Source organism: Anguilla rostrata, chromosome 19 (assembly GCF_018555375.3).
Source record: "Anguilla rostrata isolate EN2019 chromosome 19, ASM1855537v3, whole genome shotgun sequence".
In the NCBI taxonomy this organism is placed as follows: Eukaryota; Metazoa; Chordata; class Actinopteri; order Anguilliformes; family Anguillidae; genus Anguilla; species Anguilla rostrata.
This window is the reverse complement of record NC_057951.1, coordinates 8,582,146-8,654,234: the sequence shown is the minus strand read 5'-3', so window position 1 is coordinate 8,654,234 and position 72,089 is coordinate 8,582,146. Positions and strand designations below refer to the sequence as shown.

The 72,089-nt window shown below is 47.6% G+C and overlaps 1 protein-coding gene across 2 annotated transcripts; it reads left to right on the top strand.

Moving 5' to 3' along the window:
• Window positions 1–25,651: 25,651 nt before the first annotated feature.
• LOC135245855 (chemokine-like protein TAFA-5) lies at window positions 25,652–70,620 on the top strand. Of its 2 annotated transcripts, XR_010327421.1 has the most exons (5): window positions 25,652–28,633; window positions 46,114–46,263; window positions 60,944–61,071; window positions 65,783–65,958; window positions 69,387–70,620. XR_010327421.1 is itself a non-coding variant. In XM_064319208.1 (4 exons), the coding sequence occupies exons 1-4, from the start codon at window positions 28,543–28,545 to the stop codon at window positions 69,393–69,395; spliced, it is 378 nt and encodes a 125-aa protein (XP_064175278.1). In that variant the 5' UTR covers window positions 25,652–28,542; the 3' UTR covers window positions 69,396–70,620. The 2 variants fall into 2 exon arrangements, 1 of the variants encoding a protein (XP_064175278.1); XM_064319208.1 differs by lacking the exon at window positions 65,783–65,958.
• Window positions 70,621–72,089: the final 1,469 nt, after the last annotated feature.

The following is a 72,089-nucleotide window of genomic DNA, read 5'->3' as shown; positions in this document are numbered from 1 at the left end:
GTCGTAGACACACGGCTGCTTCAGAGGGTAGAAGAAGATGAGATCACAGACACCCAAGACACACCTGAATGAGATGCAGGAAACGAACACAGAACACAGAAACGCTTTCAGGTGCGCATGATGGTGATTAGACATTCCTTGGGGCGGGCGCGGTCTGGAGCCTATCCAAGCATGCAGTGAGTGAGATGCAGGATTGTACTCTCAACAGGTCTCCGATCCATTGCAAGGCAGGCCCGCACACCACTTAAGTTTCACTTAACCACCGTGCCGTCCCAAACATGTTTATTTCAAAGTGACACACAACAATATAAAATGCATACAAATAGTCATTAGGCACTGGGTGTGATAGGAGTGGACCAAAGTTGAGCCTAAAGAAGACTACTCAGACCAGGGATTCATTTCAATCGCTTATTTTATCTATTTTATTGAGGCAGTGCTAGTCGAACACCTTAGATACAGGGTAATTGAAGGACAACATCTATGCTATTTCTAATTTTATTTTCACATCTGTCACGTTCCATGGGCGGAAATCATTGACAATAATGCAAAGAAATAACTTTACAATCTGATACTAGCCCAGTGACAGGTGATACAGCGGTGCAACGCGTCATTAGGTACTGATGTCACCTCAAACAGACGCTTGATCGAGCAAGGATGTTCCATTTGCTTACTACAGCGATCTGTAACCCTGGTCTTGGAGAGCCACAGATTCTGCACTTAATTAATCAATTAGAGCAGTTGATTACACAGTTAGCTCACTTCACCTGGTTGCTTGGGTCTGAAACGGGTGCTGATTTTAGGGTGAAAACAAAAAAGCAGAAGAGCTTGTGGCTTTCCAGGACCAGGGTTACAGACCCCTGACCTAATACCTGTTCCCTCGATTCCTCCGTCCTCATATCTCAACCATGCATCTCCTGCTCATGTCCTCCATTAGCTGGAGCTATGCAGCAAGGAAGGGACACGAGGAAAAGAAGCAGGGATTTGAAAAATAAAAAAATGTTTGGAATGAACCCCTATAGTAGTTATTCTTACTCCCGAGGATAAACAAAATAATTCTAATCTGCAACCAAAACAAAAGCGCACATTAAAAAAAAAAAAGAAACTGAACATTAGAGGTACATGGAAACGCCATAAAAGAAGCAGCACCAGATTAACACAGAAACCACCGACAGTTAAGCCATAAAACAGTCTGTCTGAAATGGTAGGACAGCCACAAATGTCTACTCGACAGATGAGAATTCCCTTCTCCAGCTACAGCAGGGCCAATGTTGGTCCAAAGGCAGGTGGGGGCAATTAGGCCATCAGCAACTGATCAGGGTGTGGCACCAAATCACCAGGGAGAGAGAAAGGCACAGGATCACCAGTAGGGGTAGCAACGTCACCAGTGCATAACAACTGTTACGATAGAATGAGTCTGAGTTCTTTGGTGTGTTTTAAAGCTGTAGCTCGCTCTTTGGCACGTGCGTGAATGCGTGTGTGGGTGCGTGGGTGCTTGGGTGTGGCTTTAAGGTTATAGCAGACCAGCAGCTGAGCACAGGAATGGACAAGGGCTCTCAATGGCAAGAGTGTACAAACTAATGAAAGGGGCCTGAACTCCAACGTGTGTCTGGGTCTTCAAACAAACGGGGATATGCAAGTACTGACTTGCTAACGTAGGCCTGTCATCCCCCACTAAGCACAGGCCATCCATAAGTCCTCCCCACTGCATCTGATTCTGGGCCAACTTCTCCAGGTCATTCCACCTTATCTTGGTCACCTTCACCTGCGCATGAAGGAGATTTCTTTGCTTTGAATGATGTTTTCCTGCACAATGATGAACCATGCTCACTTCACCTGGTTGCTTGGGTCTGAAACGGGTACTGATTTGAGGGTGAAAACAAAAACCAGCAGAGATTGTGGCTTTTTAAGACCAGGGCCTGATTCCAACGTGTGTCTGGGTCTTCAGACAAAGGGGTTATGCAAGTACTGACTTGCTTACTTAGGCCTGTCATCCCCCACTAAGCAAAGGCCATCCATAACTCCTCCCCACTGCATCTGATTCTGGGCCAGCTTCTCCAGGCCATTCCACCTTCTCTTGGTCACCTTCACCTGCGCATGAAGGAGATACGTTTGTTGAAGTTCTCTTTGCTTTGAATGATGTTTTCCTCCGCAACGATGAACCATGAGATGGACAGTTAATCGAGCCAGCGGCGCACCAGGTTGCGAACACAGAAACCGCCAACCGTTAAGCCAGAAAACAGTCTGTCTCATGCGTCAACTCGACAGATGACAATTCCCTTCTTCAGCCAAAGCAGGGCCAATGTTGGTCCAAAGGCAGGTGGAGGCAATTAGGCCTTCAGCAGCTGATCAGGGTGTGGTACCAGATCACCAGGGACAGAGAGAGAGAGGCACAGGATCGCCAGTAGGGGTAGCAGTGTTTCTGTACATAACTGTGATCACTGGATGAGCATGGTTTCTTAGCCTAAATGTGTAACCTGCTCTTTTGTGAGTGCGTGCGTGCGTGCGTGCTTGGGTGTGGCTTTAAGGTTATAGCAGACCAGCAGCTGAGCACAGGAATGGACAAGGGCTCTCAATGGCAAGAGTGTACAAACTAATGAAAGGGGCCTGAACTCCAACGTATGTCTGGGTCTTCAAACAAACGGGGTTATGCAAGTATTGACTTGCTTACGTAGGCCCGTCATCCCCCACTAAGCACAGGCCATCCACAAGCCACCCCCCGCTGCACCTGGTTTTGGACAAAGTTCTCCAGGTCATTCCACCCCATCTTGGTCACCTTCACCTGTGCATGAAGGAGATTCGTTTGTTGAAGTTCTCTTTCCTTTGAGTCATGTTTTCCTCCACAATGATGAACCATGAGATGGACAGTAAATCGAGCCAGTGGCGCACCAGGTTGCGAACACAGAAACCGCCAACCGTTAAGCCAGAAAACAGTGTGTCTCAAGCGTCACCTCGACAGATGAGAATGTCCTTCTTCAGCTAAAGCAGGGCCAGTGTTGGACCAAAGGCAGGTGGAGGCAATTAGGCCATCAGCAGCTGATCAGGGTGTGGCACCAAATCAGCGGGGAGTGACAGAGGCACAGGGTCAGCAGTAGGGGTAGCAAAGTCGCCGTTACATAACTGTGATCACAGGATGAGTACGTTTTTGTAGCCTAAATCTGTAGCCTGCTCTTTTGTGAGTGCGTGCGTGCGTGCGTGCGTGCGTGCGTGGGTGCTTGGGTGTGGCTTTAAGGTTATAGCAGACCAGCAGCTGAGCACAGGAATGGACAAGGGCTCTCAATGGCAAGAGTGTACAAACTAATGAAAGGGGCCTGAACTCCAACGTATGTCTGGGTCTTCAAACAAACGGGGTTATGCAAGTATTGACTTGCTTACGTAGGCCCGTCATCCCCCACTAAGCACAGGCCATCCACAAGCCCCCCCGCTGCACCTGGTTTTGGACAAAGTTCTCCAGGTCATTCCACCCCATCTTGGTCACCTTCACCTGCGCATGAAGGAGATTCGTTTGTTGAAGTTCTCTTTGCTTTGAATGATGTTTTCCTCCGCAACGATGAACCATGAGATGGACAGTTAATCGAGCCAGCGGCGCACCAGGTTGCGAACACAGAAACCGCCAACCGTTAAGCCAGAAAACAGTGTGTCTCAAGCGTCACCTCGACAGATGAGAATGTCCTTCTTCAGCTAAAGCAGGGCCAGTGTTGGACCAAAGGCAGGTGGAGGCAATTAGGCCATCAGCAGCTGATCAGGGTGTGGCACCAAATCAGCGGGGAGTGACAGAGGCACAGGGTCAGCAGTAGGGGTAGCAAAGTCGCCGTTACATAACTGTGATCACAGGATGAGTACGTTTTTGTAGCCTAAATCTGTAGCCTGCTCTTTTGTGAGTGCGTGCGTGCGTTGGTTGGTTATGGGTTTAAGGTAACAGCAGTCCAGCAGCTGAGCAGAGGAATGGACTTGGGCTCTCAATGGCAAGAGTGTAAAAACTAATGAAAGGGGCCTGAATTCCAATGTGTAGTCCTTTATGTGTCGTCCTCAAGATGTGTCTGTACAGATGAGATACCCATAATGCATTTTGTTTATCATCACCGACCCACGAATGTGATTGCCAGCTATTTTCTGTGTATGCCAACATGTGCAAAAGACAACTTGTAAGTATTACAATTTGGAAACTGATAACTTTTTTGGCGTTTTGTCAAAGAACTGTAAATTGCCAAAACAAAGGGGGATAATTCAATTCTCTGCCGCAACCACAATATGATGCGATGTGACAGCGGTCTGATCATCTGACATAGGGACACCCTCTCTACCATGCCTGTTTGCCTGTACATGTTTACTACCCTGAGCGGGGAACTCCCAATTTGTTATTAATTAGATGGCTAAGAGTGCACAATAATTAAATATACCTGTTTTTAGATTAAATAATTTGGGGGCACAGGTTACACCTCGTGTGGGTAGGATGCTACGCCCTTTGCCATTTGGAGCCCAAGATTGTTTTTCTGCTTCACTGTTGCCTAAAACTTCTAAATGACTCATTTGTGAAGAAAAAAAAAAAATGATAATTCACAACACAACATTACAAACCAATGTAATGGCAATGTAATTCTTCTTCTATGTGTAGAAGAAGAAAAAGCAGGCTAACCACATCATCTCAAGAACTGAAATACTTGGCGCGATGAAAACTGAAGCAGGCTGTGTCACTTGTAATGCGTCTCACCTTCCCCTCCTGTGAAAAACTCCAGTTCTGCACAGCAAAATATTTAAAAATCTGGCGCGAGCGTAACGGCCACCGTGGCCTAGTGGTGTCGTCTTCGGTTCGCGATGCAGCGCGTTCAGGGTTCGAGCCTTGTTCTTGGCCTCTTTTTCGCTTGCGGTTCTCTGTTCTCATCTTCCTCTACCATCTGAAACGTCTCTGCCTCGGCTCGATTGCGGGTGGCGCGATGGTACTGTCGCCGTCTTTGGAACCCAAGCTTCGGTGTTCAAATCTCGCGTCTACTTTAGATATTCTTGTGTTGTTGGGTTCTCATCTTCTGTTACCCGATGCAGCACCCTTGGTTCTGTTGCCTGACTGGTGGCGTAGCGGTACTGTCGATGTCTTTGAATGCGAAGCTCGTGAGTTCGATCCCGCGTGTTCCATTTGGTTTTTCTTGGGCCTCTTTGGTCTCACTGGTTCTTCTACCCTCTGCAGCCCTGGAGCCAGAGGTCGGCAGTGGCTCAGCGGGTAAGTGTGCCGGTCTCGGAAATTCTGAAATGTGGTTCAGCCCCCTGCAACGTGCCTTGTCTAATCCTGTCTCATCCACAGGTCCTGACGTGAGCAGATCCAGACGGTGTCCCAGAGGTGTGGCGGGCGCGGAAGGAGGGGGGAGGTAGAGGGGCGCTGGCCCCGGGGTGGGAGGAACGGTGGGGTGCTAGCAGGGGAAGAGAGGGGATAGTTGCTGGCTGGCCCGGCCCCATATTATATAATTTTATATATAGGGCGCCCGGCCAGCAACCAAGACTCCCTCTCTCTTCCCCCTGCTCCAACACCCCACCGTCCTCCTCCACCTCCGGGGCCAGCGCCCCTTCTACCCCTCCCCCCCAACTTACCTCTCCGCCTCCGCTGCCGCCGCCGCCACACCCTCTCGGACACCGTCTGGATCTGCTCACGCATCAGGACCTGTGGATGAGAAACAGGGATTAGACAAAGGCACATTGCAGGAGTGGGGCTTGAACCCACAATTTCAGAATTTCAGAATTTCTGAGACCGGCACACTTACCCGCTGAGCCACTCCAGCACCCAAGCTACCCACCTCTTATTCAGCATTATAAAGCGTACAGTGTGAAACATCCAAGACAAACATAAAGGGGACCCGGGAATCGAACCGGGAACCTTGGCATTGAAAGACAACGACGATACCGTTGCGCCACCTACATCGTCGTAGACACACGGCTGCTTCAGAGGGTAGAAGAAGATGAGATCACAGACACCCAAGACACACCTGAATGAGATGCAGGAAACGAACACAGAACACAGAAACGCTTTCAGGTGCGCATGATGGTGATTAGACATTCCTTGGGGCGGGCGCGGTCTGGAGCCTATCCAAGCATGCAGTGAGTGAGATGCAGGATTGTACTCTCAACAGGTCTCCGATCCATTGCAAGGCAGGCCCGCACACCACTTAAGTTTCACTTAACCACCGTGCCGTCCCAAACATGTTTATTTCAAAGTGACACACAACAATATAAAATGCATACAAATAGTCATTAGGCACTGGGTGTGATAGGAGTGGACCAAAGTTGAGCCTAAAGAAGACTACTCAGACCAGGGATTCATTTCAATCGCTTATTTTATCTATTTTATTGAGGCAGTGCTAGTCGAACACCTTAGATACAGGGTAATTGAAGGACAACATCTATGCTATTTCTAATTTTATTTTCACATCTGTCACGTTCCATGGGCGGAAATCATTGACAATAATGCAAAGAAATAACTTTACAATCTGATACTAGCCCAGTGACAGGTGATACAGCGGTGCAACGCGTCATTAGGTACTGATGTCACCTCAAACAGACGCTTGATCGAGCAAGGATGTTCCATTTGCTTACTACAGCGATCTGTAACCCTGGTCTTGGGGAGCCACAGATTCTGCACTTAATTAATCAATTAGAGCAGTTGATTACACAGTTAGCTCACTTCACCTGGTTGCTTGGGTCTGAAACGGGTGCTGATTTTAGGGTGAAAACAAAAAAGCAGAAGAGCTTGTGGCTTTCCAGGACCAGGGTTACAGACCCCTGACCTAATACCTGTTCCCTCGATTCCTCCGTCCTCATATCTCAACCATGCATCTCCTGCTCATGTCCTCCATTAGCTGGAGCTATGCAGCAAGGAAGGGACACGAGGAAAAGAAGCAGGGATTTGAAAAATAAAAAATGTTTGGAATGAACCCCTATAGTAGTTATTCTTACTCCCGAGGATAAACAAAATAATTCTAATCTGCAACCAAAACAAAAGCGCACATTAAAAAAAAAAAAGAAACTGAACATTAGAGGTACATGGAAACGCCATAAAAGAAGCAGCACCAGATTAACACAGAAACCACCGACAGTTAAGCCATAAAACAGTCTGTCTGAAATGGTAGGACAGCCACAAATGTCTACTCGACAGATGAGAATTCCCTTCTCCAGCTACAGCAGGGCCAATGTTGGTCCAAAGGCAGGTGGGGGCAATTAGGCCATCAGCAACTGATCAGGGTGTGGCACCAAATCACCAGGGAGAGAGAAAGGCACAGGATCACCAGTAGGGGTAGCAACGTCACCAGTGCATAACAACTGTTACGATAGAATGAGTCTGAGTTCTTTGGTGTGTTTTAAAGCTGTAGCTCGCTCTTTGGCACGTGCGTGAATGCGTGTGTGGGTGCGTGGGTGCTTGGGTGTGGCTTTAAGGTTATAGCAGACCAGCAGCTGAGCACAGGAATGGACAAGGGCTCTCAATGGCAAGAGTGTACAAACTAATGAAAGGGGCCTGAACTCCAACGTGTGTCTGGGTCTTCAAACAAACGGGGATATGCAAGTACTGACTTGCTAACGTAGGCCTGTCATCCCCCACTAAGCACAGGCCATCCATAAGTCCTCCCCACTGCATCTGATTCTGGGCCAACTTCTCCAGGTCATTCCACCTTATCTTGGTCACCTTCACCTGCGCATGAAGGAGATTTCTTTGCTTTGAATGATGTTTTCCTGCACAATGATGAACCATGCTCACTTCACCTGGTTGCTTGGGTCTGAAACGGGTACTGATTTGAGGGTGAAAACAAAAACCAGCAGAGATTGTGGCTTTTTAAGACCAGGGCCTGATTCCAACGTGTGTCTGGGTCTTCAAACAAAGGGGTTATGCAAGTACTGACTTGCTTACTTAGGCCTGTCATCCCCCACTAAGCAAAGGCCATCCATAAGTCCTCCCCACTGCATCTGATTCTGGGCCAGCTTCTCCAGGTCATTCCACCTTATCTTGGTCACCTTCACCTGCGCATGAAGGAGATACGTTTGTTGAAGTTCTCTTTGCTTTGAATGATGTTTTCCTCCGCAACGATGAACCATGAGATGGACAGTTAATCGAGCCAGCGGCGCACCAGGTTGCGAACACAGAAACCGCCAACCGTTAAGCCAGAAAACAGTCTGTCTCATGCGTCAACTCGACAGATGACAATTCCCTTCTTCAGCCAAAGCAGGGCCAATGTTGGTCCAAAGGCAGGTGGAGGCAATTAGGCCTTCAGCAGCTGATCAGGGTGTGGTACCAGATCACCAGGGACAGAGAGAGAGAGGCACAGGATCGCCAGTAGGGGTAGCAGTGTTTCTGTACATAACTGTGATCACTGGATGAGCATGGTTTCTTAGCCTAAATGTGTAACCTGCTCTTTTGTGAGTGCGTGCGTGCGTGCGTGCGTGCGTGCTTGGGTGTGGCTTTAAGGTTATAGCAGACCAGCAGCTGAGCACAGGAATGGACAAGGGCTCTCAATGGCAAGAGTGTACAAACTAATGAAAGGGGCCTGAACTCCAACGTATGTCTGGGTCTTCAAACAAACGGGGTTATGCAAGTATTGACTTGCTTACGTAGGCCCGTCATCCCCCACTAAGCACAGGCCATCCACAAGCCCCCCCCCGCTGCACCTGGTTTTGGACAAAGTTCTCCAGGTCATTCCACCCCATCTTGGTCACCTTCACCTGTGCATGAAGGAGATTCGTTTGTTGAAGTTTTCTTTCCTTTGAGTCATGTTTTCCTCCACAATGATGAACCATGAGATGGACAGTAAATCGAGCCAGTGGCGCACCAGGTTGCGAACACAGAAACCGCCAACCGTTAAGCCAGAAAACAGTGTGTCTCAAGCGTCACCTCGACAGATGAGAATGTCCTTCTTCAGCTAAAGCAGGGCCAGTGTTGGACCAAAGGCAGGTGGAGGCAATTAGGCCATCAGCAGCTCATCAGGGTGTGGCACCAAATCAGCGAGGAGTGACAGAGGCACAGGGTCAGCAGTAGGGGTAGCAAAGTCGCCGTTACATAACTGTGATCACAGGATGAGTACGTTTTTGTAGCCTAAATCTGTAGCCTGCTCTTTTGTGAGTGCGTGCGTGCGTGCGTGCGTGGGTGCTTGGGTGTGGCTTTAAGGTTATAGCAGACCAGCAGCTGAGCACAGGAATGGACAAGGGCTCTCAATGGCAAGAGTGTACAAACTAATGAAAGGGGCCTGAACTCCAACGTATGTCTGGGTCTTCAAACAAACGGGGTTATGCAAGTATTGACTTGCTTACGTAGGCCCGTCATCCCCCACTAAGCACAGGCCATCCACAAGCCCCCCCCCGCTGCACCTGGTTTTGGACAAAGTTCTCCAGGTCATTCCACCCCATCTTGGTCACCTTCACCTGTGCATGAAGGAGATTCGTTTGTTGAAGTTCTCTTTGCTTTGAATGATGTTTTCCTCCGCAACGATGAACCATGAGATGGACAGTTAATCGAGCCAGTGGCGCACCAGGTTGCGAACACAGAAACCGCCAACCGTTAATGCAACAACTAATGTCTGGCTTTACAGGCTAGAAACTTGGAGGAGACGAGTCAGGGACTGCGACAGGGGGGTTCATTTTAAAAACCAGAAAAAAATGATTAAGTTAACGCAGACAGGACCATTCATCTTGCAGTCCGATAGGTGGCCACTTTCTGAAAAATTGAGCAAGTGATAGCGCGTTGATGTATGCTTGCAGGGAGACAGTGCTATTCGAAGTCGACTCAATTCAATCACATATATTGGTCCTACAGCGAGATTCCCCAACCTACATCAATCACACCAATCAATCACACCGGGCTTAACATAGCACTCTTTAGACGGGGATCGTCAAAGGACACTTGAAGGAATACCGACGCAAAATCATGACGGACACAACATCAAATTCGATCTGTGGCCCAATGACAAACAGAGAACAATAACTCAACGGCCCGCAATGTTATAAAAACACCTTTACTACATGAGATCTTCTCTACAGAGGGCAAAAAAACTACAGAAAAACCAGACGCTCCCGTTGCCATAAAATAACTAAATATGAAAAGGAAAAAAAATAACTGGATTATAGGTTTAACTCATCTTTCAGCAGTGGGGGAGCTGCAGTGTGCGCCTGTTACATGCTGAGATGCTGAGGGCTCTGTATCTATTTCATTATGAAGTGAAGGTATTATATCTCTACGCCCCCGAGCACAGGGACTCCATAGAGCCTGACAGTTTGCTATATATACAGCACACCCGCAAATTTCTGGCTCAGGGGTACTCATTTTAGCCCAACCGCCAAAGTCCCGGCATCCAAGTGAAGCGCAGCGAGCGCGGGGTGGAGGAGAGAGGGGCGCAGCTGCAAACCGCGGGGGTTTCCGTTAAAGCAGGTGGCTGTGCTTCCAGGCCCTTCAGCTCGCCTGTCATTGATCAGTTACCTCTGCGAAATGAACCACGGGCCCAGCGCTGCGGAAAAACCTCCATCGCACAATCGCACAAGTTTTAAACCCCTAAAAGCAGGTTTTTTTCCCCAAAATTTTAAGTCAGTGTTCTAGAACTCTAATCTAATCACGTATGTGTGGACTCACACCTTTGATAATTATTCTTAATAATAATAATAGTAAATATTACAAACTGTCCTAATTTGTAAAATTGCAGACCCAACTGAAGCCCTCCCAAATGCATGAAGCGGTACTGTGCAGTTCTAGGCTTGCGTGACCTCGGCAGGTAGCGCAGGTAGGGCGGGTAGCACAGGTAGGGCGGGTAGCGCAGGAGGTAGACTGCAGGCAGGCAGCGGGCCCCTCTCCCTCGGCAAGGCCGCGGGGCAAAGCGTTAGCGGCACGTCGCGCCGACAGCACCGGCGGATTCAAGATCGGAAGCGTCACCGAACCGAACACCAGCTGCTTCAGCCGAACGCGCCGCTCCAGAGGCAACTGCAGGACTCCGGCCGCTCTGAACGACTCCGGTTTCCGCTGAAGGACCGCAGGAGCAGGAATTAGCGGAATTAGCATTTCCGTTCGCTTCGGCTCTTTTAGCAGAATGGACAACGTTGGCTTTTCACCAGGTCTTTTTTTTGTGCCACAATGCACTTTCCGTTAAGTGCTAAGCTACGGTACATTTCAATGGCGTTTCTGTGAGCTGCGTTTCAAGTGCCCATGTTCATATTTTCACATGCCCAGTAAGTGTAGAGATTGAAGAGCTCTGAATCTTTCCACGAGCGAAGCGGACTGGACTTCAAACCCCGGCCATTCTTTCCGCTCATTAAGTCTTTTAAGAGCACCGCACCGAATGAGCTTTATGCCCCTGTTCTTCCATACGCTTTTTCAGAGCCCTCATCATTTCTCTGACAAACCAAAGTTAGCCGGGCAACCATCCAGTTCTTCCAGAGCAGGGGCTCGCTTCAGGAAAGGAATATGGGGGGCAGCTTCCATCTAAGATCACAAATTATTGTGGGGGAAAAAAGCATGTTTGTCACATTACTGGCAAATAGATGTGCAACCGCTTCAGGGTTTTCCCAAGCCGACATTCCCACTGCGACTGCCATTCGTACTGCTGTCACAGAGAAGGAGCAGAGCAACGAACCGGCCTGTCACTGTCCACTTTCAATGGGAGTTACAGTGGTCGATGGTCCACATAAAAACACTCATTTAATACTTTTCTTAAAAAATGTACACATTCAAATATATTCCCATGTTATAATATTATGTGTTCTGCATAATTACATGCAACAGCATGCACGGGTGTAGCAGGACAGTTACACACGGGAGTCTCAGGGGCTAATGCACGTGTGGATGAGGAGAGAAGCCCAGCTGTGTGAGGCAGTTTACGCGCGGATGCCTCCGACTCGGTTATCTCTGCTGGACGCGGGACCTGCGGGTCCTCAGTTCGCTGGCTGGCTGGCGTGTGAAATCTGAGCCCCGTTGTGTGACTTTCTTCAAACCGCCGCGCTCTTGTGCCTTTATTCTTCCCGTGAGCCGCGGCGAATTTCAAAAAAACGCTTTTCCGAGCTCGTCCCTTCTTAAGACGCTCGGGAGAGATTGCATCCTCGTTTGACAGACGGCTCTGGAGTTTCTGGCCGTGGCGCTACAGAGCTTTAGCATCCGGCGCTACAGAACTTTAGCGTTAGTCGCTACAGAGCTTACGGTCAGCCGCTTCAGAGTTTTAGCTTTAGCCGCTACAGAGCTTTAGCGTCAGCCGCTACAGAGCTTTAGCGTTAGCCGCTACCGAGGAAGAACTTTAAGGAGGAAGAAATGTATCGCCGCGCCACGCGTAGACAGCACTCAATCTAATTAACCGGCAAAAATCTATGCATTCATCCACAAGTGCTGCTTTTCAAAAGCAATGCCACTTTCTCTAAAATAGTCGGCAGCAAGGGATGCGGCTAGGAGGAATTAGAATTTGCAATGTCCCCTCATAGACTGTGTGTCGTTTGAATCCCACTGTTTGAGAATTAAGTTATTTAACTGGAGGCACTGATAAGGGAAAGATGAAGCAGTATGTGCCTAATCTCACTATGAGCCCAGTTTGGGCCTGCCTAATGCCGGATAGAGACTGGACAGCCGCATATGAGATTCTGAGCCAGAGGAAGAAACAGAGACAGACCGACAGACGAGACAGAAAGAAGAGATAGAGAGACCGCCGGGGGGGGGAGACAGAAAGGGAAAGAGAGGGGGGGAAGTGAGAGACACAGAGAGGGGGAAAGACAGGGAGAGTGTGGGGACAGTGAGAGAGATAGAGATGGAGTGAGAGAGACAGAGAGATAGAGAAGGGGGGAGAGAGAGAGAGGGCCTCGTAAGCACGCCCCTTCCGACGGACACGGCGGGACGCGAACCCTGCAGATATTGGTTCAGCTGGACCCGTGTAACTCCAGCTGATACATTAATAGATGTGAAATCCAGCTTTGTTAAGCTCTGCTGGCTGCACCCCGGAGCATTCTCTCCCTCCCTCCCTCCCCTCCTTTCCGTCACCTTCCACCCTCCCTCATTCTCTCATTCTTTTAGTCTCTCTTTCTTTATTCTCTCTCTCTCTCTCCCTCTGTCACTCATCTCCCCTTTCCCCTCTCCTTCTCTCTCTCATTGTTACAGTGACGGTGGAGCGGGACATTAGCAGAGGGGCACCAGGGGGTTGAAATACAGTACGCATAACAACACTACAAAGGGGATCATGTTAATACCCATTTAATAGTTTTTTTTTTTTTTCCCCCTCTGGGAGGGAAATTAATGCAGGATGCAGGATATTAACAAAACTTCCCAGCTGGGTTCTCTGCTGCAACAGTTTTTCTCCGCCTCTGTGTCAACTAAATCTTTGCGGATCCACATCGAACAAAGCTGGGGCCGCGGCAGGGGGTCTGAGCCTGACATACACAGGTTTGCAGGTCATTCCATTAATGCATGCGTGAGGTCATCAGTGCGCTTCGCAGGTAAACCTCTGCATGATGTGGATACCGGTCATTCATGGTTTGATTTTTCTTTCACACTTACTTCGGTTAATATTCCACAAAATTATGGGTTTGAATAATTAATTGATTTTTTATTTTATTTTAAGCAGCGCAACCCGACATGCACGCAATAAGACAATAAGAAAGGGACCTTAACAGCCAGTGGAAAAAGAAATTCAGACATCCATACCTATACTCAAAGAAGAAACAAACAAAACAAACGAAACGAACAAATAAAAACAATAAAAATGTGTTTAGATTCCATAGCCATTAATATTAATGGTGCTTAACTCTCAAAGCAAACGCGGAGACATCTGCTGTCATCCGTGTTATGGAGGAGGACGGGCCCCTCTAATCCATATCTAATCCCATCCTCGCAGAAGACAGATGTCAAAATGGTAATTGCCAAATCCGTCCGCATTGTTAAAGAATATTTTATGAGTCCGTGTCTGCGGCTCTGCGGAGTATCATCTCTGCGTAGCCGCCGTCGCTATGAAACATGCGCGGCTACGATAAGAAATATTGAAAACAACACAAAACGGTGTTCGGGTTAGATAAACACACCGGGGAGGGGAAATAGAATTATGTCTGGTTTTTTTTCCTGAATCGCAAGTCATTCTTACTGCCATTGCCTGGAAATTGCTCATTACCATACATGGTGAGCCATCTCTTTTGTACTGTCACAGTAATTGATGGTAAATCAGTTTTCTGGCCCGCATTAGTGCAAAATATAAAAACATGCGCGCGCACACACATACATAAAAAGATGGTTTTTCAAAGCTGGTCAGGATTTGTCTTTGATTGAATTTGCATGATAGACAGCCGACTCACGCACTTTTTCAATTTTCTCACTCAGATGTGGGTCAAAGACATATTTAAAATAATTACTGGTCTCAGGTATGAGCCTTATTACTAAATCATTGCCTGTGCTGGGGGCCATTACAACGGTGAGAAATATGAGTACTAGAACACAAGGAATGACAACAAATGCATTTGTATGAGTCTTGTGTCTTTGTTCATGTCGTGCGATGACAACGGCACATCTGTGTGTGAATACCGAGGAACTGGTACAGAGCTGCTTCCTTCCTGGGGAAAAAAAAACCAGCAAGCAAGCCAGAAAAAAAACGTGGGAAGAAGGAGGGAAGGGTACTCCCGCATGTGGCGTACGTACACCCCCCCCACCCCCACACTCGTCCCTCAGCATAACTGAGGTTCAGGAAGAACTCTAACGTTGGTCTTGTTGGATATACTGGTAAACATACACTTTCAGCTTTGGTCTATCTGAAACAAGACCAGGTCAAAACCTAGTATATGGCTGGACCTAACACACGTGATCCGGCCGACCAATGGCGTAACTCCACTCACTCAGTCACTCAGTCACAGACATTCGCTTTTGTAGGGCTGGCCCCGCTGTTGCGGTCCAGCCAAAAAGACACCCAAACCATAAGCTCAAACTCAGAAAACAATTAAGACAATGCTTTGCACTAACAAGCCAAAAAACAATATGCACTGTCACCAGCTCTCCAAGGCATAACGGTCTTGAGTTGCAGTATTGGGGGGTGGGGGGGGGGTGGGTGTTGGAGCATTATAGCATGCGTAATTCTCGTAAAACTTTACAAAGTACCCACGCTGGGATAATTCAGCCGGAATCGAGAATTTAGAAAACAATTTTTAGCCACAGTTCACTTATTGTGGGCCCCCGAGGGCAGCTTCATCTGTAAACAGCTTTGAGAGAGAGAGAGAGAGATGGAGAGAAAAAGAGAGGGAGAGAGGGACAGGGAGAGAGGCTGAGAGAGAGCGGGGGGGACCACAGAGAAGCACACTGACGAGTCAGAATACCTGTGTGCTCACATACAGCAATTAGAGAGGCTGCCAATCCTATCAAATAATAATAATAACAATAATAATATTTTTTCATCATCTGAGGGATTTGCTGCACGAGACATCTCAGTTACTGAAACTGTCTCTCTCTCCACATGGCTTTGTGCTGTGGCTGAGCAGGATCTAAGGTCTAAAGCCTCTCTTACAGAACAGAAACACAGAGTCAGGTCTGTAAAGGCCCGTTGGGCCAGAGGAGAGCCCTGCCGATCCGGTACGATATGGAGAAAAGGCTCCTCAGGCAAGGGCAGTGATATCTGCTGGGGTGGAAATGACAGAAATAATGCATTCAGAACAGCCGCATTATCATAATGGCCAAGGTTCTGCATGCATAGCCTTCCACATTATCTTAAAATAAAAAAAATAACAAAACAAATAACCGTACAGGAGCTGGACACCTGACCTTTACAGAGTACTCTAATTCATTCATATTAAGACATGCTACTTTTTCCAGCCAATCGGAAGTCCCGCACGGCTCTTACAGTTACGCCCACAGCGCAGAGCAACAAGGCCCAGCTCCATTCCCCCCCGGGGTGCCACGTGGCCTCACGCCATAGTTTACCCCCCCCCCCCCCCCCCTCGTCCTCGCCGTCTGCGATTATTTCTGCGTCCTCTGTACGAAAAGCCGACGTCAATCCGGTCCGTTTCCACCGAAAGCCCAGCCAACAAACCCCCGCCCGCCCCCCGCCCCCGCGCACGGTTTCACTTCCTGTACGGAGCGCGCCAGCCGTCTGAGACAGAGCTCAACACTGCTGCGGGATGAATAGAAGGAAAATGCACATCGACTCAAATTATCCAATTATGGGCTTCCTGGCCATTTTTAAACTTCCCTTTATTCTCTCCCGCAATTATTTTCCGAGACACCATTACTCCGGGCCCCCGGAGCGGCTGAAGGGCTGGTTTACGGCTTGCCTTGAGTGTCCTTGCGTGCTCTGCATAGCAACCGTCGGAAAAAGGGGATAAATTTACAGCAGAAATTAGACCAGATGTATCCCCATGTGACCCCTGGGCAATAAAACTCATTAAGTGTCCTCCCTTTTTTAGTGCCGTTTTCTGTTTTTTTCTTTCCCTTCTCCCCCGTTCCATCAACATGGCAGGGTTGATTATAGGTGTGTTTCAGGAAATTAAATTATCTTCAGTGTGACACCATAAAATGATTAGGATTACTCTGGCCAGAACTGTTTTTGCCTTCAGCTTAGCAATTATAGAAATCGTACTGTCCCCCCGCACGTCCACTTTCTTGACTGGCTTAACTGACCGACTCCCCCAAATTAATTGCAGTTGCTTGGTATCACCTCTAGGTGATGGTTTATGTGCAAGGGAACTGCAGTAGCCCAGCTAACCAAGTGAGCTGTTCTCACAAGATGAGGCAGGGAACAAGCTTGCTGAATGAAATCTTCCTTCCAAGTGTGATGCAACACCCAAGTGTGTGTGTGTGTGTGTGTTTGTACAGGTGTACACTTAAAATCTTATTTCTGTTACTTTTTTGCTTAATAAGACAAAAATATTGCCGATGAGAGTGACCTGAATCTGGCACATTCCAACAAATTTCACTTGTCTAGCAAACAGTAACTTACAACAGGCTAATATTTTCTATGTGAGGGAAAAAATAAGTAAATTCAGATTCGCCGCAAGACTAAACCCCTTGTTAAGACTTTTTTTTGGGCAGTGAAGGAGTGGAACAGCCCACAGTCTTAAGGCCCGACAGCCCAGCACCCTCCCTCCAATCCCAGATAAATCAGACTTGTTGCGATATCGTTACCAGATAAGGAGCTGTTTACGGGCCTGGTGTGCGCCGCAGCCTGGCACAGTTACTTACAGCAGAGTGGGGGAAGTGGGGTTCCCCACCTGGGGCTCTTTAGTTATATTTAGTCGCCTGCTTCTTCTGCGCGCCGAAACGAAGCTGCTGGTTATCGCTAAAGGGGCAGTTTCTGCTGAAAAACGAGGAGCTCTCTCTCTCTCTCTCTCTCTCTCTCTCTCTCTCTCTCTCTCTCTCTCGCTGAGGGAATTCAGGCATCCAGCATGCAGAATTTGGCTATGAGTGGCATTACAGAGGCATTGTGACACAGCCACGTTACAGAGGCATCATTACACAGCTGTGTTACAGAGGCATCGTTACACAGCTGTGTTACAGAGGCATCGTTACATAGGCATTGGTACAAAGCGGTGTGTGTGTGTATTGCACAACCCACAATACTGATGCTTCTTGATCCCGGACAGGTGAAGTAACTCCAGGGGAAGCTGATGATTTGTGTAGTGGTTATAGGACAGCAGTTCTGACTCGTAGGCTCCAATTCCTGGGGCACTGCCGTACAAATGGACAGCATACAAAACAACCTAAGCTGTTACGGATAAGGACATCTGGTAAGCAGAAAACTAATGCAATGAAGAAGTATAGTGGCGTGTCCTTAACCTGGATGTGGCTTTTTAAATAACATTCTAAGAACTCATTCTCAATTCATTTCAATGGGCAAAGTACAAAAAAAGCAAAACTGCAATACTAAAAATTCCCCTGTCCCCCTGTAGAAAGTGGCCTTCAGTTTACACCGGTCGCACATACTAATCACACTTTCTGCGCTTTGAATTGATTAAACCGAGTAAACGTGTGAACATGCACGCACGCACACGCACACGCACACAGCACCAGTCTGAGCGCTGTCTGTAAAAGTCCAGGTGCGCAGTAAACCCTTTTCCGCGGGACTGGGAGCGACCCGGCTGACCGTGGCGGGGGAGCGAGGAAGAGGCCCGGCGGTGTGGAAAGGCTGGGACGGGCCTGGGAGACGCGCTCATTACTCACCCTGACAGGCTGCTGCAGAGGCCTCGCGCCGCTACGATGGGGCAGCTTGCTCCGTTCTCCCCAAATCGGTGGTGGCGCTTTGAGGATTAGGGGGTCCCCATCCTCTCTCTCAGTGACACCCTCTGACCCCCACCCCGCCCTGATAAAGGACAGCTGCAATCTCCCAGCATGCACCTGACGCAACGCGACTCAACTTCTCCCCCAAACGGCCCCTTCTTCTGTTACCACCTGACTGCTGCACTGCACACACAGCTGCAGCAGGTACAGCGTTAGACTCTAGAGTAAGCAGGAGGTACTCATCCCTGCCGTGCCTGCTACAGCACAGAGACCCTGGCTGGGCCTCCTTAACGGGGTGAATGCTCCCCAAGTCACTTACTCCCCTAACTTATCTTAATCTCCATGGTTACGGTGTACGCCACTAGCAGACAGCCCTATTTAAGGCCTGTTAATCCGCAGCCACAATGTCAAACATTTAGTAACTGAATGCAACTTCAAGGACAAACGGTGTTTGAAAAATTACTGCAGGGTACAATGCGCCTTTTTAAAAGAATCAGGCACAAATATCTAGCTAGCTCTCACGGTTCGACGGATCGCCAGATGCTCGGTGCTTATTAAAAACAGTATGTGATGCGTAAAACAACATTACCGCCGAACGCCTCATACTGTACGTGCAACGACATCTGCATTATAATAGCAAAGTCTCTGTGGCTGAAGGCGTGTGGATTCGTATTATAATCAGATGGTTCCCGGGGCTACGTGCGGCCGCACTGTTACCTGTTGGGGACAGCAGGGCTTGAGTGACCTTTACAGAAAAGCGGAGGCTCTGTAAATATATATCCTGAGCTCAGGGCAAGCGGGGAGAGGGACGAACTGCACCTCACATAGGAATCTCTGCTGACAGGCGGTGGCTAACAGGTCTAATTACTCAGACGCCGCGCAACGTACACACAACGTTCGCGCAACGTTTCCGAGACGTTACGGCAGCCTTTTCTGCAACGGTTGCAAGCGCTGCTGCTGCTGCTGCACGGGGCACCGCTCGAACCCGTAACCCTGCTTCTGACAAGGCCCGCTGGGGCGCGAGCGGGAGTGGGACGGACCGGACCGAATTCGGCACGGAAAGCAAAACGCCCAAAAACCAAAAACCTGTGCAAAAAACGTCAGACGGCAAATTAGCCCGGAGTTGCCAGGCGTGAAAGTGGATTTGCTTAGATTACGGGACTTTGTGCGTTTTCTCTGGTTATCAATCAGGGGGGGCTTAGCGCGGCGGGAAAGCGCCCGGGGGGGCGTAGCGCTACTCAGCGGAATTAGAACCGCCGTTTCTGATTCCTTCTCCTCGGTCCTCCAGGCAGCCCCCCTCGATTAATTACGCGCGAGCGCCGAGATTCCGCTGGGCTAACGGCGTGTGATTGGCCGGCCGGAGCGTGCGGCGGCGAGCTCGCGGTAAAGCGCCCTCGTCACGCCCAGGTCCTGTACTCCTCACAATTCATAAGGATTTAGCAAAAGTTGGGAGAGGGGGGGAAAAAAAAAACATGGACAGAAACCCAGTACACAACAGCTACTGCGAAGAAAGAGCTTTGTCTTGTAGATAAAACCGTGTAGATTACATCGCTGCAGAACACAGAACAAAGACTCTGGCAGTGCCTGAAGTGCCCGTGTTTAAAACTTTAACCTCCTGCCATTAGCAGTGAGATAAGTGCTTTGACACGCATATGCAAGATAGTACGACAACTCAAGACCCTCGACCCCCTCCCCTTTTAGCTAATCTCCTCTGCTGCCATCCCAGAATGCACTGCGCCCAGCACTGAATACAGGGGATACTGAACTAAAGGCGTGGGGGGGGGGGGGTGGGGAGGGGGGGGGTCGATTTACACAGCCACACCGTTTGCGTATATTTGTGCACACGCATATGCACGCCCACGTCCACTGCGCCTGCACACAGTAAACGCTGAGTTTGAGTCACACATCTGAGGCTGAGGGGCTCGTAACAGGATAAGTGAAGTGCTGGCGCTCAGACAGCCCCCACTGCATTGACCTCTGACCTTTACCCCACTGCACTGACCAGAGCTTCCTCAGGCCCGCGGTGGACGTCTCTTGGCCAAAATATGTTTTATGCCATTACAGTGAAGCGAAGTTGGCGGAAGACTACATTGATATTAAAAAAAAGACTCCAACCCCCATAATTCTCAGGGTCACCTCCCGGGTGACATCAGCAGGGACTCTGAGAGAGTGATACAGCCTGCACAGCGTGATGAATGTGCTACCGCACACACCGAGGGGCGAGAACGCGGGACCTCAGAAAACACCGACGCCGTGACATCTGGCGTGGGCGAAGCTTAGCGCCGTAAATCCTCCTCCGCGGGAGAGTCTGAGCCCCGTCCCAAACGGAGGAGATCTTCACAGGCAGTCTGAACGGCGGCCAGAGAGAGGAGAGAGAGAGAGCCCAGAGAGGCAGTGCTGGGCCCTTCATACGGTGCACTGTGCGGAAAAGGACCGCTACAAAGCTCCCAACACAGTGCCTAAGGCAGGGGCGCAGTCATCTGGAGGGGGACTGCTTTGCGGGATTGGGGAACGGCAGAAAGTTCTCAAGAGCAGGTGGAATAACCGCGCAGCGTGACGTCACAGGCCCGGCTCGTGCACTGGCGGCGATGACCGTTTCACGAGATTATTACAGGTGCGATTTTTCCCACTTGATGCTGAAGCGCCCACCGAACACCTCCCAGATACCTGTCACACGACGGTGCACCGCTCGCAGGAAAAAAAAAACTGACAGGTTAAACTGAAGGCTACGTTGTTTTTTATTTTTTTTCAAATCGAAAAATTGAAACTGAGCAACGCCCGAATATGAACGCTACACGCGAGCCGTCAATCATGTGGCCATGGTTACGGAGTTGCCAGCGGCAGCCTGGCCCTGTCTGATACACACCCGCTAAATTATACATCAGAAGAGGGCGGTATTGAAATAGGCAGCTGAGCCACCCCGAAAATTCGTACTCTTCAGCGCTGATCCACAAAGCCTCACTCCCTGGGATGGTAAGAAATTTAACAGAGGCTCCTGCTCTGCCTTGCGTTCTACTGAGCTCTGCTCAGACTGCTCAAAGCCAGCCTCTCCAAACACAGGATATGTTGAAGATGGGGGCCATGGGTTACAAACACGGACTTCTAGAGGGCTGTCTCAACTGGAGGTCTCAATGGGGGAAAACCAGTCACAAAAGGACACCAACAGCCGGATATCTATGGACAAACCTTCAATGCTAAAATATCAAAGCCCCCCCTCCATAAAAAACAAAACGATGTATTAGAGTACTGGAAGGGGTGCAAAGCACACTGTGTCTTAATGGTCACAAATTGACAGCCGCATCAGGAATGGAAATGGCAAATTAAAATAAATGTCATCCACAATAATATGAAAGAAATTTAGATGCTGTGTGGAGTATTTCTCCCCTTTGTTTACTACAAAAGTGAATGATTACAATGCATCTGGTCTTCTTCAAAATACTTGGCATAATACCAGCTGTTCAAAGGCAGAAATGTCCACCACCATCCTTGTCGGCAACAAAATTATACCGTGATAATTATACCGTCTCTAAAAACTTTCCACATGCATTACTGATTGGGTTATGAATCGGGCGCTCAGAAGCTCTTGGGGACCAGCCGGGCATGATGGGAATTCCCGCTTGTGCACATCACGCAAAGCGAGCGGCTCCGACAGGTGACTGTTACACAAGACACCGACGCACCTTTATCAAAGCAGAACAGGCAGCCCCCTTACTTCCATCTCACCCCCCTCACTCTCTCCCAATCCACCCCCCTCCCTCTCTCCCGATCCACCCCCTCCCTCTCTCCCGCTCCACCCCCCTCCCTCTCTCCCAATCCACCCCCTCTCTCTCTCTGAGTTGCATTTTGATGCTTTTATTCTTCCATCGCTCTCAAGTGTCTGTTCCTCTAACCTCCTCTCTGCTGTCATCGTGCCATCCTTGTCGGCGCCAATTACTCGCCACTTTCCGCGGGCGGTGCCGTCCGCGTTTGTACAAGTGCAGCAGCTCCTTTTCCATTTCTAATCTCTTCTTGCTCTGCCTCAGATATGCTACTGTCATGAAAAAGAGCCTTTTACCATGTCATTTCCTGTCTACATAAAGACTGTTTGGAAAGGCAGTTTTCTTGACCGGCCTCCATACTGTTTCCAGCTTGTGTAAACAATATCAAATTAGAGATGAACAATGCTGCGTATGACAGAGCGGCTTGATGCATCAAACTTTCCCCCCCCATCTTCCCAGCAGGCAGGCATGTTTCAATTTGAAACAGGTTTTTAAACAATTCAAGTGCCTTCAGAAGCGACGTCATGTACAGTGCAAATAACTACTGAAGCCTTCTGACATCTCTTTACTGGGGATAAATCAATGCAGGTAGTGTGGTGATCAATAAAGCTACCGGGGAACAACTAGGCATACCGATCGCAGGGGAGAAGTAAGGAATGGGATTGGGTTTACCAGCCAAAACAATGATGGCTAATCTGATTGGCACCGGCAAAAATACCTGAAACCTCACAAAGTCTCACAAACTTCCCTTCCCAGAAGCTATAAAGAAACAGGGCACCAGAGGGGAGGCTTGCGCTGGTATAAACTGTGTTTAAGGTCATGACTGAAAATTAAGTCATAAACCTCCCAAAGGTTCACCTCTTGCATGCTGTTGGACCATCTCTGCTGACCGCTTGCAGAACTGCAAAATATGGCAGCCTCTACATACTGATAAAAGTGAATGTGGGTTCTTGTTAGCTGCTTGTCCTGCGGACTCAGGTTTGGGGGTACTTGGGTTTGGTCCTAAGTGTTGTACATGTCCATGGGGGGGGGGGGGGTCACAGTCTCAGTAAGGTGGGGCCACACTAACGCCAACAGTTATATTAGCCAATGACAATACAGTTTTTGGTGGAAAAATAGGGGTGTGGCAAATTAAGTGGCCAATCAAATTCCAGAAGGGGGAAGGTGCCACCCCGGGCCACCCCATTGGACATAGCCCAGACAAACACAGAGTGTCTCTGTCTCTACTACATGAACCAGACAAGCTGTTAAATGCACTGGGCACTGTATTTTTATTTTTATTTTTTAACCCAAAAAACCTTTATTTACTTTCTACCCATGATCCCTATTTATACTAAGAGAGCTGAAACTGGAAAACCTGCTCAGGAACTACACTGAGTTTGAGACAGGTTATCTCCTCTCAAACAAGCAATCGGGTCCGCAGGGCAATTCTGTCAATAGAACCAAGTGTCTATATTACTCACCTACTGCAGGCCCTGGTACCTGTGTGAAAATTCCCTCTCACATACTTGGCAAGGTGACAAGTTACATACTGTTTTATATTTCCTGTATTGAGTGTTTGGTCACATCTATTTGAGGATTAATCCAATTTCAAGGTTTAAACATTTCATCACCAGTTTTGGATTGGCCAAACTTTATTTGCCTTTTTGTTATTAACCCCTGAAGTTGAACCGGGCTCTATTCGGACCAGTGTGGGCTCATTTGAATTCATTCAATTCTTTACAGTGAAATTTACAATCAATCTGGCCACACAATATACTATTTGAAAGAGTTAAAATGCACGGTTATACCGCTATAAACTATTTTATTTTGTAACGTGGGGAGGCAAAACAGGTTCGGGGGTCCTTGCCTTCTTTGCCTTTTAGAAATACACAGCTGACACAAATCAAGGTAATTTCAATATCCATATCAAGGCAAGCATCGACTGAACAAAACCAATAGTAGTTTTTATTCTCAAAAACATGCTAACTCAGACAAACAGCGATAGAATGTGCATTGCTTACTTACCAATTCTCCAGAGGAATGATCATTGTTGTCCATTTTGCCATTGCATACACACCAGCACTACTCTGTGCATAAGGTTGAGAGGGTGAGGGACAGGGAGGGGGAGAGGGTAAGCTGTAACAAGCATCTGGATTCACTCAAAGCACAAACATTTTTGGTGAGGCGAAGCATCCACTTCCATTGTGTTTGAGCATCTGTTACTCAGTTTCAGTAATATTTCGAGCAATTATGGCTCTCGGAAAACATCACTCCCAAGGGCTTACCTTTTGGAAGAGACCAGAATTATGCTGTACTCAAACGGATTCAAGAATAGTAATCATTTTATTTTGGGTATGCCATTTTCAGACAAGTGGTAAACAAGTGGGTGCTACAGAAGGGGTTAATTGTTTAGATTTTCAAATTCTAACAAGATGAAAATCTTTTTTCTTTTTCTTTTGGAATGGAAGAAGACTTTGATAACCCGGTAATCAGAATAAATTTGTAATTATTTTGAGACAGCGAGCAAGTTTCAAGTTTCTCAAGAAATAAATTCCGTTAAGCTAACATCACCCTGGGAGAGGTCCCGATAACTGACAGGAAAAAGCAGAAACACTTACCACAGACAGGCTTCTTCTTAATCACATATCAGCATTTAATTAAAAAGTATTCCCATTTTAATTTGAGGCAGATATGTCCAATCTGGCCGGCAAATAAATAAATCTAATGAACCAGCTGGTCGTCAGGAAATTCAGTGTTGGCAACATTTAAAAAAAAAAAAACAAACTAAATAACACAACAAAACAGTGAGATGGACAAAGCAGGACGCCACAGAGCCCACACAAAAAGCAAACGCTCTTGTTGCTTGAATTGTCGCACTCCGGGCACAGAGGAAGTCGAGTACTCCAATTACCTCAGGATTTCCCTAAAACTCACAGGTCTTAAGACGATTAGACCGCTACAAAAAGTGATTCTCTTAAGACACCCAGCCGCCTCCATGTTGTCATTCTCTATGGTACGATGGTTCAGAAATGTTCATTTCAAGCAATAATGGAATCGGCTCTGTCGCCACACAGCACCAACATAGTCTGGGTATTACTGACTTTAAAATAAGGACAGTTCGATGCCCAGACACACACACACACACACTAAATTCAGCCAATCAAGGCTTACAACTGTAGCAGCTTTTGCCTGGTCTTCAACACCTCAAGATGTCTATGCTTTCACTGCATGACCTGGCCAGCAGCTCCACGTACTGAAAAACGACTTTCTGATACTACTGTGAAAATTACACCGAACCTGTTCTACTCCCTGCTATTTGAAAGCTTTATCCTTGCTTTTAGAGATAGTCACTCAGCTATATTGAGTAAAAGCAGGTGCTTGGAGTTACTTTGTACACCTGTCATAACTAACTGAAACCTAAAACCTAATTGCTTTTGCCTACATGCACCCTATCAGGACAGGAAGCATTTTATTCAAGATAATTTGATAAATATGTGCCAAATCTAAAATAAATTAAATAATATTAAATAATAATAATAATAATAATATTTCCTAGAAGTGACTTTCCACCGTATCATTGTTGGTTCTCAGGTAATTCTCACAAACAGTAAGTTTTTGGATACTGGCACAGATAATATAGACGATAAAATACCATAATGTGCATGGAAGTGTCCTTGCTTGTGCTTAGAATCTTTAAAAGATGATGAATGACGAACAAATTGCATATGACAATCTCATGAAAATTGAAAAACTAATTTTGAGCACGATGTTTATTTGTTTATTCCAATATGATCGTTAGTTTCAGCGGTCCCGGAAATGAACCAAAACTAGCAATCAAGAAAAAAAACAAATACATTCGGAGCTATTCAGAGCTACACTACGAGTAAACTTGCAAGATAATACATGTAAGTTAAGGACAAAGAACAAAAGCACTGTCGCCATGTGTCTGTTTATCTTAGGACCGTGTCAACATTTCCATCCCGTTCTTTCATCCGTACTACACTGTCATTCAAGCAATAAGCTGTTCAGGTTGTTTGAACAATTGTTTCTCTTTATTTAAAACAAACTCGAATACATCCATATTTGTTTATAAAATAGGGCGACAAGTTACGACACTACTGCCTTAAGAAGCCCCGTGTAGGAAGCCACCTATTTTGCCGACGGTTTGTGTCATTTCGAGCTTAACGGTGGTGTTTAAACCAAATCCAACACACCACAGCAAAATTTATTATCACAAAGTAGTAGGTTGGCTTCCACCACAAGTTAGAAACTCATTAACAGTTTTCCTGAAAACAGCTGGGCTGACCCACTAATTAGCATGCCCTGTACACCTGGGGTGACATTTGAGAGACGGCTAACTTCTGTAATTAAACGCTCCCAGTACAATTACACTGTTTAAATTGTAAGCTACTTGTAGTATACGATATGCAGGCCCTGAACCTCTTAAAAGCTAAACGGCTGCAAACCAATACTAATAAAAGTACCCTTACTACAAACTGTTCAAATATGCAGGCTTGTCTTTTTATATATAGCCTATATATAGTGCTGGCACAAGGTCAACTTGACGAAGGATTCGTAAACTAACCTACATTTCAAACCACAATTTTAAACCCCAATAGGCTACTGTTAAGTATTAATATTAACTAATTGCACCAAAGTTAAAATAGTCGAACATGAATGTCTCACCTTCTCAACGTCTGCTTTTGCCAAGCCACCGTCAGCTGTTCCTTCTGTTTTCTGGCAAGAGCTTTTACACTGGTGTTTCTCGTTCACAGCAATTCAATTTATTTTGCGAAATATTGCATAACAGGTTCCAGCAGGCTTGTCCGGGGTGTCATCATTAAACAATTTCACTATTTTTGTCAATTTTACGACACACTGGACTGGTATAAAGACAGACTGAAACAATGCGTGACTATTCGTGTTCGGAGACGCCGAAAAGCAGCCGTTAAAGGCCGCCAAACGCACGCGCCACGCTTGTTAGAAGTTTAAATGGTATGTAGCCATGCAGCTGTTGATATCCACGAGACAAACGAGGAAAGCACCCTTAATAGAATTGTGAAATGCGAACTTACATTGGCGAACACGTTTCAAGGATGGAAAATGTAGCATATAGATATTAGGGTGACGTTTTTAATTTGAGAATGTTATCAAATGCAAATTGCCCTTTCTTAAACCAGTTATTATACTGAATAACCAGTTTTATTACCAGTTATTATACACGTCTAGGTATGGAATGCTTATGGCATGAGTTTTGTTATCCATATCCAGCATATATCTATGATTGCATATTATCTACATTACCGTTTGCGCTTTTACAAGGTATTGTATATTTGGGATTTCTTTTTATTTTGCAAGGTTTGGGAAATTGTTTTAATTTCTATATTTTCACATTTCAGTAGAGGTGCTATAGAGATGGTTGTGTGGGGGTAAAATGTGTTTTACAATAAAAGGTGCCAATGGTGCAGGACCTTCCTAGTTGTCTCCTCACAAAAGTTATTTTTCTTTTTTTGTCTGATATGAGAAGTGATTCCAGCCACCAGCAGTTAATCAGCTTCAAAAGCAAATAACGCAAAATATACGAACTCCTGGATATTATAGCCCGTATTCTATCACAACAAACAGAGCACAGCAAACTGAAATGCATCTTGCTGACAGCTGGACACCGTAAACCATTCTTTTTATAGTGTAGCGTGCGTTATGATACAGGGGAACAGAGAGTGATTGTACATGTTGAGTTATGACGTCACCAAGATCAAGGAGTGCAAGTCGCGCCTCTGTCTGCGGCTTTTTAAGAACACGGGCTAGCCTAGAGGAGCTGATCAGGGTGGTGGCGCTGACAGAGACTGGCCGTTAATTTCAGCTCATCTTAATTCAGAAGAGCGGCAGCTTACGGCTGTACAAGGACAGGACCCAGGATCTAGCAATGGGAATGATGAACCTTGATGAATTTTACACGCTCTCATTGTGACTTATCAAATGTCTTGAGGGAAGGATTTTCTGAGGATTTCCTTTAAGTACAAAGGAAGAGGACTGCAATTATCTTTCAATGCAATAAACGATGAATTGCACCTAAGATGGATAGTGCAAAAAAAGGCAATGCGTACTTGATAAAATTCCCCACGTGGAAAATGGCAAAACTAAATTAATAACATTTTGCTGTGAGGGGACATGGTGTCGCAGCCGTCTCGTGTTATACATGATACGGTAAGCTCGGGAGAAAGTGTTGATCCGCACGCCGAATCGCTGCCCGTGAGGCGCAAGGAAGAACGAACGAAGGGGCTGCTACGGTGACAGAGGCGAGCAGCTGAACCTGAAGTGACCGTGAGAAATTCAATCACTTCCAATGATGCGGCGTAGGTCTGTGACTGCAGGGTTATAACCGTAACAATAGTTTACTGTCTTAATATATATTTGTTCCTTTGAAGACATGAAACCCCTTTCCGCACACTGAAATGGACAGGACCGTTTCTATTCACGGATTGTATTTATTTTAACCAGTTATTCGCACCAGCCGAGGGGATTTTCACGAGCCGTATTAAGTTATTGCTAATACTCTGGTGCACGGGAACATCATGGATTTCTCGTTATTCCCCTGGCTTCGCTCCACGCGCGTCTGAGTCGCTCGCCACGATGCAGATCCTTCGAGTCGCGTGGGCTTTAGCCGGAGCTGCAATCTGCTGTTTGTTCGTTATGTGGGTCCACTCGCGCTTTCTGGAAGAAGGTAATTGCTCCCTTCATTTAGTTAAGCGTATTAGAAGCCTTGACAAACTGATGTGTATATGCATCGTTTTGAAGTGTTTATTCCACAGACTGATTCATTTATATTATTTTGGAATTTCAGGCGCTGCCCGACTGCGTTTTTTTGCGCAAGTACGCATTGTCGCCGACACACAGCCCTTCTACACTTCTAACTTCCCTCGTGTATTTTATTGCATATCCAGACTATTATTGAATATCGACACTTGAACGAGAAGCCATACTCGCTGTGTGACGAAAAGTTAATGCAATCTGAATATCGCAACAGGTAATACGCTTCACTATCTAAATAAATGCAAAAATTGTTTGCCGACTGAGCAGTCTGTCACGTATTTTCTAACGCAGAAAACGGCCGTTGACAATAATAAAATCAAGCATTTCAGACAGAATTTTGACAGCTGAAAAATATCTCATGGTACTATTCAATAGATGGCACTAGAGTCTTTCTGAAGGGCAAAATCGGGGTCAGACTGTATTTATCTTTTTCCATCTGCCAAATTTCCAGTTGCCAGACCGGCCCCTGGATACAGACCTGTACCGCTAAATCCGTACACTCTTGCAGCGAAGCGTAACGCCAAGCATCATTCTTAGGATACAAGTTTTTTTTTAACGTGATTGTTCCGTTTTCAAATATTTCATTCGCACATCTACACATCTCATTTACACGTTTTACTAAACGATTTCCACGTCCGCACTCATTCATTTCAGCCTGTTCAGTCACGATACGTGAGATAAATGACTAAATAAAAAAGTAGCCTTAGCGTACATGCTCAGAGATAACGCGGTTACATTTTCAACAGAAAAGGCACGTTAACTCACGGGCAACTGCAGCACTAATGCCTTTTTGCTTCAAAATGTTAGACAGTAAAATGCCCAGTGTTGATTCAACTCTAACAGCGAATCAACAGGGGAGAGATATGTGCCCTATCGGAGCTGGATTAGCACTAACCATAATTCTGTGTAGACAGGCTCTTTCCCGTGGTGAGGAGCGAGCAATCAACGCTTTTCTTTTGTATGCACGATAAGTAGTATTTTTCTGTGGCCACTGATGTTTCTCAAGTCGGTGCCGAAACCAAAATAATGAAAGGGTGTTACGTCTGTACACTTTTTACGCAGCTGGTTCTCTCGGTTCTGTGTTTAAATACAGGTCATTGGATGGACAGCAACACCAGAACCGTGTGCGCATTCTGGACGGTAACCTCGCACTCCCTGGTGGCTTAATACGTACTTAAAATACAAAAAACAACAAACGGCAAAAACACATTTATAAGAAAGCATATTCTGTGTCGTTTGGCAATGCCTGAAATTTGTACAAGATGAATACAGCTTCGTCCTGTCAGCACTACCTCTGGCAATTCGTTTGAACCAATGCTCTAGGACTCATCTGTGCTTAGACACCAACCATATATACATTTTATAACGGCTACAAAACTGCTTTTACAAACACAGCAGTGGGGAACTGAACAGCCAATCCATCAACATTTTTATTCTGTCTCTGTTGAAGGGCTTTGTCGCTTCCATCGCGTGGTTTTTATTGACGCGAATATCAAAAGGAACAGAAAGGCTCCTTCCCTTGTTGTTTGAACAGGCAAGGTCACGCAGACAGACTGTGGAATACGATGCGCACGCAATGTTAATTCAAAGGCTCTGAGGACCCCCTGGGTGGCCGTGGAACTGAACGTGAATTGGCTCCATGATTCAGCGCGCGCCCCAACTAATATTAAAAAAGCTTCGTAATTGACAAACTCAACCCATGCTGCATGTTACGGTGGAGATAATTAGCACGAGTACTTAAGTGATGCATTGAGCTGTGGGGTTCAATGGAAGGCTGCGCACACGGGCGCTAGTCTTTTTACACCCACATTATAGCTGCAAGCACATGCTAGACAGCCTCAGTTGACCGACTTGCTTAGATATTTGACTTATTCCAGTTTTTTTGTTTTCTGAAACATTGATTCAATGAGAAATCAATGCCGTGGCGGAGAGTCATGAAGATATTACCAGAAGACGTGAGATTTTGTTAAAATTGAAAAGACGCAGTTCCCCCACGGGGTTACGATGGAATCAATTTGCCAAGTCTTTGGAGCAAAAGGTCACCAATTTCCGCTAAAGATCATTTTCTGTTGAACGGCCCTGGGGTTATACGGGGCGGAAATGTCAACATTTATAATATATTTGTTTAACAAGTGCTGGCCCAGCTAAAACAAAACAAAACAAAAAAAAAGTTTCTAAAACGCTTATGCTTCAGAAAAGTGCACCCTACCATTCTGGGAATGTTCTGGAAAATTCAACCCCCCCCCCCCCCCAAAAAAAAAAAGGTTTGCTGGCAGGATGCTGGTCAAGTCCTATCAATTATCTTAGCCTGTCAACAAAAAGTCCAGGTAAAAACAGGGTAGGCATTGACTGACTTGTGCTGAGCTTCCAAAAGAAAAGAGGAGAAGGGAATGCTACAGACTGTGAAAGCCACAATGGGTGGGCGTTAAGCTCAACACAAGGTTACCCCACCCCACCACTGGGACATGGGGCAATGAGGGGACTGGGGTAGGCACTACTAGTGCATTCCTAATCGGTACATAAATAAAGAAATGAAAATTGGGGACACCAATCCCTCTCTGTCCCTCTGTGCTGGGAGCCCTTTCTTCTGCATGTTTTCAGGTGGCTGGTTACAATCAAAATGGCGGAGACGCTCGCGCCTCTCAATCCCAGTTATTAACACAAATGAAGGCGGTAAAGAGGTGGTGGCCACAGCCTGAAGGAGACCGGATCAGTTCAAAAACGCAGAGCTTGTGCGCTGTCGTGAGCGCAAGAGGCAAATGCGACCTCTTTGATTTGAGCGCTGTCCATGCATCGGTTACCACGCTCTCTGCCGCTCAACACTAAGCCCTCAGAAATCCCTGCTAACTCACAACAAGGCTGTTGACCCCTGAGGTTTGTGGCCGAACAGTTCATTAAAATGTGAAAGCAACTGGTTGCTATGGGAATTCTGCTAGGCTCCCAGTCTTCTGATGGTGTTTTCTGGTGTGCCTGTTCTGTGTAGAGCTGGGACCAGGCTGGTATGGTCTGGAGAAAGCTGCTTTTGGAAACGGCACCCCAAATTTGAATTATAAGTACAGGATATTCATCATAATGATAATCATAATTTTTATTCCAGTAATCATCACATTTTTATTATAACATTGGCAGGATACCTTTGATACAATTGGTGAGATTGGGGTTGGATGATGCTGCGGGCTGCAGTTCGGGTAGGGTGGTGGCGCTGTTTGGGAGAGTGGGGGGGTGTCGTTGCTGTTGTTAATGGCAAACAAAGCGTGAAAACCAAGAAAACAACAAATTTCCCTCGCGCCACAGCCCTAAACCTGACAAAGCCTCTCTGCGCGGGCGTCTGGCGTCAGCGTAACGGCCACCGTCGTCGTGCGAAGTGCCGTGCAACATCGCCGGTCTTTTTTTTTAGCGGAAAAGGGAGGGGCCTGTCCGTCTGCCACGTGCCGTTCGGAGACGCGGGAAAACCCGGGTGACGGGGCGGGCTCGGGAAAAACGTGCCACTTGAGAGAGAGAGAGAGAGAGGGGATAGAGGGGAGAGAGAGAGAGAGAGAGAGGGAGAGGGAAAGAGAGAGAGAGAGGTGCTCTCCCGGATCGAGTGATAGTGGAATAATAGCCTGACGCCGGCGAAGCTCCTATCCCCCCCCCCGCGCGGGGACGCCGGGCCTCCTTAATCGTCACCGCGCTCGCAAAATCCCGCTATCGGGTCTCCGTACTCCAGCGGCTCTGATTATCACCCCGTGACTGGCGTCGGCGACCTCTGCTGCCAGGGCGGAAGGAAAGGATCAGGCCTAATCCCATTTCACGGGGAGCGCTAACTGACGAAGCGGGATTACAAAAAAGAAAAAAATAAAAAAGAAAAAAAAAGCTTGAACAAGAATAAGAGGCATTACACTCTAATCCTTCCGCTAAAATATTTGAACTGCCTGAAGATTTAAGTTGTGCGGAAAAATAATACCTCTGCCTCTCTCAAATGATGGATTTGGGCTTGGCTACAGTTTGTGTTTAAACAAATCAATACATTATACATTAGATTTGATTGGGAGGTAAATATGCATCACGCCGTTGCTTGCAAAGCCGGCACAGTGTGGGCAGCAGTGCGGCGAGGAAGCTGGGCTCACAACTAGATGGCTGCCAGCTTGAATCCCGGGTGGGTGTGGCACAGCATGCTGTAGGTTACGCTTAACCTTTTGTTATCCAGACAGACGGGTAAACAGAAGCCACTGTACGCCTTATTGCAACGGACAGTCGGGGTCCGCTAGGCCAAGAAATAACAAGGCAGTTATAATGAGTATCATTTCAGTCTCTGAGTGGAAGATGAGGAGCTTATACCAGCATCTTATCAGGGCCAATGGTTTGATTGGGTTGTGGAATATACTGTTTGTATAACAGAGATATTAATTATCACAATCAGCGAAGCTCTGGCCCCCTGTATCAGTCGTCCGTACGCTTATGAAAACAATTTCACAAACTGGTCATTATGTCCCTGTCGTAACTCGCTTAAAAACGAGGCTCGAATCTGGCGTCCCCGTTCCGCGCCGCCCGACCGTTACTCTCGCTTCCAATCGAGCGCGGAATTAAAAGTAATGGAAGTGTAATGAGCACCTCGTAACAGCGAGCGTCACGTCCTTTTTTTATGCTCTCTCATCGCCGGAGAGATCGCTCGCCGGGTTGTAGTTTAATCAGGACCGAAGTCAGTGAGACAAGCAGGCGCTTGGGGACATAAAGAAAATGCAAAATATGGCTCTCGGATGCAGGGCTGCAATTACTTGCATAATTTCATTATTTGCGGTAATGAAGCGATTTTTATTGCGCCCAGAGAATCCACAGCACAGCAACATCTCTCTGTTGACAGAGTCGTTAAGTGCAGTCCTCAGCTTCTTAACCGAATATAAAATGGAGAAAGATACGATCGGACAATCTTTTTCGGCACTGCGATTGAAAATTTTCAGTGTTAAATGTCTCGTATTTCTGATGATCATGTATAACAATAATAAATATTACTGGATCAAGCAGCGCTCTACGGCTAATAAAGACAATGTTAAAAACTACATTTATATAATGGCAGAACCACAATGTGACTGAACAGCCGTCTGGAAGATGTAAGAAGTAGCCTTCCTACTACAGTTGAAGCGAACCTGTAAAATTACCCAGAATTCCCTCTCTCAAACACCTGCAGAGAGAGTCCCTGTTGCAAGCACGTGAGAATGGTTTTCAGATGATACCCGCTGCAGCGCATTACATTACAGGCATTCAACAAACGCTCTTATCCAGAGCGACTTACACAACTATTTACACAGCATTTACACTGCATCCATTTTACACAGCTGGATACATACTGAAGCAACGCAGGTTAAGCACCTTGCTCAAGGGTATGATGACACAGTCCCAGCAGGGACTCGAACCTGCGACCTGTAGGTTACAAGCCCAACTCCTTACCCATTATACTACACTGCCGCCCATTATCCCTGAGCATGGATGCACACTAAGGGGGGGCACGCGTCTGAATGCAGGCCGAAGCCGAGGCCACACGTAACCCGTTAGTCAGCGCCATTACCGCCATCTCGGCTGTTGACACGGCAACAGACTCTTAATTCCCCCACGGTCTCCGTGTCGACACAATCTTACGGCAGTTGTCATTTGAAAAGAACTGCGGCTTACACTCGGAAGAAATCACAGGACCAGATGAGAAACAGAATATTAAATTGATCTGCCACACAATTTCCGCACGCGTGCGCGCACACACAAAAAACCTTTATATTTTTTATAACAACGTTTATACGGCAAATGAAATATGCCGGCCTTGCAAATTCGCTCCGCTGAGCAGACAATAAATTATTCCACGTGCGGAACGCAAGACCTGGGGATTACAGCACACCCACCGAAATGAAAGGAACAGACTTCTGAGACGGAGAATTGAAAATGTTTTGCTTCAAACCCACTGGGGAAGTGGTCTCTAGGAAAAGAAACCCACCGGGGAAAGTGCTTGGTTGGCCGTACCGAGCGTTTCTAAACGCTTGCCACTTGGCTGTGTTTCTGTCGCCATACTCTCGTCCAACAAAATCACGTACAATCTACGTTCACTTTCCAGGTGTAAAGCAGGAAAACAAAAAATCTGATACACCTGCACTAACGTAGTTGCTCGCTGAGAATCATACATTTGACTACAGATAGACTTTCAGCAGTAGGGTACATGGCTACTGAATAGGGAAGGGCCTACACACCATTTTGGTGTTAATAAACTTCAATTACATATTTTGTGGGCGGAGCCAAACTGGCGGCAGAAGAACGGTCTCTTGACAGTTTGTTAATGTAGTGTTGGTAGCAAACCGAAGATCTGAGTGTAAAGCGTTCATCATTAGCTTGCTAACTCATCGAAAACATGGCCCGAGCTGGAGTAGTCTGGCTCAAGGCTGCATTAATACCTCACAGCGGCACACTAGGTTTTGAACTCAGCGAGGTCACACTGTAAACGCACTGCATTCTGGGTATCACAAATTCCTCTACGTTCGGTCTCACCTGCACCCAAACTCTCGCACATATACGCAGGCACACAAGGACTAAACAAGTGCTTCGTTCACAGCGTCCCAGATAACGAGACGGTTCGCTTAATTAACGTACGTTACCGTAAGCGCCTTGTTAAAAGAGTGCTGGAGCCCGAGTTCTGTGTTCTCGCTCATCGAAATCGCGCAATTAATGTGAATGAAGTTCGGTCGCCAAATTTAATTCGCGGCACGCGCTTCACTGTTAGTTTAGGGCGGGTCGTGATAGTCTTTGTAATGACGGCGCCGTTAATTGATTTTGTCGGCTTACATACAGTAGACGCGCGTCTCGCTAGCAATGAGAAGCCTCTAAGTTAAGTGGGAAGGACTACACAGGGTGTAATCTGCCAGATGAAAGCGATCTCTGATTGTACTGTGCTAGCATACCACATTCCACAGTTGTTCATTCTAACCTGAAGTATATTTAGACGCCGGGCATGCCCTCCCTCTTTTTCACGCTGTTCCAACACGACGGCCAGGCGTTCAGGTGAGAAAAAAGCTGACAGGGACCATGGTAAATGTGCAACGCCGCTTGTAACATTACGCGATGACAGTCTGTACGGCGTAAATTTAAAAAATAACCGAAAACAAGAAAAATGACACCGAGAATTTCATGGCTCGCCATGTTCTCCAGAGAATAGCTGTGCCCCAACGGACTTTTTTTTCTTTTTCTTTCAAGTTGCGGTAACAGGCCACAGTGATACACACACACCTGGAGGCGACGGTGTCCGGTGTGGCAGAGCTCGGTATAAGGTCAAGCATGTAGAATGAGAAAAGGTCAATGGGAACGCAGTTCACTTATGAGTGCTTCAGAGACAAGTGCTTGGGATCCGAAGGAGTTTCTATGAGAAATCAAACCCAGGGAAGGTATTTGGTTGGTCTAAAAATAAACCACAAATCCGCCTAAGAAATGCCCCTTCCTTGGTATGTTCTGGGTAATTAATAAATGTTTTGTAAACAAGCCACTAAGAGGGAGGCTATACAGGCCTCAAAATGTTTCCGTGTGCGCTGTTGGAAAGAGAGCAAATGTAAATTCCTCAGTCTGTAAATCATGGCCTGCTTTATATTATCTAACGTATTAATATAAAAAAAAAATCAACTAATGTAGAACAGTGCAGATATTTAATATTTTACTAAGCGCTAACACTAATTAAACTTTTCAATCGGTTGTGAATTAATTTTATTGGTGTACCAGTGTAGCTGCCTGCGCCGAAACGCTTGGCAGTTATATGAATGTGTGTATGCTGGAGAAGTATAATGGATATCGCTCTGGATAAGAGCATCTGCTGAACGCCAGTTAAGTAAAGTCTGAAACGAAGCATAATGGGTTTAACGAGCTTATAATTATAATTGTGAGACATGATCATTCAGGGACACAGAAGCCAGCAGCCATCGCACCGTTAAATGTTACCAACAGTAGCAGAGTATAACTTCGTTGTCCAATTTTCGGCTGTATTATGTGTTGTGTTGCATTATGGGTTATCTCAAACCGCTCCGTTCGCTCAGATATCTGCAGTTTTTGCCACTTTAAGTCCCGCCACCGTACTTCATTTCTTACTAATGTTCAAGCTTGATAGTTTTGTTTTTGGTTGACAGTTTGGAACATATTTTTTTGGGATTTTGTGGCCCATAATCATCCACTGGTCTCACACAGATATACCTGAAACCGTATATCGGCTTGTCATAGGTAAACTTGCTATCGGTGAGGTAGACACTGATAGATTTTCTATACATACCCAGGCTTGGAAAAAAAAAAAGTACAAACAGGTTTGTACGAGTGCATGGTACAGTACATAAATCTTAAAATAATGAGTCATTTAGGCAGAGATGCCCCGTCCATGTTATCCATCTGTACGTTTGTACAGTCACACTTGCCACCTGTATGACTGACAGCCAAGTCTTCCTATCTGTGCGATAAGCCGACATATCTGCAGAAGAAGTGGAGATAGAGCCACACATATTTAAGATGGCCGACTACAGGCGTGTCCGTTATCAGCAGGACCGGCGCAGCAGGCGTGTTTTCGCTGCTATCTGTGGGACCGACACACACGTGCGTTGTGCTGAGCGGTGTGTGTGTGTGTGTGTGTGTGTGTGTGATGCTTAATGCCGCGGTTAGCACGCGTGACCTGTTGTGTGTGAAGCCGCCGCCGCCGCCGCCGCCGCTGTCTGAGGCTGTCCGGGGGGGGGGCCACCGTACGTCATGACAGGAACCCGGGGGGGAAAATATTTACCGTGCGATAAACAATCCCGGCGTGAAACATACGACCTGTCAGAGCCATAAAGCATATAAACCAACACCACGACACAAAGAGGTACGGCGGAGGTGTCTGGTTTTATGGGGCTCTTCCGGTGGGAGAGGAAAAAAACCGGGTGGCCTGAGAGACAAGCCGAGCGGCTGCTCCTATCAATTCTCCATCAAAATGTATTTATCACCTCAGCCAGGGTGGCCTGCGCGACAGATGGCGGATTCTAATGTTTTCTGACGCGCGGCTCAATTTCCAGAAGAAACTATGAAAACAGTCTTTAAATATCTGTTGAGTGTTTCTCGGTGCCGTTTTCAGAAGGGGAGTTTTTATCGCTGCTGTAGGATTGTTGGAGGATGCCAACTCGTTGCGGCTTCCACGACGGGCTCTTTTCATACCAACGTGCAATATAACCTACGCTGCCATTGGAGGAGACCTCGCTGTACTTTTAAATTTACACTGTGATTGGAGGAGACATAATTGCTCCCTCCTGGAGCGCGATATCATCAACGCCGTGATTGACAGATTCCCCACGCGGCCGTCTCCGGGGGCGGGATCTTTATCGGCGTTGTGATTGGAGCCCGTCGCGGGGGAGAGGCGGTGCGTGGCGAACAGGGAAAGTGTTAATCTGAGCCTACCCAGACGGTGGCCCTTTTGGGACAAACTCAAAAATGCTTTATCTTTTTTTTTTTTTTGCCCTCCTACCACAGAAACCCCCCAGGTGCCCAGAGGCTCCAAAACCAGCCAAACCAAACACTCTTACAGGGGCGTCTGCTTCGGACCACCCCAGGCGCCATTTTAAACGTGCCTGATTAATTAATGTTGCAGAAAGCCGTCCCTGGCACATGAATGTGCTTTGGGGGGAAAAAAGGGCTTATACAATGTGAAGATTAATTAAGCGAAGCCAGGCTCTGAATGCTTTGCATCCTCTGAGCCCAAGGGCTGTAGACTTAGCCACCGTACACACAGGTTTATGACTATGCTCTTCCGCACACTCTGTCACCTAATCCTGAAATCTCTGCGTTGATGTGGAATACACCACAATGCTTATTTCTATTGGTTTATTTAATTACATAATAGCACAAAGTGCTTTCGTTTGAAATAAGCTTTGTTGCTGTTGGTACAGTGCACTGCAGTGTGTGTGGGGGTTGGGTGCAGTGTGTGTGGGGGTTGGGTGCAGTGTGTGAAGGGGTTGTGCAGTATAGTGCAGTGTGTGTTGGGGTTGGTGCAGTGTGTTGGGGTGGCTGCAGTATAGTGCAGTGTGTGGGGGTTAGTGCAGTGTGTTTGGGGTTGGCGCAGTGTGTGTTGGGGTTGCTGCAGTGTGCGTTAGGGTTGGTGCAGTGTGTGTTAGGGTTGGTGCAGTGTGCGTGTTGGTGTGCAGTGTGTTGGGGTGGCCGCAGTATAGCGCAGTGTGTGGGGGTTAGTGCAGTGTGTGTTGGGGTTGGTGCAGTGTGTGTTGGGGTTGGCGCAGTGTGTGTTGGGGTTTCTGCAGTGTGCATTAGGGTTGGTGCAGTGTGTTGGGGTGGCTGCAGTATAGCGCAGCGTGTATCTGAGCTGGTGTAAAACAGGGCAGTGTCTGCCTGGCGTCCCACAGGAAGGTTTCTTGGTGCTTGGCTGTCACAGTTATGCCTCCAATTATCGCAGGAAGCAAAGCACATCTTCAGAACAATTATTCATTTGAGGGGGGAGAAAAAGCACTTTAAGAGATTATTTTTGTCCTCTGACAGTGTGGCGAGGGAGCCGGCCGGGTGCCTCTGAACCGTGTGATAAACAGGAAGTCCACAGGGGCCCGTTGTGGTCCCTCTAAGACGCGCGGCTCAGCCCCAGGCAGTTCCGTCTCCCTCACTCAGCCCTCAGAAAGACAGGAGCCTGTTATTAATCCGCTCTTCCCCGTCACTCAGCCTGACTGAAGGTGCTTAATGGAGCTCGCTTCATCTGATCTTTTATCCCTTTCCGTCTTTTATCTTTTGCAGAAAGGGTTTTCGCTGTTCCTCATTGTAAAGCACACACCCCCCCCCCCCCCCCCCCAACACCCAAATGTACGGGGGTCCTAAACAAAAAGTTATTTTCTGGAAGACAATAGTCAGGTCTAATGTTTGCCTTCAGGAAGTTTACAGTCCCGGCTTTGTTTCGGGTATAAAGGGTGCTGATTTGCATGCTGGGTAATAGGCTTTGCATTTCTTTTGCCATTAAACCAGGTTGGCCTGGAGCAGATCTAATCCCTGGCTGTTTAAGTGTGTGTTCGTCAAATCCCAGGTTTATTTGGGGCTGCGCAAGAGCAAATAAAAGGGTCCCGATTCTTATCTTACGGGAATTCAGTGTCGATCCAAATTCTGCACGCAGTCCTCCTTTGGCTTTGGGAGATCCTCTATATTTGGGAGGTGTGTGTGAGTGGTGTGTGGGGGTGGGAGGTGTTTAGGGCGTGGTGGGGGGCAGGGCATGTGGGGGTGAGGGAGAGGATGTGAGCATGTGGGTGTGTGTGTGGGGTGGGGGGATGTTTAGGGTGGGGCGGGAGGGCGTTTGGGCCAGGGCAGGCGGGGGTGAGGCAGAGGATGAGAGAGCGTTTATCATACAGCTGAGCCAGAGCTCGAGGGGGGAGGTGGGGGGGTGAATGAGGGTGAGATTAAAGCAGAGGCGTCTGAGTCTGAGGGTGAGTCTGAGTGCACATTCAGGCCGTGCAGTCGACCACCGCGCTCCCCGCATGCTGATGAGCCGCGTGGACAGAACAGGACTCTCCTCCCTCCAGTGCATTTCAGCACAGGAATTAGCACTGCCATTACTGCCTATGCACGGCTGAGGTCACCCGTAAACTGCAACCCTGCACTGACTCAGCGACAGAAGAGAGAGTGGGGGCTGGGCCACACAGGGAAGGACTGGGGGGGGGAGGGGGGACAATTATCAAAAAGTCTTACTTCCGCTGTCTAGAACAACCTCCTGTCACACATCCTGATTACGTGCCTCCACACTCTACAGTACGTAGCCGAGCAGTCCAGTCTGAATGCGGTCTTGTGTTGGTAACTAACGCTATCTTCATAACTAGGCAGCATGGGATAAATCTCAGAAATAAGAAACAGAAAATTTAAAAGCTGGTGTTGCTACAGGAACAGCTGTCACTCCAATCCTGCCTGTCGACGTCCCAAAAAATTGCTCCCTTTTAACATGAATGTCAACTGCGCGAAATTAAAAATGTTTCGAGCTAGCTTGTTCGTGGTTGCTAGGATACTAAAAGCGGTTGGTGCTGTTCTTCAGAACTGTTTTTGTGGCGGATGCTGGAAAGGTACAAATGTGCGTAATGAAATCAATTTAAACATAATTCTGCGGCAGATAATTACTTTATTTGGCAAGCAGCCTCGGTATAAGTGGGATAATGTACAGAGAGCGACTCGACTGTTTAAAAAAATTATCATTTAAAAAACTAAATTTATATGTTTTTGAATCCACTTTGGTCAAGCTCACATGACCCTGTTAAGCTAATTTTGAAACAATAGGCCTTGCTAACAGCGCATTGTCTCTAACATACTGCACTAGTGCTCACCATGACTGCAGGAGAAGTCCTATATCTGCTGGGTCAATCTTTGGGCTCAGGCATGTCATTGGTCAGCAAAGACTAGGACCCTGCTGCAGTCAGGGCACTGGTCACCGTGTCCTGCCCGGAGTAGGAGGAGTTTAGGGCAACAAGGGTTCCTGAGCTAAGCACTGCGTTCAAGCCTTCCTGTGACACAGCAGACATCCACCTGGTGTGGAGACACCTCCCCTTCAATAAGTGCCCTCTCTCTTTCAGCAGTGTGTGGTCTGCAAGGTGTAACATATGAGTCAGCGAGAGCTTAAGAGCAGTGAGTGTGTGCGTCCGTGTGTGTGTGTGTGTGTGTGTGTGTGTGTGTGTGCGCGTGTGGCGCGTGTGTGTGTGTGTGTGTGTGCGCGTGTGGCGTGTGCATGTGTGTGTGCATGTGTGTGTGAGAGAGAGAGAGAGAGTGGCCTGGAAGGTGAGTGGCCTGGCAGTAAGTCCAGACTCTCAAATAATGATTCCAACTGGCGATCTTCCCTCAGCTGCTTCAATGAAAAGACTCCCGGGAAAATAACAGAACAGCCGAAAAGTAACAGAAACGATGTGCGTTCCTCCGGCTTTACAGCTCTGAGAGAGAAGCGTAATTACAAGGCTGAACAGCAGCAGCATCAGCAAACGCAGCTACAGACCCACAGCACACGCAGAACGCCAACGCAATTAAACAAAAATATAATACAATTAAGCCAGCAATTTCACCGCAGTTTATTACCCTGAAAACTGAGCGAGAGACAGCGAGAGAGAACTTTCAATATGATTAGAATAAATCGTTCTAATCATTGTTAGAAGGTTGTGTGAAGACTGTGCTTTTTTTACACAGTGACTGCAGTTTTTTATGCAGCTGTAATTTCCCGCACGCAGACCATAATATGCGGCCTGAAAAGAGTCTCTCTCCGCAGTCAGCAGTAATTTAATCCATCCGAACCCGCGATGGCCAAAGGTCGTTTTCCAAGGTATGAAACGGTATACGGAATGAGACCAATGCATAGCCACGTACAGACGCTTGCAGGGTTCTCAGGCCGCGCTGGCTTGTTTGCTGTGTGTCTGTAAATCTATCCTTTCCCATCCTCATTAATGGGATTTACTGTCGTGCGCTCGGTATGTCCAAATAAACACGTCCGCAGCCTGTTTATTTGCCTGCTCACAAATTTGTGTCCCTTCTAGAGAAGCTACTTTCAAGCTGCATTTACAGTGTAGTGCTATGCGCTGCTCTAGTAGCGATCTGGTTGGGCCAAGTTTGAATATGTCCAACAATTAATTGCCCCCCCCCCCGGGGTCAGAGCCACGACCGGCGGTTTCTAACTCGTAACCGTAAACGTGTCATCCTGGAAAAGTCCGCCAATAAAACTGCATCCATTCCGCTTTGCACCATTTGGTCACCGCATTAAGTTTTACAGGCATATTCTCTATACTACGAGGCGCTCACGTGTGGGAGTATACATGTGTATTATCGGCATAGCTAGTAGTCCCTCGTGAGGCTATATAGATTTGTATTCATGTCCCTGTATTCCTTAATGCCTTGTGTGTGAGGATTGTTAAGACGGACACGTTTTAATTATCCGTTCTCACAACTCTATAATCAGTAGAGATGTTTACCCTACAGGTGTGCTGTATTGTGTCAGCGTGAGTGAGGATGTGTGTTACTGTGTCAGTGTGTGTGTGTGTGCATTTTACTGTACCCGTATACACCCATTCAGAAAACTTTGTGTCGTCCCAACACTTAAAAGCCAGTTTCGTAGGGAAACTCCAAAAAATGTGCAGGGTAAGTACTGTCCTCCAACCAGCACTGTTACAGCCAAAAAAGAAGGTACCACGTCTGAAAATACCGTTCAGAGGCAGTACTCTCTGTTAGTGATTTTGAGCAAGCCTTAACACATTTAGTATTCTTTTCTCTTTTGTCTTGGTGCCCAAAGAAGAGACTATTCAAAGTGGCCATGTCCAAAAAAACAGAAAACTCCATGCCTCCTGTACAGCAAGTTAAACATAACCAACAGCACGGCACTAAATTTCAAACTGTGGCAATGATCCTGGTTCGACAGAATTCAACTCTGATGATGTCATTACATCATGACTCATGAGTCACGTTAGGCCAAAAAGAAGAAGGAAAAAAACAACAACGTTGGCTTCAGAAATGACCTCCTGACTCTACAAACTGCAGAGTGCAGAATTGAGCCAGCTCACGCTGTGTCTGACCTCACACCCCCGTAAACCGGACCCCATGAGGAGCATTACACAATGACCCTGAACTCCCCCCTGTAATACAACCTGGCTGTGCAGAAAGGACGATGCGTAACACAAGCCAATAAAGCCAGGAGGAGTGCGCGTCTGCAAAGCAAATAACAGTTATCCCATAACCCAGAGAGAGTGATAGAGAGAGAGAGAGAGAGAGAGAGAGACAATCTAGCACAAACCGGACTTGTGATAACAGCGGCCGCAGATTTTAGGGAACATTTCTTTTTCACCACTCCAGCAGGTACGGCGCGCTGAGGCACACACACCTTCGGCTTTAATTTGCACACAATAAACACATTAGTAACGAGGAATATTTCAAAGGTGCTCACGTGCGAAATGACAGAGAGAGAGAGGGAGAAACAGAGAAAGAGAGAGAGCAGTCTGCAGACTCTGCAGAAGACTACAAAAATATTCTGCCAGCGCTGCAGGGTATGTGAGGAATTATCATCCGACGGCCCTGAGACAGATACGGCGGCACTGAGAATGGGGGGGGGGAGTGGGGAGACACAAAAATAAAGCACTAATCTTTTCCCAAGTCATGACTGGGGTGGGGAGAAGGGGGGGGGGGGGGGAAATTAACCGACCGGTGAGACAGTAAGACCGAGGGTAAGGCATACGGCTGGACGTTGAAAGAGTCCGTAAAATCAGCCGCACCAGGGGGCGGCGGGGTCTGGATCCCCTTCACACCTGCCTGACCTTCCTCACAGCAGGCCGCTCATTTGCTGGGGAGACTCAGAGAATCTCATTCTGTTATTCTTATTGGATATGCACGCCTACGGAGAAAAAGGGGAGATAAATTATTGATGGGTTTTTTTTTTCCGGTGAGCGTCCACGCGCGCGGTTCCTCGCCCTTCAAACGACCTCGGCCCGCCGAGGTGCAAGCCAAGCGAAAAATCACCGCGCGTTCGCTTCTTCTTCCGAGGGGCCGTGCGTTCGTTTATGAAGTGGACTCAGCAGAGCACAGCTGGCTCCTCGCTTCCAGCGGAGTGTGTGTGCGTGTGTGTGAGTGTGTGCGCGTGTGAGTGTGTGTGTGTGTGTGTGCGCGTGTGTGTCTCTGGAGGAAAATCGCAGCGGTGTGCTCGACAGATCAAACACTCAACCTACAGAGGTACTGATTGGCTCTCGAAGTTGGGGCGTAAACAAACAAGATGCTTTTCTTAGGTGGCACACGTCTGCTCTTTTCATTACGCCCAGCCTGACTTCCATGGTGCAGCACCTCCTCCCCTCGCACAGCTGAATGCTTACGCAGGTAATTCAGGTGAAGTACCTGTGCTGGAGCGAGTAACAGAAGCACCCTCACAGGGATCTGAACTCGGCAGCCCGGATGCGTAGGAGCCAAAATTTCAGGCTTTCTTTAGTGCCTGGAGTGAGAGAGCGGAACGAGTGAGAGAATGGATGGGAGGATCTGAGAGGGGCAGGGCTGGTGCAGAGGGTTGGATCTGTAGTCCCACAGGCTGCTGAGGGCACTGATAAAAACACCATATCCCAGATAAAGGGGGTGAGCGCTCAGCCGGCTGCTGATTGGTCACAGAGAACCACTGATGCTCCGCCCAAGCCAAGCTGTGCGTTCACCCAAAGACGTGTGCTGCTCAAGCGTGCCACACCTCCAGGTACACTAACACTTCATCACAGGTACACACTAACACCACCACAGGTACACACTAACACTCCACCACAGGTACACACTGACACTCCACCACAGGTACACACTAACACTTCACTAAGCTGCGCTCCAACAGGTGGAAGAGGCTTGAGGTTGCACAGGCTTGCACATATTGCTGGCCATGCAAAATTGGGAGAAAAGTAAAGATGGGGGGGAAACACCAGGCAGTTCAGAACAGGGACAGATCGATGGATCTACAGTACATGTTTCTGAGAACAGGTACATTAGCTAATACATACAGGAAATATGGGAAGAGCATCCATCATACAACATGCGCGCACACGACTACAACATTATGAAAATTATACCTAATGCATACGAACTGCGCTCCATTACTGTAAATGCAGCTTTGCCAGAAAGTTAATTAACCCAGCTTCTGTGCATTAAAGGCCAGACTAAATGACAGCCTCCCCCCCCCCCCCATGCACTCTCTATAAAGGAGGGCCAGGGACCACTCCCTCACTCACAGGGATAGGGTCATTAGTGAGCATGGTGGGGTCAAAGGTGAAGGGTCAATGGTGCCCCTGATTAAATGCCCCCAGCTGCAGCGTTCATTTGCGATGAAAAACTTCCATGCTAAATGCAACACATACACAGCACCGTTTTAAAATAAAATAGAATACAAAAAAAACCTCACAGGAATATCCTTTAAGTACAAGACAAGCGGAGGGACTCGGCTGATTTATGGGATCTGAAAGTACAATTTGACCCGTGTGTCCCGTGGGATGTTCCTGCAGGGGAAACCCTTGGGAAGCTAGGACATTCTTCCACCAGCCAAATGCCACTGGGAGATTCAGTTGTTTTCCCCTTGGATTTAGCAAGCTAGCTCAGGGTGCTGGTGGTCTGCGGTCAACGACTCTCTTTGACGTACAGTATGGAAATAACAGAAGTGCATTTCCTTTCCTGAGTGATTTTACAGCATGTCCTGACCCGTGACTGATTCCTGCTATGACATCATTTCCTTTTACAGCTGTTCTTGACCAGAGACGTTAACTTGGCTCTTATATTCACACTTTTGACTCTGCCATCTCCTGATTTAGGAACATTCTCCCCTGTCTTACTTTCCGGTCCTTACCGTGGATGCATTTAGCTCATTTAAAAAATAATAATAATAATAAACTGCAGCCTCTGACATCACTTCCTGTTTGTGACGGGCACTTCCAGGTCAGCTGGCAGCGGGGACGTGTGAGATCGTCACGCTGGACCGGGACAGCAGCCAGCCGCGGCGGACCATCGCGCGGCAGACAGCGCGCTGCGCGTGTAAGAGGGGCCAGATCGCCGGGACGACGAGGGCCAGGCCGGCCTGTGTGGACGGTAAGAGCCCAGCTCCACACCCCCCCGCCCCCCCCCACCTCCTATAACTGACAGGCCATGAGACGCAACCTACTGTCCCAAAACACAGCACAGAGATTAGGTAAACACCAAAACAAATACATGGCATTGTTCCATCAGCAATTACGTCAACACAGAAGTGAGTGGAATATGCACCTATCCTGCTGATGCACTGACAGACGTCTGTAGTCTAGGTATTGGCTCAGCTGATTTGGAGTGGGGAAAATAAATCTGTCAATCACTGCGGCTTATCTGTCAGCTGTGTGGTTCGATTCGCCCGGGAGGTTCGGACGGCCTGTCTCCCTGTTGCCGCGGTGCGTTGCCGTGACGCTGGCCACGGGCGGTTCCAATTAAGCTCTGCAGACCCGAGGGAGGCCTGCCCTGCCTTTTGGGAGAGGGGTCGGCCCGGCCCTAGGCAGTGGCGTGGCCTCGCACCCGTCCTGTTCTGTTTACATCACGGCGTCATTCGCTCCAGAGTCCCTACAGGGCCGGCTATTATATTATATACCCAAGGATCTTTAGCTAATTTCCTTTGTATCGGTTTGCTGATACAAGGAGATTTACCAGGAGACACTGGATATCTCCCGGGCCCCCGGGCTGCTGGCGAACAGGGGCGAACGGCCGTCCAACAGCGTGCGACGAAACCGCAGCGGGTCTTTCATTTCTCTATTGCACGCGGCGGTCGATAAACGTTTGGACACGGTGTGACGGTGCGGAGTGTCGTTCAAGAGACCAGAAAACCGAAATGAAATTTCAATCCTTCACAGTCCTCTGAGTCCTAAATGTCTCAGACCCTCCCCCCTCGCCCCCTCCAGACGACACGGTGTCGCCTCTCTCCACCAGACGACGGCACGACCGTTTTGAAACAATAATCCACGCCCGTGGGCTCTGACCTCACGGCGGCCGCGGCGAGAGGATTACAGGGGAAGGGGCGATGGCGGTAATCTAGCGTGTAACGTTCTCATAAGCCTTCGGGGGGGAGGGAGGGAGGGAGGAAAAGAAAAAAAAAAAACACTTCCCAGAGATAAGGCAGCAGAATGCGCCTGGTATTTACGCAATTTAGGATTTAGGGTTTTCTGCATCGCGCCCAAATTTTTGTGGCCCGCGAAGGAGGAAAAAGGTCTGGGGCTGTAGTACAGATAAGGAGAAGTGGCATTCATTCATTCATACGAACAAATAAATAAATAAATAAATAAATAAAACCCTTAAGGACAAAGCCCCCCATCACCGCACCCCTGCCCCCAACGCAAAATAACTATTACTCCCTGAGGTTGACTCTTCTAAGAATTGCAACTCTTTCTTTTGTTCAGATACAGATAATCCCTTATCTGCAAATTCTTGTTCTTTTGGCTGTTTCATTGGGGGGTGGAATGTGACAGGGTGCTGATACTGGTTTCGAATAAGGGGAGTTAGGGGACGCTATTGTGAGGCAATCTTTGAGTGCGAGAATAGCCATGCTTATTAACGGGCCTCGCTGCACTTCCTCCCTCACTCAACATCCACCCCCTCACTTCCTTCATTAAAAACCATCTTCTGAAGGGAATAAAATAGAGAACTACTCAGGTAATGTCAACCACAGCTCATACTAGGCTACCTCTACATATTCTTCTGCAGCACCAACAGTCTGAAAAAAAACTGTTGACACTCAGAATGAAGACACATCTAATAGCTCAATTTTCCAAAGGTAAACTTGTTTCCATATTTCTTCATTTACTTCTGCAACTGGCAAACTCATAAAATTGCACCATAGTACATTAACAACCATCAGTATGTTGATATATATAGTAGGCTAATGCTGCTTTTTGCAAAGCTATTTTCCAGTACTTATGCACTTTTCTTTCTTTCTGCGCTGTTGAGGATAAATGTGTCTGTCTTTTGGATCATTTGGAATTACGTAAAAAGCGTACATTATTAGTTGCAGTCGTGAGACTAAAATACAGATCTTAGAACGGGATGTACATGGACTTAAGAAAGAGAGAGAGGGGAAGTTAAGACTGATTGTTAAAAAAAAAGAATCGATAAAACAGGTGAATAAAACACCCTACCCAGGCACCCTCTTGATGGGGGGCTATTCAACAGAAGCTAAAACGCAGCCGATTCTATGAAAGCCATCGTATTTCCTGCGTATTGAACACTTTTGGTTATTCCTATTCACCTGCATGGCTTGCCGCCTACCAATCTGCGAAGGGTTCTCAAAGAGCAGGAAATTGGTCGTTGCGGAATTGCCACATCGCGGCTATAGCCCGGCGCTGCTTCTCCCTGGGATATTGTTGGGAAAATATTGGACAAGCCAATTGCCTTTCCACGCTACCCAGCTGCACAAAGGCAAAAATAAATAAATAAATAAATAGAAAAATCACTGAAGGATTGATGTGGAATTTGCTTTTCGAAATGAGTGCCATGTTGTTTCACCGGGGGAAATTCTTTCCAAAGCAGCTCTGGGACACCGGACAAGAAAAATGTTGAGCATTTTCTCTGTGGGGGCAGAAAAACCATAACAAAACAGGACAATAGAAGGGCTTTTACTTAGACACGACGAGAACGCGGCGTTTCATTTCTCACTTTGTCCTTCGGTGCCGTTTGAACGGAACGTAGTGGGGTCGAGTGAGTAAAACTACAAATCGTACACGTATGAAGTAGGTAATTGGGTCTCCTCCGCCTGGGTGCCTGCAGCGCTGCATTCTGGGAAGGGCGCAGCTGTTGTAGACTTGAGAAAGGCACTTAATCCTAATTACTTCGGTAAAACACACAGCTGAACAAATGGCGAACACGTAAAATGTTGGCTATTAAAAATAGCCACGGACAAGGGGTGCCCGCTAAAGCAAAATGCACAACGTAAAAAATAAAAATAAAAATAAAAAATAAAAAACTGCGCGTGACATATTCATGAACGGCCAGATGTGATCTTAATGCCTCACGCAGGAACTTGCGTACTGAGGTGTTTTAAGGGCCCGCGGGCTGAAGGGGGGGTGGCCGGGTAACGAATGGCACTATCAGCGCAGGTGATAAATCAGAGGCCACGCTTCGCAAAGCAGCGGGGGGCGGAGTGATACAGTGTGCCCAGGTGTTCCGAGGGTTCCGAACGCCTGATGTCACTGACGCCGGTGATGTCACAATGGACAGAACCCTGCCTCGCTTGCAATCAATTCATAATGCAGTGCAAAGTAGGTGACAATTCCTGCAGGTCTGTTGTAAATTTTATTCCCACCCAGACTTACGGCGGATGGCTGTGCACCAATGGGAGAGCAGCTGAGCCGTGCCAGCCGCGAAAATAACGTCCCCTGTGATGGACGCTCTTAACGCGTGCGGGAATCTGTGGAATGGATCCACACACATCCATTCACACACGTCTGAAGGCCTCTCTCTGTCATAATGAGAAAGCGCTTTTCTATGCGCCGTCAGACGGGCCAATGGGGAAGCGCTCTCTCATGGTGACAGAGCACTCGAGACGCGATTGAGATCTCTAAGGGAACCTTGGCTGGGCTGTTATCGGCAAAAAATGATAAGCGGCTTACTTTTAGGGTTATCCTCTGACACAACGGCAATGTCGTTTAAAATAAAAGGCAACTTTTCAATCCAGGGAATAAGTTCTCAAAAAGCTGGTTCACTCTTCCTATTCCAGTCATGAACCGGAGCTCTAGCCCGTGGGGTTCTGAATAATCTTTGAGTGAAGAATCATTTACACAAAGACTAATGCAAGCTTTTTTTTATAAAAAAAGATACAAGTTTCTAAGGAGGCTGAAGATAGCGGCGTTCTTTTTCTCTAGAAGATATCCAGCGACGGTACCCTCTCGAGGGGAAGGTGTCGGCTGGGATGTGGTCGCTCTGAAGCACACGGCACAGCACTGTCCTGGACGAGGCGGATTAATGAGCACAAGTAGCGTCCAAACAAACGCCTTCCCCGGGGTTTCGCCTTCTCGCTCTGTGCCGCGGACAGCTTCTACACCGGAGCTCCGGTGGACTCGGGGGCAGAGATTAAGGGGGGAGGGGGATTAACAGAGGGGCAGGCGGGGCATACTGTGGAACCCCCATACAATGGGGTCCTCTCTATGGCCCCTTGTGCCTAAAAAACCGACGGGCGGACTTGGTGACCCAGTCAAACCCAGTTGGTGGCCAAACCCAGTCAAACAGGGCGAGACGCATGTGGCCAGTAAAATGATTATTAGCGAGCAAGACGTGCGAGATGAGTCTACCCAGACAGGGAGGAAAAGACGGTCCGCCGCTCGGCTTCTCTCTCTGTCTCTGTCGTTAGCGTGTGAGGTCACGCTCGGCACTTCGCTGTCACCTTTTGCCAGATATTATGCGGGTAAACTCAGATACTGCGACCTCCCGGAGTATCTGATATTTTATCAGGCTCGCCGGCATTGCGGTTAGCCTGCTGTGAAAATGGCAGCTTGTTCGCCCCCGGGTCAGCTGCGCTGTGGAATTGCAGTTTTTTTAAATTTATTTATTTATTTTTAAGAAGATTAAAATACAAAACAGAGGGGGTGTGTGAATGGCAGTTTAAGGCTGTGTTGTGTAAACACTATAGTATCACTGGAAAGCAATATGTGGTGGTTTCGGAGAGAAAAAAGAATTAGCGTTTCCATTGGACAACGGAGAGGTTGCCGCTCCAACATTCTGTTTCTGACAGCGCTTTCGGGCGGACTACGAGCCGTCATTTGACAGATTTTCTAAATCGTGGACTTACAAACGAGGGAGTTGGCAAGGCAGGCTGGGTACTGCTCGGTTTGCACAATGACGGTTATTGCTGAAGAATTCAAAGCCTCGCTCTCTCTCAGAGTTCTGTGCGCGGGGTACAGAGGCCGGGCGGTTTCCCTGTGCAAAGGAGAGCGCTTTTACCGCTCGTCCTTCAGAGCCTGAGAGCAGAGGAGAGAAGCAGAGGCTTCGCTGCTGAGAGGGAGAGAGGCTTTCAGAGCATTCATTTCTGGAACTGCAGGCAAAAAACCGGCAGTATTATTACGCGCTTTATAGTGTGAAATCTTATCTGCTTTCAGGGAGCAAATTAAGGGCCCCCGATGCAAGATGGTGGGCGGGTGGGCGCAGTGGCGGGGGTGGGGGGGCGGGGGGGGGTTCACTCTGCAGTTATAATACTGAGGCTTTGCCATCCGACCGTAACCGGCATATAAAACTCCGCTTCCAAAAACCAATTGGAGATCTTCAGCGGAGGGTTTTACATATTATCGCATGGAATAGGACAATAAACCGGTTCAATCGCAGTCGGTAGGATGAAAGGTTTTTCCCTTCTTTTTTTTTTAACGACAAAATTGTTTTGTTTTTTTTCGTTTGTCTAGGGAGTGTCCCAGCCTAATGTTCCATGTTCTAGCTGGCTGGTGAGGGGCGGCTTTTTTTTAGAGATAAGGACACAAAAGAAAAACCAGCAGCCGCACTAGTTTAATCTGCTTAATTGTGACCGTTCTTCAGGCACGCCAGGCCAAGCCAACGCTACAAGGGTTCGTACAGCAGCCCTGAGAATAATTACCATTTCTTGGAGAAAGATGATGAGTTTTCTTTCCACCGACTGAATGATAATCTGCCGGACCTTTCGCAACAAATGGGAAATTAATGGGGTGCTCTGTGAAGCAGATGAAGGAGGGCCTCTGCACGGTTAGTTTTACATCGACTGCGTTTTCCACTGAGTGGTTTAACCAGGCTTGTTGAACTCTGGTTCCAGATGACTCACAGTGTAATATGCAAATGGCTCGCAGTTCCACCGTGCCCTTGGATTAATACAGTGTAAATAAGGGGCTTTCAAAAGTCTAAAGTCTCTCCCTCTTCCTTCCTCAACCCCCCTCCCCCAACTTCCCCTCTTCCCTCTCTCTCACCCTTTTCTTCCCTCCCCCCTCCCTCCCCTCACTTCCTCAACCCCCCATCTTCCTCAACCCCCCCCCTGTGACTGAGTGATGAAGTTACACCATTCGTCGGCTGAGTGATGAAGTTACACCATTGGTCGGCCGGATCACGTGTGTTAGGTCCATCCTTATACTAGGTTTAAAAAAGTGCACCTCGCAGCAATGCTTGGTGAGGGGGCGGTCGTGCTGGTTTTTCTCCGCTCTGTATCGTCTGTATCGCTTTCACCCGCGTTACATCAGCAGAGGTTCGCTCCGCCAAGCTCTGGGCCGCTCTCCTCAGTTACTCACCAGTGCACTGCGGCCCCTCGGAGCACAGACTCTCTCCTCTCATTGCCCGTCCCGCAAAAATATTTTTCGATGCGCGCGTTTCCCTCGGCAGCAAAAGCGGTAAGGATTTTTTTAAAAAACAGGGGTGATAGTTTTCTGTTGTTTTTTTTCCCTCTCTCGTTACAGACAGATTGTATGTCACATCCCTTCCCTGCAGGTGTTTGCCTTTATTAAAAAAGGTTCCCCCGGGAGCTGCTAGTGGCTTGTCCCGTTAAGGCACTGCTCGAGTGATCGAACGGGGCCCCACAGCCGGGTACCGAAAACCCGGAACCGGCCCCGGCGTCGACCGTGGCCAGCAGCACCGCGGGGCGGCCCACGAACTGGCGCCAACGCCGCCCGGGGACGAGGCCACTAAAGTCGCCCGGGGACGGGCGATGACACGCAAACTGAGAAACGCACCGAAGAAGCGCACCTACAGTTTTACCTGTGCATTATGATGTCATGTGCACTCTCATGTAGGCTGGATGGCAGCCAAGTAGGGAGGGAAAAAAAACAATAACATGAAAAAAGCAGCGGCTTAGTCAAACTCCACGCGGCTCAGCGCAACGTGAGCAATCCCCAGAGAGCCGCCGCCCTGACCTTTGGAATTGATCTGAGTCGATTCTCAAATGTCAGCACCGACGCCCCAGCAGTCAGTGACTACAGATGTGAGCCTGTTAGCTTGTTACAGGTTGAGCTGACTACAGATGTGAGCCTGTTAGCTTGTTACAGGTTGAGCTGACTACAGATGTGAGCCTGTTAGCTTGTTACAGGTTGAGCTGACTACAGATGTGAGCCTGTTAGCTTGTTACAGGTTGAGCTGACTACCGATGTGAGCCTGCTAGCTTGTTACAGGTTGAGCTGACTACAGATGTGAGCCTGTTACAGGTTGAGCTGACTACAGATGTGAGCCTGTTAGCTTGCTATACATTGAGCTGACTACAGATGTGAGCCTGTTAGCTTGTTACAGGTTGAGCTGACTACAGATGTGAGCCTGTTAGCTTGTTACAGGTTGAGCTGACTACAGATGTGAGCCTGTTAGCTTGTTACAGGTTGAGCTGACTACAGATGTGAGCCTGTTACAGGTTGAGCTGACTACAGATGTGAGCCTGTTAGCTTGTTACAGGTTGAGCTGACTACCGATGTGAGCCTGCTAGCTTGTTACATGTTGAGCTGACTACAGATGTAGCTGTTAGCTTGTTACAGTGGTGAGCTGACTATAGATGTGGCCTTAGTTTTAACAGTTAGCTGACTACAGATTTGAGCCTGTTAGCTTGTTACATGTTGAGCTGACTACAGATGTGAGCCTGTTAGCTTGTTACAGGTTGAGCTGACTACAGATGTGAGCCTGTTAGCTTGTTACAGGTTGAGCTGACTACAGATGTGAGCCTGTTAGCTTGTTACAGGTTGAGCTGACTACAGATGTGAGCCTGTTAGCTTGTTACAGGTTGAGCTGACTACAGATGTGAGCCTGTACACATGCACCTGTACGTAGCCGTACAACACATACCGACTTCTACAACGCCGTTAAAAATGAAATTTAAAATATCAGAATTCGTTCCAATTCTGAAACAAGCCCCGCGTTTTCCCCGCTCTGCGAGCACAGGCTCTCAGATTAATGCGGCTTTAACTTTCAGCTCCGTCACACGGCAGAATAAACCCAGAAAGACCTGGCCAAAAGACCAGCGTGCGCGAAGAACAATAACTATATTAAAAGTGACAGAGACAAGAACCCAGTGACATTAAAACTAATCGCAACAAGAGTGCGAGTTTGGTTTCGCTCATAAGCTGGAAGTTATTTTAAGCTGTAAGGCCTTTCCCATGACTAGGAATGGAGGTTTTTGGTACACAGTGACGGAAAGCACTCAGGCACTCAAGCTTAGGTTCTGCGCTTTTAAAAGAGCAACAGAAAAGTTGAACTCAGCATTTCTAAATAAGGGCTGCATTTTTACAGCAGTAACCGTCATGCCTGATCTGAATATCCGGACAACGTCAGCACTGGGGTGTTTGAAGCTTTGTGTGCGTGTGTGTGTGTGTATGGGGGCTTATGCGTGTGTGTAATCCTTCCCCTATGAAAGAGCCCGGCTCATTTATTGTCTCAATAAAGCCTTTCTGCCAGAACTGGAGCTGGTCATCAGTTAGACCCACTTTAACTGGGTCAAGACCACGGGGGCCGAGAAAACAGGAAAGTAGCCCTCTGCCTGAAGAACATGGAAGGAGTGTGCACCTGGGGATCAGTGCACCTGAGACCTGAGATCAGTGCACCTGGATCAGTGCTCCTGAGATCAGTGCACCCGGGGATCAGTGCACCTGGGATCAGTGCTCCTGAGATCAGTGCACCTGGGGATCAGTGCACCTGGGATCAGCTCACACTTAAAGGAGATGTGAGGTACTACAGACCTTGTGTCAGGCATGGCAAGACTGTCAAACCCTCTACATTTCACACCTAAAGCTCAATCTGAAGGTTTTGGCTGAGGCCAATAGGTCATTTTGTCTTTTAACCCACAGAAGCTTAATTTGGATGGCTCCAAATAGGCCAGCAATCACTCGAGACTAACTCTTCAAAGGTACCAATAAACAGTTCTAGACTGGAGGTAAGAGGAGACAGGTGCGTGTGCAAAAGTGATTAAAGGTCTCTGCTCGCTCTACATATGCTTGAACAATACCTGTCAAAAAAGCACACACGGATGAATTTACTTTAAAATTATGCAGAGAAATTTGAAGTACAGAGGAACTTGGTAATGCTAATGTAATATAGATTCAACAAACCCTATTCTCACAGGGCGTCAGATGAAGCATCGGCTCTCCAGAATATTGCCTGTGTCAAAATGAATGATTTTAGATAGAGATAAAATGAGATAAAGCCATAAATGCTTTCATTTTGCTATTAAATCTGCGCAGGATGTGAGCATTTCTTCTCCGTCGAGCGATTGCCTCTCATCTTTTAGAGAAAAACTCTAAAAGGGGGAAGTTTTTATCATTAAGCCAAATAGCCTACGGTTTGTATAAACAAGAAAATCATGTCTTTAGGGGGAATATTTCAAATTACATTATTTAAAAGGTAGTTAAAATAGTGTGGAGCTTGGCACAGAGAAATATTTTGGGCTGGAACATTATGACAGCTTGCTAAAAGAATATTTAAAAGAACTTATTACTCACCATGAAAATACAGCCATCGTTCTACAAGCTCTAACTCAGGGATAAGCCAATGGGACGGCATTGCGGACCAACTTGTGTGCTACTCGTGAGGGTCAGACGTGCCCGTACAGCACTGTTAAGTGTAAATACACAATGCAGTGCGTGCGGTGTTGTGTTTGTGTGGAGACGTGCCCGTACAGCACTGTTAAGTGTAAATACACAATGCAGTGCGTGCGGTGTTGTGTTTGTGTGGAGACGTGTCCGTACAGCACTGTTAAGTGTAAATACACAATGCAGTGCGTGCGGTGTTGTGTTTGTGTGGAGACGTGTCCGTACAGCACTGTTAAGTGTAAATACACAATGCAGTGCGTGCGGTGTTGTGTTTGTGTGGAGACGTGTCCGTACAGCACTTTTAAGTGTAAATACACAATGCAGTGCGTGCGGTGTTGTGTTTGTGTGGAGACGTGTCCGTACAGCACTGTTAAGTGTAAATACACAATGCAGTGCGTGCGGTGTTGTGTTTGTGTGGAGACGTGTCCGTACAGCACTGTTAAGTGTAAATACACAATGCAGTGCGTGCGGTGTTGTGTTTGTGTGGAGACGTGTCCGTACAGCACTGTTAAGTGTAAATACACAATGCAGTGCGTGCGGTGTTGTGTCTGTGTGGAGACGTGTCCGTACAGCACTGTTAAGTGTAAACACACAATGCAGTGCGTGCGGTGTTGTGTTTGTGTGGAGACGTGTCCATACAGCACTGTTAAGTGTAAATACACAATGCAGTGCGTGCGGTGTTGTGTTTGTGTGGAGACGTGTCCGTACAGCACTGTTAAGTGTAAATACACAATGCAGTGCGTGCGGTGTTGTGTCTGTGTGGAGACGTGTCCGTACAGCACTGTTAAGTGTAAATACACAATGCAGTGCGTGCGGTGTTGTGTTTGTGTGGAGACGTGTCCGTACAGCACTGTTAAGTGTAAATAACAATGCAGTGCGTGCGGTGTTGTGTTTGTGTGGAGACGTGTCCGTACAGCACTGTTAAGTGTAAATACACAATGCAGTGCGTGCGGTGTTGTGTCTGTGTGGAGACGTGTCCGTACAGCACTGTTAAGTGTAAATACACAATGCAGTGCGTGCGGTGTTGTGTTTGTGTGGAGACGTGTCCGTACAGCACTGTTAAGTGTAAATACACAATGCAGTGCGTGCGGTGTTGTGTTTGTGTGGAGACGTGTCCGTACAGCACTGTTAAGTGTAAATACACAATGCAGTGCGTGCGGTGTTGTGTCTGTGTGGAGACGTGTCCGTACAGCACTGTTAAGTGTAAATACACAATGCAGTGCGTGCGGTGTTGTGTTTGTGTGGAGACGTGTCCGTACAGCACTGTTAAGTGTAAACACACAATGCAGTGCGTGCGGTGTTGTGTTTGTGTGGAGACGTGTCCGTACAGCACTGTTAAGTGTAAATACACAATGCAGTGCGTGCGGTGTTGTGTTTGTGTGGAGACGTGTCCGTACAGCACTGTTAAGTGTAAATACACAATGCAGTGCGTGCGGTGTTGTGTTTGTGTGGAGACGTGTCCGTACAGCACTGTTAAGTATAAACACACAATGCAGTGCGTGCGGTGTTGTGTTTGTGTGGAGACGTGTCCGTACAGCACTGTTAAGTGTAAATACACAATGCAGTGCGTGCGGTGTTGTGTTTGTGTGGAGACGTGTCCGTACAGCACTGTTAAGTGTAAACACACAATGCAGTGCGTGCGGTGTTGTGTTTGTGTGGAGACGTGTCCATACAGCACTGTTAAGTGTAAATACACAATGCAGTGCGTGCGGTGTTGTGTTTGTGTGGAGACATGTCCGTACAGCACTGTTAAGTGTAAATACACAATGCAGTGCGTGCGGTGTTGTGTTTGTGTGGAGACGTGTCCGTACAGCACTGTTAAGTGTAAATACACAATGCAGTGCGTGCGGTGTTGTGTTTGTGTGGAGACGTGCCCGTACAGCACTGTTAAGTGTAAATACACAATGCAGTGCGTGCGGTGTTGTGTTTGTGCGCTTTGTCGTTCGGTCCTGCCCTTGCCAGAGCAGCAGGGTCTGCTGCTTCTCATCGCTCCTCAGCACTTAATTTGTCAATTAAAGCAGCTGATTACCTCGGGTCTTGGGGTTAAATTGGCTGCTGATTTTAAAGGTTGGAAACAAAAATAAACAACCCCGCCGCTCTCCAAGGGCAAGAGCTGCCCACCGCCGGCTTGCGTGATTGCGTAAAAAACACGAGGTGCTTATGGGTAACACGCTCTCTCCTGATGTCAGGCCCGGGAGGCGGTTGCCCCCGGAGATGCTTCTCGTCCCGCGGAGCACCGCGCTGGTTAAACGATCGTCGGGGGCGACCGACGGCCCCCCCCCCGCTTCGCACTGACGTTTCCCACGATAGCCCGTGACACGTCTGAACCGCGGGAGGAATGTCAAGAGACCCCTAAACCAGGCTGCTGTGAAGACACATTAAACAGCACTCCTGGAACGCTCTGCGCCCCCTGGGGTTCAGGAAGGGGGGGGGCACACACTGACCAACCTCGCTCTGAAGTGAGCTAAAACGCTGTGGATTAGCTTAAAATGGTCTTTGAGCTCCCATTATTATGCAGGGCTCTGTCGTGAATCTTAATGTGCAGCGCTTATGAGAACAAGCTCGTGTCGAGGTGCAGACCACAATTTTAAAACTGAAATTTAAAATCCACGATTCATTGTGACAGTCATCTACAGAAGGAACGCACACGATCATGGTCTTGGCTGCGGGTTGTGATTTATGCCTTCCTTAAGGCGACGACGGCGGGTGATTTGAATTACAACGCATCCTAAATATCAACGCTGCCAATTTCAAGGCAAAGTTATTGACTCAGGGAATATGACATCAGGCTAATTGACAAGCAGCCTTAAAAACAAGGGCTATAAATCATATTACTGCCCGAAAGATGAATGACCCTTAAGTTTTATTTATACCCATTTTTTTTTAAACAGATACGGTCAAGTATAAAACATACCCAGATAATTTTCATGAAAATTATATTATAGGAACATAATATAAAGCTAAAAAAACTGCAGTACAGTGCATTAACTGCGATGTCAGATATCGGGCGGCGGCAGTGCGGGGTAGCGGTTAGGGGCTTGTAACTCAAAGGTTGCAGGTTCGATTCCCAGGTAGAACACTGCCGTTGTAGTGGTTTGAACCCTGGTCATGCCACAGCTGTTGTACCATAGAGGCACTACATCTAATCTGCTATGTAAGCCACCTTCTATTGCAAAAACAGAAACGAGACTAATGCAAGCTTACTGGACTGGCTATGATGTGCACTGTAGCTGTATGTTCCGCTGTTGGAGGGATAATGTAGGGATGTTAGGAGTTAGGCATGTTTATTTTTCTCTCGCTAAAGTACTTTCCACCAATCCAGGGCATTTGTGCACCTTTTCTTTTTTTCTGGTTTCAGCTGTGAATCACCTGGCACCGCTGACATCACTAGTCTGAATTTCTTTCTCAAGAGCTACAGTTACAAAAAAAGAATAAAAATAATAATGATAATAAAAAGACAAACTAAGGCGCCCGACAGCCCACGGCGGCGGCGATCTCAAACAAACGTTTCAAACGTTTCGTGCGCGGCCCCCGGCACAAAAGCGCGTCCTGAGCTCCGCGGATACCTCGTCCCTCCCCCTGACGAAAGCCCGACGCGGCTCCAGAGTGAGTCACAGGAAAGGAAAACAGTCAAATTACGCCGATGCGCGGCACAAAATGGGCGTATTACTGGCAAAGACTCGTCGCGCGGAATGAAGTGGAAGAGCTACATTTTGCCTGCTCTCGTCTTCGGATGCTTAAAAAAATAAATAAATAAATAAAAACACTTGGGATACGTTATGGATGGCGGCAGTGCTCCCGCTGGTAATCAGAACGCGGAATGTGCCCCCCCCCCCCCCCTACGAGGACGCCTGAAAGTGCAGCAGTTTATTAATTATGCAAATGCGTGGCTGTGATTTTTCTCCTAAAAACAAATAAAACAATTAACGGTGCGTGCGGGGACACTGCAGGGGGGGAAATGCCTCTGAGCTATGTGAGCGTGCCTGCCCTGTGTGTGTGTGTGTGTGTGTGTGTGTGTGTGTGTGTGTGTGTGTGTGAAATCGCTTCACGGTGCACAGGTGCGGACACTGGGAACTCATAGTTTCCTTTGTTTGTGTGTGTGTGTGTGTGGGAGCACCACCCTCTCCTCTCTCTCTGAACCCATTCTTATTCATATTTCCCTCTTTCTTCCCCATTTCTCCCTCCTCTCTCCCTTCCTTTCGGTCTCCTCTCTCTTCCTCTCTGTGGGCCTGTTGGGGTGTCAGGGTACAGTATGCAAATGCACGTGGGTGCCCTAGTTTCTTATAAATAGACAATGTGTGTGTGTGTGTGTGTGATGAGATATAAAAGCGCCCTTCCCAGGATGGAAAAGATCCTCCACTGCAGTCGAGACGCACCCTTTCAGAAGTGCGTTTGTGTTATTATGCCGAGCGTTTCCTCTTCCTGCTCTCTCTTTCTCTCACGCTCTCTGTCTCTCTTTCCCCTGCCTTTACCAAAGTCCTTTCTCCCTTTAATTTCCGCTCGGAGTGAACGCTCTGTTGGGGGGGGGGGCAGATTCTGCTTTTCAAGATCACTGATGTTCCCAATATAAGGCGGAAAATCACGCATGAGTGATCCCCATCACCCAAACCCCCCTGCCCCCCGCCCCCACCGCGCCCCCATTACGGCTTCAGACCCCCCCCCGCCCCCCTCCCTCCCTTACCACAGATCACACATCACAGTCTCTCTCTCATTACGGTCGTCAGAGACTCCTCCAAAGTGGACCACGTACCCTACGGTGAAATCACGAGCAGACCATGCACTGCGCACTCACTACAGCTACAGAGTTCACCAGCGTATGACGTTCCACAGGAAGAACAGGAAGAGTCGAGTTTAGGGAAGAAGAGTTTTTTGGGCAGAGGTGCGCAATGACGGCCGTGTCCGTTTTCGGTTTGCCTGCCAAATTAATGGCCTTAATTACTGACTTAGCCCTAACATTTACGCCTTCTGACATTTCAGCTGCATTTCTTAATGAGCGCATGAGCGACGGCCAGAGACCGCTCCCGTGTCCCTGGAGAAGAGAAACCGCTTTACTGCTATCTAATCTGAGCCAGCATTTGGCGTATACAGCCAATTAGCCTGTTTATCCAGGGTAATTGGTGGAAACAAAAACCTGCATACACACTGGTCCTCCGGGGCCAGACTTGCACCCCCACACCCCCCCCGAAACCAGCCTCTGCCCCCCGGTTTAGGGTTTGCAGCGAGGGTGATTAACCGATCCCCTCCTCTCTCCGCAGCGCGCATCGTGAGGTCCAGGCAGTGGTGTGACATGATGCCCTGTCTGGAGGACGAAGGCTGCGACCTGTTGGCGAACGGATCGGGCTGGACCTGCACGCAGCCCGGAGGCAGAGTCAAAACCACAACGGTGAGTCACGCAGAGGCCCTCTCCTCCTCCTGTGCCACTAATGCTGCTTTCACTCGCAACAGCGTTACTGTTATTACAGCTATCGATAAAAACGCCGCCGCCTTTCCTGCTTTATAATATGACAGCGTCACGATGGCATGGACTGTACTAGATAACAGTGTTACTACTGTAGCAGGTCTCTGTAAATGTACTGTTACGACTCAGTCATAATAGTGCAACTACTGTAATAACTTTTTAATAAGTGTTATTACTGTAACAGTGCTACTACTGTAACAACTGTTTAATAACAGGGCTACTACTGTAACAACAATGTAATAACAGTGCTACGACTAACAACTGCTTAATAACAGGGCTACTACTGTAACAATATGCAATAACGGTGCTACTACTGTAAAAGCTATTTATTAACACTGCTACTACTGTAACAACAATGTAATAACAGTGCTACTACTGGAACAACTGTTTAATAACAGGGCTACTACTGTAACAACAATGTAATAACAGTGCTACTACTGTAAAAGCTATTTATTAACAGTGCTACTACTGTAACAACTATGTAATAACAGTGCTGTACTGTTGCAACTCTCTGATAGTGGTGCAACAACTGTAATAGCTTTATAATAATAATAATAATAATCATAATAATAAATGTATTTTATATAGCGCTTTTCATAGTCTCAAAGACGCTTTACAATACATGAATTATCAAAATAAATAAATAAATTGATAACAATGTAACTATGACTACAACAATAAGTATTCCAATGGTAGTGCTAATATTGTTCAAGCATCCATAAGAGATGCCACTGTTACAGCGCTCTGTAGAATGCGCTACAGTTCCCCCTGTCGCTGATAAAAACGCTGCTGCTCTTCTCCCTTTCGGCTGAGCGACCCGACCGCGCGTTTACCCGAGGAGCCCTTAAAACGCACGACGCACACAAGGAATTTAAAAGGGGGGGCAGTGTGTTCGGTCGACTGCAGCGAGCATCGACTGTGTGTTTAATTATCAATAACGCGGAAGCAGTATTTATTCTGGAAGGTTTCAAATTACCATGCTCCCCTGCTATGCCCCCCCCCCCCCCCCCTTTGCGTCTCTGCGCAAGACTCCTCCAACAGTGTGCAGTTACAGTTCAGCTTGCTGTACTGCCCCCCCGCCCCCAATCGGCAGAGGTAAAGCTACATTAATATTTTTAAAAAGCAACAGATGGATCATTTTCATTAGTTGGGAAGGGAAATGCTGGGCAAAAGCAATCGATGGAGTCAACAGCGAGGGAGATGTAGGAACCCCGTGACACACACAACACACATACACACACTCTCTCACACACAGGCCTGTGCCACCCAGGGACAGCAGAACGTTCTGGTATGACGCGGCACGTTTCTCAGTCCTCGTTAATTAAAGCGCTCCGTCTCAGTGCCCTCGTTAGACACAGCTCATTTGCATCACCCTCGTCTCAGAGTGACACAGACTGAGCGTCAGGCACAGGAAAATAATCTCCCCTTTCATCGACCCGCCTCTCCCCCATCGCCAAAAAACAGCCTATTTAAAGTAACACAGTGCCCCCTTCTGAAATAGAACTTTTCCTTCTGCGTTGCTGTCGGTTACTGCATGCGTACGAGGTCCCCCCCCCCCAACCTCACAAGGCTCTTCCCTTGCCATTCCCCCCCAAACCCTTCCTACTACGCTCCAGCGCGTGAGCCAATCTGCCTGCAGGACTCCGGTAATGTCCAGGAATCGCAGAGCGATCGGCCGGGCCCGCGTGCGGGAGAGAGAACACACCGGCGCTACGCGGCGAACCCCGGGCCTCACCGCGCGCTGGACAAACGCCAGCTGCCGCGCGGACGTGAGGAACACTCCATAAAGCCTGACTGATGCGCGCGCAGCACCCAGACCAGCGCCAACCCGTCCGACTCGCGTCTGCTTACAGGAGGACTGCTAGTGCGGCGATAAGGCCCTTGTTTTCACACCGGCTTTTACGTTCCGGGTTCTAAAGCGGCGGGAGGCCCTGGATCATATAACACTCCGACAGAAATGATTTTTTGGAAGTAGATATTATTTCCATATTAATAGAGCCGTACGGGGAGAGCGCAGATACGCTCTGCTCTCTCTCCCATGAACGGCAGCGTGGCTACGGGCTTAATGGGGAGCCAAGCACCTTATTATCGTTCAGGGTTTCTTTCCCTTTATCAAACATTTGGAAAGGTTTTACAGCCAAGAAAGTTTCTTGAAATGTCATCAAAGTTTAAAAGAATCTAGAAGAGGAAGCCCACTATATGTACCCTGAGGTCACATGGTTTAGCTGAAAAAAGGTCACAAGACAGCTACAGTTACAAGCCCTTACAGTAAATCACATGTGCATATGGCCCCCACCCTTAAAGCTGTACACAATCACAAATCTGACCAGGTCAGGAGCGGCCCCAGTACTTTTTCTTTTTTTTGGTGTTTTTACATTCAGCATTGTGGGAGCGAGACAAAACTCTCTCAGGCTTCTGCCCTGCCTGAAGTGGGGTTGGGTTCGAGATCCGCAGGGGGTAAATAAAGGGGGATATCGGGGAGCCCCAGCACTTGAAAGCTCTCATGAACTGCACATATTAACACTTACAACCGGTCTAGGGCTCTCTGTCCACCCCGCACGGTTCTCTCAAAACCCCTTAACGATATATTCAGCACCGGCTTGCGCCTTATCTCCTCCATCTCTCTCGAAAGCGCTCCGCCCCTCTTAGACGGGCCCCCGGCGCTTCGTTTGAAATACGGCCGTGCATGGCAGCTGTATCACGTTATGACATAAAATATACGACGTACCTTTTTACTTACTAATTGTGAGCAATAAAAGGGGTTATAAATATAAGAGGCTGAACGGCCCCCCTGAACGGTCGGGAGCACCGGTGTCATAACAACGAGCCGAACGCAGATCGGCTCTTTGGTAGGTAATTTTTTTAATTGGTCGGCACTTCGCTGCCCGGAGAGTGTAATCAGGCATTGTGCTGAAGAGGCTTTGGCGTGATTCAGGGCTTAATTACAAAAGAACACCGTGTCAGGGGCGGGCGCTCGGAGAGACCGGCGCTGCTGCTGCAATCAGAGGAGTTTCACAGAGACTGAAGTATGCCTCACCCCCGAGCATCAGGAGAAGAGATGGGAGGAATACGGACACTGAGGAGGAAGAGGTGTGTGTGTGTGTGTGTGTGTGTGTGTGTGTGTGTATATGAGTGTATCAGTGTGTCTATCTGTGTGCGTATATGGGTGTATCAGTGTGTGTATGTGAGTGTATCAGTGTGTGTTGGCAGGTGGGTGTAAATGCGGGACAGTGCACAGAGAGCAGCAGCAGCTGAAGGCCGGCAGGGCCATGCTGGCTCTGGCTCTGGCGCTGACACGCTGCCTCTCTAATTGATCCCACTGGGCCGGCCGGCACCACCAGCCACATCCACACAAGGGCTTAAACAGAGCCACCGCAGAGAGGACAGCTGCTCGCCCGTCCCACACCCCCCCGCCCCATCCCAAAATGCTCCCGCACAACTGGCTCCAGAGACACACCAAACTGAACAGTGTCTGAGAGGGGCGCTAACAAAAGCCCCACTTCCCCAACAAAAAAAAAACTGGGACGCATTATTAAATATAGAGACAATTTCTGGGTTTGCAAGGTAGTACAAACTCACACCCGTATTCTTTTCCTTTACTCTAAGTAATCGGTCTCTACTTTTGAATAAAGTCTTGTCATTGTACCATATTAAGTATTTGACAATAACTTGAGCACAATGAGCAGATTATTCCGTACTGCATACTATTTTCCACTTTGAAAATGATGAGATTAAAACAGTAATTTACAAGAGTGATAGATTAGTACAGTAACTTAAACCTGAAGATGGATTGGTACAGTAATTTACAGTTTAAGTGATAGATTAGTACAATCACAAGGGAAAACAGTGATAGATTAGTACAGTAATTTACAACTGAAGAATGATGGATTTGAACAGTAATTTACAACTGAGACTGATGAATTAGTACAGTAATTTACAACTGAAGAGAGTGATAGATTATCATGGTAATTTACGACTGAAGAATGGTGGATTTGTACAGTAATTTACAAGTGAAGAGTGGTGGCTAGTACAGTAATTTATAGCGGTGAATTTGCTCCGCGGGGTCTTGGAAAATCAGTGAGATCAGTGAGAGCAGTTGCAGCGGATGCTGCTGTTACCATGGTATTCTGGGGGGCTGTTATGAACCAATGACATGCCCACTCTCACTAAGTGGAACGTGCTACCAGCACTAATTACATCACCAAAAAGCCTTTACTGGCATAATATGCTTCCACACTCACTGAAAATCCCCAGTGACATCAAGGGGAGATGGTAGATCTTGGCTGATTAGAGCTGCAGAAAGCTTATCCAGGAGTATTTGTGCCGAGGAAGGACATGGGTGGAAATTCTGTGTTAAGTGTAAACAGCTAATTGCCAACGAATGACCAAGCCTTTCACACGAAGCCTGTAGACCAATCAGAGTAGAGCATCAAAATGGCTATATAAAGACAAGTGACATCACCACGTTCAGACAATGAATATATTCTTCAAAAACTTTATTTTCTAACTGTCTTATTGTTGAGTGTTCCCATTTCTCTCACTACTGTGTTACTCCTGAAGAGATGGATCTCATCTTTGCCCTGCTTTAAAGACTGAATACCTCTGTAAAAAAACACCCAATCCCTGTGATTTAAAGGCACTATGATGTGATGGAGCCCCCCTTTCGTACAAACGCCCCGGATGAGCTGCGTGCAGCCTGACAGGACAGGACAGGACAGGACAGCCCCAAAACCCCGCCACCCCTCGCCAAGAACAGACAGTGACCAACTCCCGCTAACTGCAAGCCGCCGCGGGCCCTGACCGCACCGTAAGGTACACAGCTTCCGCCCGACGCCTCCATGCATGCCACTGTGCGCCTGAAGCATGTGCAGAGACAGGGAGATTCCATGCACTGCTAACGCTAGCGATCCGGTGCTGTTTTTACACAGGTGCAAACGTCCTCTACGTTCTTTGGCTTTCTTGTAAAAAAAAATATATATATATATAGGGAAGACATTTTTTAAACGGGAAACCTTTAATTTGGCAGGTTCAGGTGCTTGCTGTGCTAATGCAGTGTCAGAATAGCTGGTCGGGTGGTGGAGCTGTTTCGGGGTGTAGAGATGACCTGGGTGAGATGAGTGTGTGCAGATGGTGTTGAATGTAATTTCAGAGACCCTCGTGGAACGACGCCGGATGACCTATTGAGCGTGATTTCTGTCGCTCGGGAAGCAAAGGGCAGAGTTTGAACATTTTAGGGCAGCGGTCCGGCTCGAAAAAGACCAATCGAAACGGTCACGAGGCACAGCTGTCAGGAGAGATCTCCGGGAGGCGAAGGGGCGAAAAGGTGTGAATTGGCTGGAAAAAAGCGAGGGGTGTTTGCACGGGGTCTCTGTCGCCTATAGCCCGGGCACTCCAGAGGACACTCCACAGAAGCCCATGCGCAGGGAATCAGGAGCTGCCATCGATTTCCTGGCTTTTTAATTGGGCTTTCTTCAGTGTACACCAAAAAAAAAGAAAAAAAAAAAAGTTTTTTTTTTGGCTCGTCTCCTTTGGGGAACGCTTTTTAGTTCTTTATGGAACCCTCGACGGTTGGATTTAAAAGTGTGTGGACTCATAGATTGAACCATTCTGCCCGACAAACAACCCTTGTGCTGCTGGTTGCCGGAGAGGTTTTCACTCCAACCCTAACAGAGCACACCTCATTCAACAGCTTAAAGATCTCATTGAGCTGCTAATTAAGCAGTATCAGGTGAGCCAAATTAGGGGTCGCCAGGAGAACCCACAGAACAGTAGGTTCTCCAGGAGCAGGGTGGAGAACCACGGGTCTGTGGAGACACAGCGGAGCCTGCTGGAACCCCTGCTTCTGAGAGTGAATCTGTGAATTACTCTACGCCATTGTGCATACCGCACAGCTGAACGAAAACGTGCTGGGGGGTAGCGCAGACTGCGCCCCAGCCCAAAAAAAACAGCCAGGCGCTAACGGGACTGCCCCGTAACCCACGGTTATTTCATAAGGGAAACGGGCCCGCTGCAACACAAACGGGCCCAATCGATGAGCCCGCGCGCTCATCCTTCTTCTGAACGGTGGCCACGATGGCGCATGTGTCTTTCCCGCCACGCGAGTGGAGACAATAACAATCTCTTAACTTACAACGAGGAGCAGCAGCAGCAGCAGCAGAAGCAGAAGCGGCAGCAGCCAGGGACAGCTTCCCGCCCCCTCCGGAGGAAGTTAGACGAGGAAGCGATGTCGTCAGCGTGACCCAACGCGAGCTCAATTAAATCACACGTAACCGCAATTAGCCGGTTAGCTGTATGATTGCGATCGTGTGCTCCGTAATTAGGCCGAAATCACATCACCGCCAATCAGAGCGGAGGATGAATCACGGGCCCGTAAGAGCGCGCGCAACGCTCGAGTCGCCGCGCGGTAGAGAAGGGGGGGGAGGCGCGCAGCCGCGAGCTTCCTAAGGAACTGTGAGGGGGAGACGCTAACAGGATATGAAAGGGCTTACTGTAAGCAGCCGTCTCCAATAGCCCACGGTGCTTCTCCATTCATTTCCATTCATTTAAGTCCCCAGAGACTAACAGGGAGACGTCTTGCTAAGCTTTGTTAGTATCTTTGTTCTCCGTTATTATCTTTCATTTTAGGTTTTTTTTTTTTTTTGTCTTTGCATAATTTGGCAACAATTCAAATGCAGTTCCTGGCGATTGGCTTAGAGGGCAGCACTGTTCCCACTGGTGAGCTCAATTGAGATAGTTGACATCACGATGCAGGAGCACGCACCTGGCAATCACAGTAATTACAGAACAAAACTGCAATTTTTCATTTTTAGAAATAATATGCTTGACCCCCCCCCCTTCAGTCGTGGGCTAAGTATTCTTCTATTCCATTTTTCTTTCAACAACATTATTCCACTACATCAAAAGCATATCTAAACTGTAATTGACCTGTTTTTTCTTTATTTTTAAAATTCCCTCAGTACTTAAAGAGCTTACATTTGACTGAACACTTCGCCCTTCAGAGCAGTTTTCACTCAGAGTAATGATCAGAGGGTTCATCATTGCAAATGAAACTGTCACACAACCATTGCAGACAGGGGAAAGCACCTATTCTCTTTGAACCACGCCTGAGGGGACATGCCAAAATAGCTGTGTGAACACAGATAAATCAAACGCTCCCAGCTTCAATCGCCTTCAGACCTGGGTCAAATACGTATTTGTTTTGAATTCAAATGCTTTTCTGCGCTCCATTGATCTTGCCTGAAATGTAGAACACGATCAGTGTTGCTCTTTGGCCCTCTATAGGAGGTTAGCGGGCTACCTTACCATACCACGATCCAGAACCATTATACAGAAGTGTGGCCACTACAGCTAAAGTTTGACTGAAGTCTGCATGTCTCACTGTTAATGACAGATGCTGCACTAATGGAAAAAGGTCTGTCAGCCAGTGTCTTATAGAACATCTAACAGAGCTTTGGTTTACATAAGTAAGCGGCCAGATCTGCTCCTCTTTCCTGCCTGTAACCCTTGCATAAGCTATAAAAATAGGCACCATTATGCAATTATGACCGCTGGTCCGTTACTCAAGTAGGAGACCGTTTGAACTCTAGTGTGCTTGCTCTACTGCTCTGAGCAGATTTTCTCACTTTTGCATTTTTGTATTACAGGCCTGGATTTTTCCTTCTGTTTCTTTTACTTAATGAAATACAAAAAAAAAACACTACATTTGGGAATTGTATAGGAAAAAAGTGACTTTGGCTTGTAAGGGTGCCTTGTGGTCATGTGACGTGATTATGTCGACGATATAAACGTCTGACGAAATGAGCTCCGTTCACAGTAGAGAAGGTCAAGAGCCAAAATGTCAGGTGGTAGCTAAAATTACATTTTGGAAGATATGGTTGTGGTTTTCGAGTTAATAGCGCTGGTCAGGGAATTCCAAAAAGGTGAATAATTGTAAATTAAAATAAAAAGCAATCCTTTCACACAATTTAATTATTCTTTGCAAAATGTTTTGATTAAATGTCCTCTTGCTACCTTTGCACTAAATCTCGGGAGTTTTACAGTTTTACGTTAATAAAAACAAGAGCAAGGCCTGGGTTTGCACCAGAACGGCTGCTACATTCCCAGATTTCAAAATGGCTGTTGCCACAAACAAACTGTAGAGCAGGAGACCCTAAAATAGATTTTAGCCCAAATACTGCTTTGCTTGCTGGTATTTACAAACAGCGAACTGACAGTTGGTCTGCTCTGCTGTACCCCTCCAGGTCTCCTGAGAACAAAGAACAGAGTCTCCCACATCACCGGAGCAGCGTGGACTCTTTAGAGCTAGCTGCCCCCGGAAGTCAAGTCTACACGGCTCTGGGTCATCTGTTGCTCGTCATCAGCTCAGCTCATCCATCCACGGACAGCGCCCCCTTGTGCCTGGGCTGACCTCGCAAGTCTCTCTGACCCCCTTTTTTTGCCCAAAGAGCGGAAGCTGGGATTAAAAACGGACTTCGCGGAGGGAATTGTTTTTAATTGGCTGAAGGGGAGGACGACATCACAGGAAGCTGGTGCATGACACGCCCGCAGACTGGACTCCATGATCAGGGAGAGTACCCGCGTCGGCTGTCTGGCGAATTCAAAAGAGCTGTCTGTCCAAGGTTTATTTTTGGCACCCTGAATTAATTTTTTTGTCTGTCTGTATTTTCTTTCTTCTGTTGTTTTTTTTTTTTTTTTTACAGACCAAAGAAAAACAGCATTTAAGTCGGGCCAGATGGAACAGGTCGGAAACAAAGGGATTCTGAGAAATTAATGAATTCAGCTCTGAACAGGCAGCAAAACAAAGAGACGCAAACACACACACACATGCTTGCACACACACACACACACACACACACACACGCGCTACACAAACGAGCAACCACACAACCTCTGTGGCTTTGAACAAAACGTCCTGTAAAATGGCAGCACGGAGAGCAGCCGTCAGGAAGGACATGTAAAGGAGTCCATTCACCCACCGCTGCTGCTGAGGCTTTTCTCCCGGACCCTGCTCACACGATCGCGTCAACCTGCCACTTACACACCTGTGAAAATGAATTTGCATTTATTCCTGGACACAATCAGACAATCTGCAACAGGCACGGCTGCACACGGGAAAAGGGTGTAAACCACTTTGCCGGAACACTGATAAAATTGTGAATCGGAAAAGAAATTTGTGGGGATAAAATATCATTTAATGTATTTTGAAATGTTTGAAAGTTATATATATATATATATTTAACAGTTTTATATGTTGTATCTTTGTAGAAAACCTTATTTAACACCGACAATGTGGTCACAATGGCAGTCATAAAGACTGGATTCGAGAAGAACGCTCATCATCTCAATGCCTTCCCTTGCTATTTCCTTTGCCTGCAAGTGGCTCTTCTATTACTTTTTTTTTTAAGCCATCAAATTATTTTCAATTTCTCAACATGACCAATGGTGACTCAATTAAAAAAAAAAAAAAAAAAAAAAGGTGGCGGTGACATCCCAGCGGGGCGTTTCGAGGACTTCCTTTATCGCGAAAAAATATTTAGAGAATAAATGAAAGTCGTTACAAAAGAGATTTCAGGCGCTAGGCTAAAATGCTGACGTCCATTCACCGATGTTGGGTGAAAGGGAAAGCGCAGTCACAAGGCCGTTTCTGTTCTGTAAGAGGGGAGCAGGCGGCTCGTCCTCCTCCTGCGTGTTTCCCGCTTTATTCAGATGGGGGAACGCAGAGAGAGAGAGTCACAGCGCTGGGTTAGCGGTACGGGAAATGCCACGGAGGGAATCGAGCCCCCAGCCGCTTGGGTCAAGGGTCGGCCGCCCAACAGACTTACACTTTGACCTACACACAATGCCATGGGCGTAGAGAAGGTCTCTGTCTATCACTCATGTGCATTGAGAAGCCACTCCCTTATTAAAAGTGCAGTTTAGTTGCATACCATGATTAAGTGCATAATTGAACACACGTTGCCTTTCAAATGCTCCCTGACTGAATGATTTGCCTCAAAGTGAAATTCACATCATCCTCAAAGCAGACTCAAGGACCACCAAAACACTGTGGCACAAAGCGTCCATGTTTTAGAGAGACTTTTTCAACACTTCTCTTAACTGTTCTTGTCCTGGGAGAACGTTTGACAGACAAACGTAATTCCACCTGCCTGAGTTCTGGTAATCGTCCTGTATCTTTGATGTCAATGCCAGGAGTCGCGTCTCGTTTCATTTAAGTGTACGAAAAAGATTCTTTGTCCTTGACCCGTACAGTCAGGTACAAAGACAGGCAGCAGAAAAAAAGCAGCACAGTCTAGTGCACGGGGGAAGAGATGAACTGGGTCGTATGGTAATAGACGAATATGGGTGACTGATGTGTGTGACTTTGTGAACGCACCCCGGACCTGCAGAGGGCATCCATGTTGGCCTATGCCTCCACCTGGTGCTGCTTTACACACCTTCGCCATTTTGTGTTCCTGCTCCACTCCCCACTGAGAATCGAGGCAGGGCCACATGCAGCGAATGATGATAGCTATGATTTTAAGCGCGTATAATACACAGTAACTATGGAAATGACCTTGAATAATTAACGGCAGGTATCATTAGGGACTGCTTAATTAGCTGCGATCGAGTATTTGAGAGTGAGAGGCGGGTCTGTTTGAAACGGCGTCCATGTTTTCTCTCGTAACAGTAGAAAACAATGACAGATGGTTGTCACTACTGTTCCAGGCAGCGGGGGAAAAAAACAAAAAACAAAAAACAAAAAAACAAAGGGCAGCGAAAAGCCGCGAGGTGTCATGGCCGCCACGCGCGTCTAGAGCGGCCTGTGTGTGCACGGCTCGCCGCGGCACGGATGTCCGACCGCCGTCCGGAAAAAAAAATTCCGCAGGAGGAATGTCGCGCCGCAAGGAAAGCAAGGACATTCAATTTGCGATTTTAAGCCGTCCGACAAGAGCTTTTAGCCGCGG

What these genes read in the sequence shown, in the direction of transcription:
- LOC135245855 (XM_064319208.1), top strand. Translation starts at nt 28,543, where the DNA reads ATGCAGATCCTTCGAGTCGCGTGGGCTTTAGCCGGAGCTGCAATCTGC. An exon ending in CTCGCGCTTTCTGGAAGAAG is followed by an intron (nt 28,634 to 46,113) that starts GTAATTGCTCCC and finishes GGGCACTTCCAG; the next exon opens with GTCAGCTGGCAGCGGGGACG. An exon ending in CAGGCCGGCCTGTGTGGACG is followed by an intron (nt 46,264 to 60,943) that starts GTAAGAGCCCAG and finishes CTCTCTCCGCAG; the next exon opens with CGCGCATCGTGAGGTCCAGG.